Source organism: Pituophis catenifer, unplaced genomic scaffold (assembly GCF_029215685.1).
Source record: "Pituophis catenifer annectens isolate HBS135680 unplaced genomic scaffold, rPitCat1.0.hap2 SCAF_2, whole genome shotgun sequence".
Classification (NCBI taxonomy): Eukaryota; Metazoa; Chordata; class Lepidosauria; order Squamata; family Colubridae; genus Pituophis; species Pituophis catenifer.
In genome coordinates, this window is record NW_027256882.1 from 148844685 (window position 1) to 148903660 (window position 58976).

The 58976-nt window shown below is 41.7% G+C and overlaps 2 protein-coding genes across 2 annotated transcripts; both read right to left on the reverse strand.

The window, feature by feature from the left end:
* Nucleotides 1-10900: 10900 nt before the first annotated feature.
* Nucleotides 10901-27339, reverse strand: RHEBL1 (RHEB like 1). The gene is made up of 8 exons (XM_070934777.1): nucleotides 27288-27339; nucleotides 22112-22183; nucleotides 17413-17480; nucleotides 16782-16864; nucleotides 15751-15807; nucleotides 13917-13964; nucleotides 12098-12182; nucleotides 10901-10990 (listed from the first exon to the last, which is right to left on the reverse strand). Exons 1-8 carry the CDS (start codon nucleotides 27337-27339, stop codon nucleotides 10901-10903), a joined length of 555 nt encoding a protein of 184 aa, XP_070790878.1.
* Nucleotides 27340-37450: 10111 nt separating this feature from the next.
* On the reverse strand, nucleotides 37451-55331 carry DHH (desert hedgehog signaling molecule). Its single transcript, XM_070934778.1, has 3 exons — nucleotides 55017-55331; nucleotides 39045-39306; nucleotides 37451-38118 (listed from the first exon to the last, which is right to left on the reverse strand). Exons 1-3 carry the CDS (start codon nucleotides 55329-55331, stop codon nucleotides 37451-37453), a joined length of 1245 nt encoding a protein of 414 aa, XP_070790879.1.
* Nucleotides 55332-58976: the final 3645 nt, after the last annotated feature.

Here is a 58976-nt window from a genome sequence, read left to right on the forward strand (position 1 = left end):
AAGATTGACAGGTAGGGATAGAATCTCCCATCTCTTATTATAATATTGCTCTTTCCTCCTGGGCTGTCCCTTGCTATTTTTTTAAAAGATGACGTATGCTTCTCATAGGGAGCCTTTTTCTGTGGCCTGAATTGATGCATTATCCATCATCGCTATAACCGGAAAGCCTTTCAAACTTCTGTATGAAAATTAGATTTATATCTGTTCAAAAATGGAGGTTGAACCAGCATCCCTTGTTTTGTTAAAATGTCCATTCTATATACCCATGATGGCGAACCTATGGCATGTGTGCCAGAGGTGACACACAGAGCTCTCCCTGTGCGCATGTGGGCTAGCTAGCTGATCTTCGCGCACGCAGCCAGCTGGTCTTTGGGTTTCTGGTGCTCCGGCGCGCGCATGCACGCACATTTCAATTTGGGCACTCAGTGCCAAAAAGGTTCACCATCACTACTATATGCAATGTCAATTAAAATGTTTAACTTCAGCTAATTCAATATTTAATTCCTCCTCGTGAGCAGATCATTGCTTTCCTTTTAAGTGACCAATTTTTAAACGTATCAAGGGCGATAGCAATGTATTTTTATCCAAAGCTGTAGCTTACAAAAAGCAGCTGATACCTTCCTCACAGCTTTGTGGCTTCTATGTAATTTATAGTATATGACCTTTTAAAACTATTGTATATGTTTTAGCGTTTCCTGGTTTGGTCTTGGTCCATAAAATATGCAATAGGGGAGAAAAAGCAGTTACTGCAGCTTCTACAACAGAAACCTTGTGTATGTATTTATAAACAAATGCAATATTTTATAAGTAAATATTATTTGTAAACACACACACACAGAGGTTTCTGTTGTATAACCCCATCGCTCTAAGCTTTTACTAAAATCTTAAGACTTATTTGGGGTTTTTTTGCTTTGTTGTTTTATCTGAATAGTTGATGCTGTGTGTATTTCTTGGGTGGGTTGTTTTATTGGTGTTTTCTATTATTTGCCACAGTCCTGTGTTTGGAAACTATTTTACCTTTAAAGCTGTCTTTGAAGTATTTTGAATAAATACTCTAAAAGCCATAAAAACTGTACATTGATTCCTACTAAAGCAGAGCTTCCATAAGAACAACAAGAGTTTGATTGTATTTCTGTCTCTTAAGATTCATGCTGCTGATGGTTGAATTAGATAGTCCAATTTGCATTAATATCACGGCTATAATCTTCTCCTTGCTGGGTGAGTTCCAAGGCCCATCGTGAGAACTTTTGACTTGGAGTCCATAGGGTGTAATGTACCTGGGCAACTGGGTGTAATTTGCTAACTGTAAGGAAGTTGAGCAGGAAGGCCAATGAATTAAAAGGAGACACATTTCTGCTGCTCAAAATGTACATGCAGAAAGGATGTTCATAGAACTATTCTGCTCAATAGGCCAACAAACAGTAGGATTAGCAAATGGGATGAATTTCCTCCGTACTCTCAGTGGAAAAAGATTAACGAGCCCCACATCTGCTGTTCTCCCAGATCTCCTGTTTAAATATTAATACATGGATTATTTCAAGATCCAAACACCACTAAGCACCTCTGGCCCAGAGCTTTTTCAGAAAGGACAAGGATGATTTAGGCGGTTGAATTCTGGGACCAAAATTAGTCTGAAATCTGTCCCGCAACAGCAGCACATAATTGCCAAATTATACAAATCTTGGTTTTTTTTAATGCAGAGAGCAATTAGGAATAGGGGGAAAAAGTTTTTTAAATGGGCAGATGTTTAGAATATCAAAAATGCCATAACTGCTCCTGCAACCTATTTGCTATGAAAGTAATCAACTATATTTGACAGCTTATCTACCAGAGAGAAGTATAGTATGCACGCTATGTCACAGTACCCTAATGTGGGTCTTGCAAATTTGATTGCATTTGTTGATCTGATGAGACAGAGGCTTTGCCTAGAAAATGAAATGAGCATGTCTTTCAGTGTTGCTGCTTTCACATGGCCTTTCTGACTCAAATCATCCTAATAAATGACTTACCCAACACTGAAGAAGCAAATGATTAGAAAAGTCCAAAGTTGCCCTGGTTATAACGAACAGGCATTTTGGCTGTCTGCTTGTAGGTGTGTGTGTGGGGATGGGTGGGTGGAAGACAGAGAGAGAAAGAAGAGGGAGTGGGGAGGGAGGGAGAGAGAGAAAGGGAGAGAGACACGAGTGAAAAGGAGGGAGCCAGAGAAAGGGAGACAGAGAGGAGGGAGAGACAGACAGAGGGAGGGAGACAGAGCGAGAGCATTGGATATCTGCAATAGTTTTTTTTTCTATACCTGTTTTACTTTCCTCCCACCTCAGTGGAGGGATGAGAAAGGAAAAAGAACAGGTAATCCTCGACTTACAACAGTTCATTTAGTAACCGCTTGAAGTTACAACAGCACTGAAGTGACTTATGACCACTTTTCACACTTACGACCGTTTGCAACATCCCCACGGTCGTGTGATTTACATTCAGATGCTTGACAACTGGTCCATATTTATGACGGTTACAGTGCCCCAGGGTCAAATGTGGCAACAAAAGGAGAAAGCTCGTGTAACAATTTTTTCACTTAGTAACATAAATTCTGGGCCCAATTGAGGTGGTAAGTCAAGGACTACCTGTATTAGAGGCAGAAACCTCCAAAACTTCAAGGGCCTAGAATTTTGTTACTATTCTGGATTTGCACGTGAGCAAAGGCTGATTTTGGATAAATTGGAAGCTGACCCTATCTAGACCTGGCATGCATATGGAAATGCTATTGTGCTTGTTTTATTACTACTATAACAATGTGTTGCTTAAATTAATCAGTTTCATCACTAGTGTTGCTTAAACTCATCAACATTTCTAGTCAGTAAAATTAATCTACTAGATTGAAAGGATCAGATTAAAGAAAGCTGATCTAGATTTATATCTGAAGTGATGGTCATTTATTCAAGACTAACATATAATTTCCACAGGACTGATTTGGAAGTGCCTGAACGAGGCTACAGGTCTGTCAGAACCTGAAAGACTTAGCTTGTAAGAATAGATTTCAGAGTAAGGATAAAAGAAAATGAGTGTTCCTCAATCTGATGCCTCGCCCCTACCCCACCCACTTTTATCTCCATTCCCAAATGATAGGACTTTATTAAACCCAACAGAGGTGGACACCTAGTATGGCAAGACTGAGACTAAATTCATCTTTTAGACACTAGGGGGCACTGTGTAACTTTCAGATGTGAAACCTCTGCCTAAATGTGTTTAAAGACAAGCTTTCTCCTTCCTTAGAAGAGGAATCCTTCATTGGTTACCAAAAGACCTAATTTCCTTGCAATTTTTGTTTAGGATTAGCGGCTTACTAGATCGACTTGATACTTGACTAGTGTTAGAATACTATAAATCTGAAGTTTATAAAAAAAAAAATCAAGAGTCATAAAATAGACTGTGATGTGTGTAATTAGAGACTATGTACAACTTTTTTTCCTCTGGGCAGAAAATAAACAACCTATTGCTCTTCAGATATTTTGGAGTGAATGTCTCTTTTGCTGTCATGTCAATAGCTTATACCTGGAGATAATGGAAGCTGAATGCCCAAGAGTGATATTTTCTCCATGACCATCAGCAAGCACTTCTTATAAAGCATTTTTGGGCTGAGATGCAGGTTATGCCAGTTAAAAAAGCATATACGTATTTCTGGAACATGTATATTACAGGGCAACAATATACCATCAGGTTTGGTGCAGTGTGATAAGGCCTACACTCCAAACATGGGCAGGGCTAAAAACCTGGGAGATTATTGCTGAGAAATGTATTTGAAGTTGTTAAGTATGGTATATCTAATGCCATTTAATTGCCTACTAAAGATAGATGTAGTGGCTATTCAAATAGTCAGGAAAGCACTTACTTACTAAGGAATGTCATGATCTGAAAACAGCCCGCTCTTAAAATCCAAGAGAAAGGAATTTGGTTTTACTTCTGTGAAATCCAGAAGTGTAATTTTTAATCCAGTGTTTAAAAAAACAAAAACCACACCCACACCGTCTCATGTTTGTTTTATTTACAGTATATAACAATACAGTAGAGCAATAAATACTGATGTGGAGCAAGATACCACCAATCATTTCAATGTGAAAATCATGAGAAGCATAATTTGACTGCAAAAACTTTTAGAAGCAAAAAAGTACTCTTGTTGGATACCTATAAAGCTTCACATCAGAAGTTTGGCTTCCACACTGTATTCAACCAAATGTTATTCGGTTTTGGCTCAATCTGTTCCTTTTCATGGCACCTTTCCAGTAATGAAAACTTCCATATTCTTGTTCCATTTTAATATTAACATGTTAATAGTCAAAATTGTAAGATGGGAGGAAAAGAAGCTACTTAATCTGTTCTCTTGGTTGCCAGCTGGTTGCCTATCGAGAAATGGGGAGTACTTTAGGACCTGTATGTCTGCACAGTAGACATATAGGTTTACCATAAAACGCAAACCTGTATATACATGTAACCCAAAACAAAAATTATCCTTATGGTTTCAAAAATGTTTGAATGTGCCTATTTATAACACACAGGTTGTCCTCACTTAACGGCCTTTCAAAGTTATGATTGTGCTGAACAAATGGTATTTACGACTGTTCTCAAAGTTATGGCTGTTGCAGTGCCCCGAGGATCACATGATCAAATTTTGGGCAATTCACCTGCCCTTGCAACTGCAGTGAAAAATTTTAAGAATGGTTTCAAATAATGGGGGGTTCATGGCTCTCTGAACATGTTTGTTTCCGGAAGCGCTTAATTTTACTTTTCCAAGTCTAAAGTTTGCAGACTTGCCTTCTAAAAAGCTGTACACTTGTTGCCAACAGATGGGTCCCCTATCCTTGCAAAAGAATATTAGTACAATAAAAGCATTTCTCTATTACGGAATGCAGAGTGGATTCTAAGCAGACAACAATGAAGCTGGCCAGAATTATAGAAGAGCATCACGGTTCCAGGAAGTAAAGGTCCAGTACATTTAGTGGACCAAAGGAATTTCTCCATATACAAACAGAGATTTGATAATGAAAACTCCCATTCAAGGAAAGTATTCTCCAGCCCTTAGTGATACAGAGAAAGGTACGTGACATGCCTTGCTCTGTCTTGTATCATCCCAAAGCCCCTTTACTCTATTTTACTATGGCTGCTCTCTCTCTAGAACAGGGGTGTCAAACTTGCAACCCGTAGCCCAGATGCGTCACGCGCTGGCCACGCCCACCCCCATTTTAGTGAAGGGGGAAAGTTGCGATACGTCACATGATGACATGATGATGTGAGTTTGATACCCCTGCTTTAGAATGAAACTATTCCTATTTTGCATCCCTGTGCACTAAACTCTAATTCCTGACATGATAGTAGACCACCATAGCCCTTGAGAAATATCCAATTCCAAAACAGTGCAAGACCTGGGGACCTTCAGATGCTAAAGTACAACTCCCAGCAGGGCCAATGGAGAGGAATGCTGGCAATTATAATTCAGCCATCTGGAGGGTTACCAGTTGCCCCCTCTTGACCCAGAAGAATAGCTGTCAGCATTGGTGTCCTGATTTATGGGAGAGCACAAGCTATCCCCTGACTTAACATGGAGTGCAGCAAACACAGCCTAATGCATAAGTAAGATGTCAGGGAAAGAGAGGGACCTCACCATCCCTGAAATGGATGGCTGTAATCAACTCTCCCATAGCTCTTTGGGAAAGATGAGGCTGGTTCCCAGGGTATTCTTTAAGACTGCTGATGCTGCCTCAAAGCAAGTCAAAACCAGGATGGCAATAGCTCAATACTTCTCCTGTGTTGCTAATAACGTAATTGACCCAGTGAGCACCAAATTAGTTTTACCCTTGGCAACAGGAAAAAGCATAGCAAGTACCAAAGATGCCTGGAACCCAAAGCTACTTCAATTTTGGGTGCTCAGCAAGACAGATCATTGGCAACACAGCTGGTAAAAAATAGAGGTGCATTTGTGTTTGTGTTTTCCACTAGACACAGGCCTGGTGTGCTATGGCTAAAATAGGCAGGAAGCTATTGATCATATAGGTCAAGGGTATCCAATCTTGGCGATTGTAAGACCTGTGGACCTCAACTCTCACAGCATGGTTGGCTGAGGAATTCAACTTATTAAAGTCCATAGGTCTTAAAGTTGCCAAATCTGGATATCTCTAGGCCAGTGATGGCTAACCTCTTCCGGGCTGAGTGCCCAAATGTATGTGCGCATGCCCCCCCAAAGCCCCAAAATGCAATGCGTGTGTGCCCCTGCGCATTCACCCCACCCATGCAAGCACCCCTGCCTGCTCACAAGCCCCCTTTCATGCACCCCCGTCCCCCCATGCATGCACAGCAGAGACCCGAAGACCAGCTGGCTGGCAGGAGGTGCATGCACAGCAGAGCTGAACTGAGGCAACGGCTCGCGTGCCCTCAGAGAAGGCGCTGCGTGCCACCTCTGGCATGTGTGCCATAGGTTCACCAACACGGCTCTAGGCCATGCTCACATTAACGGTGAGATATCAAAACTAGACATTTAGCTGGATGTTCATAGAAATCATTAAGCTCAAGTTGCTTCTTCCAGTTCTCACAATGGTAAAGAAAACCTCCTTTACAATGTCCAACAAAGTCAGGTAGCGTCAATGCCCTGGCCCACCTATTGTGCTAACCTATAGTGTGTCTCTTGTTAAATTGTGGGGCTTGTTAAACCCATAAGCCATATGGTGTGTCTTGTTAAAACATGGTTACATGTACATGTTACACACGTATAATGTGCAAATTTAATCCTTGCAACCTTAAACCGTTTTGAAAGTTTTTCCTCCTCCTTTTATATACATAAATCAGAATGTACAGGCAGCCTTAATTAGGAGGCTGAAGCCATTAGGGAAAACATGAGTTTAATTACAGAAACAAAGCAAAGCATGGAAACTCCCTCCCGGTCCTTTTTCTATTGTCTAATGCCATCCCACCCCTCTACCCAAATCATATTCTTGATTTCAATACAGAAATCTCATTTAAAATCTTGATTTGGTTTAATAGAGTATTTACACTGAAAGCGGGACAAGGTAAAATGGAAAGCAGACATAGTGTAAAGCAAGACACAAGCTCTGGCATCATCTTTATTTCCAAAATGCTTCTTACAATGCAACCTAAGCCTCATACTGATTTGCAAAACAAAAATATAGTTCCACCTTTACAGAAAGAGATGCTAGATCACATCGTACAGTAACTCCGATTGGGCCAGGGAACTGAGCAGGCCTGCATGGCAGCCATTTGAAGAGCTATATCTTACCAGTCATAAGAACACCTACAAGGGTGCCTTTCACTGACGCAAAACTGACTAGATTCAGAAAGAAACACGTGGATTTATCAAATTCAATCTTGTACGATGCTCTCCTGTTAATCACGAGTATACAGGACATAGCAGTGAAAGAGGTATAGATACCCATGTGACACAGCCTTTCCCAACTGTGTAAATTTCAGGTTTGCTGATAACGCTGTAATTCACAGCTAGCATTAACAGTTAATTCATAGGAAACATACTCTACATTTTCTTCATTAAAACAGCCCCAAGGGAACTGGCATTCAAAAGCATGACAGCTTTGTAACACTAGTTTCTAGGGCAGATAAAGAGCTGAAGTTCACCCCGTTCAGGGCTTCCTCCAAAGAAGGCAAGCAACCATGTAACTTGTGTAACAGAGTTGTACCATACACCTCTTCAAACGGGCAATGGAAGCACTCCACAACTAAGTGAGCTTATAGAGGCAGCCTGAACTATTTTAAACATCTCCTCTGGGCCCTGAACTAGACTTTCCAAGTGGGTGATATTGCCGGAAAGAAGCCCTCAGCATCCAAATCCTTGAGAAAGCTGCTGCCTGGCAAAACCAGCCAACATTCTGAATGGCAGAACCTGGATTTGGTAACACCCGTTTCCCCCCCCCCTCACCCTGCTTATTGCTTACCTCCCATCCCTCTCCTTAGTTGACTCACAATTTGAAAGCAAGGCTTCATGGGTGCAAGGAAAATTAAGCTCAAAACTCAGCTCCTGTAAAACGAAGCCTCGTTTGGAAAGTTCATTTTTAATTAGAAATCCTAAATCTGGCCAAGAAGTGCCTTCTCTCTGTTCCATAAAGAGAATTTGCCAGTTTATTTTAGTTTATTGCAATGCGATTTGAGATATTTTGGCATGGAAATCCACAACTCTCTTCCTACTTAAACTGGCAGCCAGATTGCTACTTTTCTATCCAATAATATGTATAATACAATAATACAGGGGTTTGTTGAGATACTACATCGCCATCTGATTTAATGGGGAAACATTGCAGGATCCAGAGAATAAGATAGGTGAGATATTTCAACCCTAGCTGTAGTCTGTCGAAAAAGAATCAGGAGACAACAAAGATGTGGACAAAGTTGCATACATTTCCCTCTAGGGCTAGCAATAATAGTCACATTGATTCCTAACAGGGGAAGGGAAGAAATCTGAAGTTAAGGTTTTTAGAATACAAAACAAGATCTGGGGAAAATAGTCAGCACTGTACAAATGGAGCAACAACACACAGAAACAGTAATTCCTGAAAGTCCCAATAAAATGCAAAAGAAATTCCTTATGAAATGGCCATCTACCAAGTACAGGGATCAGGTGGATTCATTCTGAGAGCAATAAATCTATTGGCTCAAAGCTCTCATTCAAAAAAGCAATTTTTACAACGGAAGATAATGTACAAGGAGACTATTCCTCCCAAACCGGGATTTTCAACAATAATCTCATATCCATCCATTCCTTTCCCTATCCATGCATCCAATTTCATTCTGAATACATAAAAGCATTCCTAGTGGCCTTGCATTCTTTAAAAGGCAGAAGCTTTTCCCGAAAAACAGCATCACCGAAACGAACATATGCACTGGCACAACAAATTAAAAAAAAAGAAAAAAAAATCATCTGGAAAATAGCTTTGTAGGGACTGCAGAAAAAGGTGAGGATGGCCGAAGGTTCAAGTCCCCTCAGCACAAGTGCCAGTTTTTTGGCAGGAAGAACTATGAAAATATAAGATGTGCTTTTGATCAGACTATGGCTACTAAGATGCACGTAACCTTGTGCAACATCAAAGCAATTCTCTCCCCACTTTTTCTAGATTAAAGTTTATTGTGCTTCACTGGAGAGCTCGTTTCCAAAGGCTCACCACCCTGCAGTCCATGAAGCTTAGGCACCCTCATTCCCTTCAGTGTCCAAAGCTCAGTTTTATCTGGAATCCCATTCCCAGCATTCAATGCAGTGCTTCAATGTGCCCGAGTCAACCAAAGACACCAAAGGAAAATCACAGGGATGCTGTTTAGGCTCAGACTAAGCATGTGATCAACAGAGAGACTGGCCATTTCCTAGACCAGGGGTCTCCAATCTTGGCAACTTTAAGTCTGGCGGACTTCAACTCCCAGAATTCCCCAGCCAGCTGGGGAATTCTGGGAGTTGAAATCTGCCAGTCTTAAAGTTGCCAAGGTTGGAGACCCCTGTCTTAGACAACAAGAAACCACTTAAAAAGCTTCTTTTTTTCATTCTTATATCTATCTACACAAACACACACACCTGTGTATGTATGTCACAATATTAAGCTAACATGCCTAATTCAAGGCAAAAGGCAGCTTCGCAAAAGGGAAGTAAAAAACTGTTACTTTTCAGTTCAAATTACTCCTTCTTAGCTTTGCTTCTGCACCCTCAGCATGATCATGCAGCGTTTCACAGGATTTTATAGAGAAATATTCATGAAAGCTGCCTCCCTTTCCAGTTTTTCCCCACCAAAGAACAATGAAATATATAATTCTATCCTGTAACTCAGCATTTCTCAAACTTGGCAATTTTAAGATGTGTGTTTTTCAACTGCAAAATTCCCCATCTTAATGATGCCAAGTTTTGAGAAACGCTGCTGCAACTTTTACAGTCCCTTTTACAGCTACCGCCTTACAAACTCCTTTGCAGCATTTCATAAAGCCTCCAAAAAGAGGCCACAATTACAGGCAAGACATAGAAGCATTTGTTAAGCTTGGGCGCATCCATTTTGTATTGCTTTTTTAAAATATATATACTATTAAGCCAAACTAGATAGCTGCTATACAAAGAGGCTCAATGCAATTAGGACAGTGTTTAACGCACTGAAATGTAATGAAAGGTTCTCTCGTCCTCCACAAAAAATATCGTTCTTAATGAAGTTTATATTTATTTACATATAACCAAAGAAAAGTTGACTAAGCACCGCTAAGACCTCAGCCACATTGATTTCTAGCAAAGAAAAACCCAACTTTGGATCTAGGCTGCGGCATGAAATTTCACCCTGATTAAAAAAATATAAGGCCACGTGTTGCAAGAGCTACAACTGAAAACTGACGTACGCATCTGGGTCCAAGGCTCAGCGATCACCAAAACAAAACTATCAAAACAAAAGTACTGGTTCTTTAGCTGATCCCACTCGGAAAATGTTACATTCAGCTGCCTCTCTGTTACATTGAGTTGTGAACAGTTCCTTTTGTAAACGGGTGAGCTGATTGTAAATTCTGTTATAAATACACAGACGAATCCCTATATAACAAATCATAACTAGATCCTATTGTGGCTCCCATTTCTGTAAACATTTGGCAATACGTTATACACACACACACACACACATACATACATACATACATATATGTACAGGAAATACATACATGGATTGCTTCCAGCAAACTAATGTGCAAAACATGGCCGCCTCCCATGGAGGACCAGTGATGAGGTATAATTGTATCTGTGTGTGAGTTACCCGTAAGTTGGTTCAGGCCTGCTGACCAGGGTTCTAGGTAGCCACAACACCTGCCCTGAATTGGCCTGGGTCTGTGCTTTACCCCCACCTGCCCACTGCTCGAGCAGCATCAGATGGGGAAAGCAGCATCACATTATGGTGCAATTGCGCTGTTCACCATAGGAATTGTCCACACGATCAATTTCTTCAATGACCTTTGTGAAGATACCTTGAGTCATCTGCAGGGAAGAAAGATGGTGTCAGAGTCACTCCAAAAGAAAAGTTTACAACTGGGTTTAAGAAGCAGCAGAGAACTTTTTATTTATTTGTATCCCGTCTTTGTTGTTTTTACCAATAACTTAAGGTGGCAAACATATCCAGCATACCTCCCTCCTCCTGTCTCTGGAGATTCTCAGTCATCCAGGTCATGGTTGTCCCAAAAGTGCTTTTTTCAAGAGGCAACCAGACTTTGTGGTTTTTCTTTGAAGACCTTTCGCTTCTCTTCCAAGAAGCTTCTTCAGTTCTGACTGGATGGTGGGGAATGGAAGGATTTATAGTCCTTGCAGACAGCTGGTCATTTCCATTCTTTTAGAGAGTCTTTGAGGCTATCTGTGTCCTCAGAGTCATCTGAATAATGCAAATGGGTGTGAAGGTGTGAAGCCTTCTTGGAACTGTTGAAAAGAACTGTGTTGTAGACTGGAGATAGATATGTTGAGAGAGGGCTGTTCAATTTTGACACAGATGGCCTCTTTGACCATTCTTTCAAACCAGCGGTCCTCTCTGTCCAAAATGTAGACTTTGCTGTCTTCAAGAGAGTGGCCTTTGTCTTTTAAATGCAAACGGACTGCTGAATCTTCTCCTGAGGGGTTTGTTCTCCTCTGTTGTGCCATGCATTTATGAAGTGGTCCAGTCCAAACAAGAAAGTCCAGTTGCCTCTTTAAAAAAGCACCTTTGGGACTCCCTTCTCTTGTTTTCCCCACAACAACAACACTGTGAGATAAGTTGGGTTGAGAGAGAGTGACTGGCCCAAAGTTACCCAACCGGCTTTCATGGCTAAGGCAGGATTAGAACTCACCATCTCCCGGTTTCTAGCCTGGTGCCTTAACCACAATAGTCATAACATTACTGACCCCTTGTCACATTGACTGGTACTCTATTGCTGTACTATTTTGGTACAGCAGAAGTCTAGGTTTCCCTCCTATTTTAAGGAGACAAATGAAGAGCAATCTCACTCCTTTCTCCATTAGAGGACCTTTGATTGGCGAAATAATTACTAAAGAATATAACAAAATGGCTTTTAGATCTTATTCCCCATCCCTTTAATTTACATGAAATCAGAGTCATACCTGGTTTTCTTTTGCTGAGGATTCCAAGAATACAGCACCCCATGAATCAGCAAGTTTCCGGCCTTCATCCGTCTTTACCTGACGACTAAAAATAAAGGAGTAATTAAAAAACAAAACAAAACCTCACCAAGACGGGATACTGTCATATTGCAGTCAACTTCGGGTTTCTTGTTTTTTTTTCCTATTTATTTATCAAACTTATATGGTGCCCATCTCACCAAAGACAACTCTATAATTTTTGTGGACATATATAACCACAATAGCAGTAGGTTATAATCTGATATACAGTATACAGTATATAGGAAATTTGCACATGTACAATAGCTGTCTCTTTATTCTCATTGCAGTAGATTTCTTTTGTATTTTCTGTATTTTTTTCCTTGCTTGTTTTCTTCTCTGTATATATCTTGGATTTATGTTAACATCTGTGCCCCAATCATGTTGGTGACATGACCATGGAAGTGTCTTCGGACAATGCTGGCTCCCTTGGCTAGGAAACGGAGATGAGTGCCACCCCTTAGAGTCAGACATGACTGGCTAAGGGAAACCTTTACTTTTACCTTTTTAGTTACCTGATATTGTTTGTTAAAATTTAATTAAAAAGAATCACGGCATAAAGATCATAACAGATCAACACTACAGCAGGACTTCCCTACGCTATTTTCTATTCAGCATAAGGGAGTTTGTAAACACCCAAGTCCTATTCTTTCACTCAATGCTAATTTTCAAACATGCATAAGAATTGAGTTAAAAACAATGCAGAGATAGTGATTGTGGTGATTTATGGTAGATAAGAAGCCACTGAGAGTTAAATACAATAACAGATTGTCAACAGAGGGCTTTGAAGTTTAACTTTGCTGTTGGTTCACCTGTTAACCAGTTTGTTTTTATACATAGCAGATAGATGACAGGTCAAATTGGTTGCAAATAAATGTAGAAGTTTATACATTTTGGGCTTCCTTCCTAAGGGATGGGGGAAACTAATATTGTTGCAATATATTTATCAGTATTCTACTAGAGTGGGTAATATACATAATGTATGTGTGTGTTTCTGCCTTTTTAATGCATGTTTTCTTTTTAATATTTTGACTATTTTTGTTTTGTTTTGTTAAAATTTATTTTTCTTTTTTTTAGTTTGTAGTTTACCTTAACTCTTTGAATAAAACAAAAATTTTAAAAAACAATATATCTAAATTTTTTCTCGAGAGTCAAGATTTGATGTAGATAAACTTTTCAGAAACACACAACCCTATCCCTAGAGCACGATCCATCAGAGTTTATTATTATTTACAGAAGGGGCCAATTAAGATAAAATTCTTCTTTGGAATGACAGGAATGTGGATGCAGCCATTGGTACATACAGTGTGCTATTCATAAAAGCAGAGAGAAAACATTTCTACCCAGGAATGTCAGCCGAAAGAAAGTATGTGAAAACTAATTTGAGAAAAAGATTATAAGGAAATCAAAGCACATCCTGAGAGAAGGCAGTGACAACCTTTGTTCTAAGCTTGCTTTTAAAAAAATGCCAGGAGGGATTAGAGGTGAGGGAATGTAAGAAGGAAGCCCATTTAGGAATAAGTAACTAAAACTAAATCACCCCACCCCCGTTCCTGTGCATTGCAATTATTTTGCAAACATGCTCCAAAACTTCCAAAATTCTTCCAGCCAGAGAGGCTGTCTGCTCTGATTCTAAAGCTCAGACTCCTTTATAGAAAGAAAAATGATTCTGTGATTACAGCCAATCTTTTGAAGAGACTGAAGCTATCTCTATTCTTATTTCTCAGCTATCATTTCTTAAGCAATAGACAAAAGTTCTTACCTTTCTAATGACAGATCAGCTTTATTGCCAACAAGCACTACAGGCATCCTGCCAAACAAAGGAAGAACATTTCTAAAAGTTGCTTCTTGTAATGCTAAACAGAGAAGTCATCCTGCTTCACCCACAACTTCCATAGTTCTATCTAAGGGGGGTTGTTCGCTTGTAATTTAACGCAACAATTCTGCCTTTGGCTGGGATAGTTCTGAATTTTTGGTCGCAGGTATACCTTTCCTTGCATGGAGCTGCAATTGAAGGTATAGGTAGTCCTCAGCTTACTACCACAATTGGAGCCCAAATTTCTGTTGCTAACCAAGGCTGTTGTTAACTGAGTTGCACCAGATTTTGTCATTTTTCAGCCAAAGTGGTTAAATGAATCACTCCTATTGTTAAATTAATCACATGGTCATTAAGCAAATCCGGCTCCCCACAACCCCCTATGCTTATCAGAGGCAGACTGAAAAAGTCACAAACGGGGATCACATGGACCCAGGACATTACAACCATCTTAAAATACATATGCAGGTTGCCAAGTGCTCTAATTCTGATTGTGTGGGGATGCTGCAACAGGGGCAAGAACAGATTGTAAGTCACTTGTTCCAGTCCAGTTGTAACATCAAACTGTCACTAAATGGATGATTGTCCCAAAGGTGCTTTTTTTCAAGAGGCAACTGGACTTTATGGTTTTTCTTTGAAGAAGTTTCGCTTCTCATCCAAGAAGCTTCTTCAGCTCTTGGATGAGAAGCGAAACGTTTTCAAAGAAAAACAAACCAGAAAGTCCAGTTGCCTCTTGAAAAAGCACCTTTGGGACAACCATCACCTGGATGACTGAGAATCTCCTTTCGACATTTAAACGAAATGATTGTAAGTTGAGGAAAACCTGCATTTTCCAATAAATCCTTTCCTATACCTTAAATGAAAATACTTTTAAAAAATACACCCGTCATGTTACATGTTCTACGCTTACTCCCTGGTTTAATGTTTCACAACCTCTGCACGTTATAAGACATGCAGACTTTAGCTCCCAGAATTCCCCAGCTAGCAGGCTGCCTGGGGAATTTTGGAAGTTGAAGTTCATGCATCTGCAATTTGCAGAGGTTCTGAAACACTAGCACAGAGCTGTCAAACTCGCGGCCCACAGGCTGGTTGTGTCACGTGCTGGCCCCATCCCCGCCCGGTTTAGCGAAGGGGGGGGAAGTGCTGATACGTCAAGTGACGATGCCGTGACGACGCGAGTTTGACACCCCTGCACCAGAGAGAGAAATGCTGTCTAAACATGCTCAGAGGAATCCAGTTCTCTATTGGTATCACTACATTCTAGGAAAAACCTTTGTTGTTTTTTTGTAAACCTAAAAAGTGTCATCATTTAGATAGAGGTGGCTTATTGTACTAATGTTGTTCAGTATGGAATCTATTTCTGGGAGAGAATTTGGAGTACACTTGTTAACATTTCCCGATGTTACTAGGCATTGGGAAATGTTAACTAACTAACATTAGTACAGTATGGAATGGCCTAGTTATATATGTTAAAAGAGGCCTATCGGCCAATTTAATTGAGGCTGATGCTCAAGGTAGATATATTGCAATTGAATTAACAACACAGAATGGGAAGCTGCTTGTAATTGGAATATATGCACCTAACCAACAGCAAGATAAAATTTTTTAAATTTTTACATACTAAAATACTACAATGGGATTACAGATCTCTACTTTTAATGGGTGATTGGAATGGGGTAATAAATACTCAGAAAGACAAAAAAAGAGTTCCCTAGTAATATGCTTGAACATCTTGCCCTAAGTGTTGCATTCCTTCCTGACCTGCCATGTTAATGTTTACCTTGTCTTCCCTCTGCTTTCGTGTAACTTGCTGTGCAGGGACTTCACCACCTGAAAACTGGGAAAGGCAAGAAAGAAGATTATATCTGTAGTGCGAGCCAAGGATTGCTAGAAAACGTTTTAAAACATTATCCCCAAAATGCCCCTTAAAGATAGGAAGCCATTCACCAGAAAAATATAGTGTGTATCTGAATGCTTTTGATTAGAAGAATACAAAACAAAATGCTAAACAAGCATTTCAAGGTGACTAAAAAACAAGACAGGATGGTATATGAAGACAGTATTCCAGTTAAGACAAACCAGGGCTTAGAGAGACTAATAAGGCTATTGTTCCAAGCCTTTAATGTCTTTCCCAAAGCCATTTTTGTGATCTTGCAAATACAGGTAGTCTTCAACTCACGACAACTGGGCCCAAAATTCCCGTTGCTAAGCAAGATAGTTGTTAAATGAGTTTCGACCCATTTTACGACTTCTTGCCAGAGTTGTTAAGTTAGTAACACGGTTGTTGAATGCATTTGGCTTCCCCCATCAAGTTTGTTTGTCAGGAGGTCGCAAAGGGTGATCCCATGACCACGGGGCACTGCAATCATCATAAATACATGCTAGTTGCCAAGAGCCCAAATTTTGATCATCTGACTATGGGGATGTCATAAGTGTGAAAAATGGTCATAAGTCACTTTTTTCAGTGCCCTTGTAATTTTGAACAATCACTAAACCAATGGTTATAAACCAAGGACTATCTGTATTAAGGGAAGGACTTCATTGTTTCAAGACCCTTACAGAATTCAGGCAATTCCAGGGGTGGGTTCTACTTATCTTTACTACCGGTTTGCAACGGGAGTACACGCGCTTCTGCGCAGATCACCCATGATGACATCGTGGCGGGTGGGCGGAGCCTCCCGCCAGTTTTACTGCCGGTTCTATAGAACCAGACCGAATCAGGAGCAACCCACTACTGGGCAATTCCCTTGTTTTCATCAGGACCTCATTGTCCAACTGCCCTGTAATCAGGCTCTAACTGTGCCCTCTTACCTTCTGAGAGAAGTGACAGAATAGACCAGCACGTAGCCATGGATGCCAATGATAAACGAGTGAGGCAAGATCGTGTATTCATCCTGGACAAAAAAAAAAACAGGAGAAAAGTCTCTATCACTCTATGACAGGGCCCTCAATCCCTGTTAGGAATTGGGGTGCACAGCTATAAGTGAATGGTGGGCAAGCAACCGAAACTGAAACCATCTCCCTCCCTCCCAGTGCACAGAAAAAATTGTCTTCAACAAAACCAGTCTCTAGGGCCAAAAAAAATTGGGTTCCGCTGCTCTATGAGATTGGTGAAAGATACCAATTAGGGGGAAATTTTAATTCAGGAACACATCATTTCTAATGCCAAGTGCATATATGCTTTTCTGAATAAGTAGTTTGTGAAAGCGGAGTTTTAAGTCAGCGGATATTGAAGCTCTGGGGTGATTTCTTGACACTCAAGGGACATTAGCGAAGTTCAGATTGATGAATCCTAAAGAGACATCATCCACCACTCACCCCAACTACAACTCCCAAGCCAGCACATTAAGATGCAAGCCGTTTTATCTCTTGTGACAGATGATGAGCAGAGAAGGCCATACTCCCATTTGTATGTGAAATGATGGGGAAAAAAAGAAATTACCTGTCCCGCAGTGTCCACAAGCTGCAAGTGGAATTCATCTTTTCCCACCATCAACATTTTGTTGTAAGCTTAAAACAAAAGAGAAGGAAGAAAGTAGATGATACAGATGTTACTTGAGCCTCTCAGATTACTTCCTAAAATCCAGCAACATCCTGAGTTTTTCTGCCCTCGAGTCATTTTGATTTTGTTGTCTTGTTTTTTCTTCGGTCAGAGCCAGCCTTGGCCTTGAACTACAGGTAGTCCTTGACTTATGACCAGTTGTTTAGCAATCTGTGGGGTCCTTGGTACTCTCTGAGCGTGGTGGTTTTCTCTCAGATGTTTCATTACCAAACTAGGTAACATCATCAGTGCTAGAAGGGAGTGGTGTTTGTTCTCATTTTCGCCTACTAGCAGTTTACCCTATCAGTGTTGGTGGGAGTGTTCTTGGTGGTTCCTTTTTTATTTTATTTTTTTATTTTTAAATTTATATACCGCCCTTCTCCCTGAGGACTCAGGGCGGTGTACAGCCAGAATTAAAAAACATGAAATACAAATATTAAAAAACAATTAAAATATATATAAATTTGGCCCAAAATTAAAAATACAAACCAATTAAAACATTTAAAATTTCTTCTTAAGCAAACAATCTTCCTTGATTGTTTAATAATTGTTTGAAGTTATGATGGCCTCAGGAGGGGTGCTTTATAAAGGCACTTCTATCATAAAATGTTATACATCCTACTTATGGTCACATGACCACATTTCAAGCACTTGGTGACCTGTTCGCACTTATGGCCGGTTGCCATCCACAATCATGTGATCGTCATTTACAATCTTCCCTGCCGGCTTCCCCAAAAGGTCAATGGAGAAGCCAGCAGAGGTTACAAGCTGCTGCCACCTGCTGAGAGAACTCCCTGGGGATTAGATGCAAGAACTGCCAGACAAAGGGAGTCGATATCCTTAAATCATGAAGATTGCAGCTCCATTTCTGCACCTGGCATAAGGGGTTCCCTTCCGTGCACGAAGGGAAGCTGAACTCCTCCTTTAGGGTGCAGAAATGGGACTTAAGATCACGCTCTCCACTCAGTTACACTTGGAATGCTTTGTACAGTTACAGGTCCAAGCAACCTGTGTAAATTGGAAGAGCTTTCCAAATAAATTGCAAGAATGGCACCCAGTTGCAGAATAGCATGAGATGGCTTTTGGAGGAGGGTTGTGTCTAGCATCATCTGTGTGCACGCAACAGCAGTTAAGAGAACAACACAAATTTAAGTGGAACAATTTACGCACATTGCTGGGCCCTAAAGCCAGCCTGCTCTGTGACATCTTTGCACATACCAGCACACCCTGGTAACCAGCCAAGGTCTCCCAGCCCATGGAAAACCTTTGTACACTAATGAGGCCGTAACCGGTGGAAGTCTCTCTTGCTTCATAGCAGTTTTTCACAATTTGATGAGTCTTGTATCTTGTAATTGGCTGATTCTTCCAGGGCCCTGTGGGTCAGGGAACAGGTTGGGGTCACCAGGGCCTCCTCCAGCTCTTGAGGGAACCCTCTGCTCCACTTTACAACCACAACTGGGAGAGCTATGATTGCGGTTGAGTGAAATGGTCACATGAATGTCTCACTTAATGACCACTTCACTCAACAATTGAGATTCCAGTCCCAATTTTGGTCATAAGTCGAAGACTATCTGTAGGCTTGACAGCTTTTTCCTTCCCCAAGGTCTGCGCTGATTCTGTTTTCTACAACCAATATCAGACTGGGGGAAGCTAGCAGCACTTTCTTCCAATGAGGCCCATTGGAAGGAAATCTCTCATCCAACAGAGGCACTCAAAAGACAGCAAACAAGCAAGCAAGCAAATAAACAAACAAACAAACAAACAGCAATTAAGAGTGTTTTGTTAATACCTCTTGCTGTTTCACCTGCCAAAGCAATTGTCCTGCAGTTATTGTTTGCAAAGTATGGTAGAAATCAGCTACGTTTAGTTGTAGCTGATGTTTCCAAAATTGGCAAAGCAATTGCAATAAATCTTCAGCAGAAACCGACATGACAATTTGTCAGCTGTAAGAATTTATATCGGCAAGGAAGGAAGTCCACACATTCTGGTGGCACAGTGAAATGATGGGGCAATTGTCTAGCACCTCCAGACTCCAGAGGGTGTCCCATTTAATTAAAATTAAAGGGGCTTGAGTGACATACTCAAGGGTTTGGAGGAGCTACTGTAATGCAACAGGTATTGCAAACTTGGGTAAACGTATTGTTTATAGGAAGCAGAGGAACAAAATTACAATGTGGTGCTCTATTCGGTGGAGAGGCAGCTAATGGAACTGAAAAATGCTTTTATTATATCCCTGATATAATGTATATGTATAAATAATGTTCAATTTATGACAAATTATTGGGCAAATGTATACACGCAACGATTCTTTTAACAATTTATTGCTAAATTAGCTGTGCTCCAGTAAACGCTTTCATTAGTTAAACCTTCCCCTTTCCGCGTGTGATTGTTGCCTTAAGCCTCGAGAAACTAAATTAACTATTTCTGCAGGCAGAACAACAGATTTATAAGCAAACCTGCTTTCTAACCACCTAAATTTGTTCTTTGAATAAAATGGGCGGGAAGGGCAACCCCCTACAAAAACAGGAAAGGACTGGTGTGCAGGGGAAAAGGTTTGTGGCAAAGCAGGAAATGAGTGCAGAGGTACTACTGAATCTTTGTTAATCGAAAGAAAACAAATACTCAGAAATGTTTTAACACTCTGCTCCAAAAAGACTTACTTTTTTTCTGATTTTTTAGTCTCAGCAATCAAAATTAGTTCATACTCAGAACTGTGCTTAAGTCAACATGTCTGTAATTTTATGTTTGACTCTGCTCAAAATTGTTTTGATCGGGCAGGAAGAGAAAAGGTTCTTCTTTCCTATGTACTGGACTCTAAGAACTTAAACATCTGGAAGATGCAGTGGGGTTTGGTGGCAGGGGCGAAATGCTACCAGTTCGGGCCAGTTAGGCCGAACCGGTAGCAATGGCGGCGGGTGGTTTGGAGAACCAGTAGAAATGGCAACGCGAGGCTCCGCCCACCTGCCTGGTTGTTGTTACTTCCTGATTTTAACCAGAAAGTAACCTGTTTTTTACTCTCTGTGCATGCACCAAAGGGTTTGCGCATGCACAGAGGGTCCACGCGCATGCGCTCAAGCAGAGTGACTACGAATGGCGCGTGCACTTCTGAACCAGTGGGGAAGGTAAGTATATTTTACCTCTACTTGGTGGAAGAATAAAAGGATAGAACATGTGCTATTTCTCAGTGATCAGTACCAGACTGTCCCCAACAGATTAAGAGAATGCATTTTGATCTCTCTTTTGAGGACATCTTACTTGAGCATACATCGGCTGTCCTAGGCCACTAGGTTCACTCTGCTTACTTCCAAGTTAACGGATACAGGCCCAGACAGTAATTCCTGCTCAATGAAATAATGTCTGAATGACTAAACAAAAGCTGCCCTCCTTTTAAATATCCCATCATGGTCTTCCCCAAGTCTCCCTTCCATAGTCCCAGCCACCTGGAAATCTGGGATCTATACTTCCAACACATCTGGAAGGCATCCAGTTATGGAAAGTTACTTTAATAGTACGAATCACAATTTCTAATTGTAATAGGAACAGTCATGGAATATGATAACAGTTGCCATTACAGTATTATACGGCATTCTGAGATGGTTGGGTATTCTTAAGGGAGATTGGAAAGACCAAAAAAAAAAAAAAAAGCATCTCCATCATTCTTAAATGCTCTAAACATATTTTTTGCTTTAACCACGTCAAAACATCATGAACTCATCATCTGCAGAACCTGCAGCTCTGGAAACTTCTGTCTTGCGAATTGCAAGACAGACCAGGAAAATTCCCTGCAATCAATAGAAGGAAATTGTGGTATGACTGGGTAGCGGTATAAGTGGCTACAGACTCTGGTGCTGAAAAGCCCGGATATAAGTAGTATACATAGTTTGAATATAAAACCTTGGGAGGGGTTCCATTGTAAATTTTTTTTGTGTAAGACATAAACAGAGCTTCTCATTTTTTCTTTTCTCTTGTTCACTACCACTGGTTTTCCTTTCATCTCCACTCATATGCATTTTTCCCCTTCCCTTTGCCAAACCACTATATCTCTTCTCTTCTCTTATCCCATCTCAGGATGTTTTACTTTGTTTACGGTCTCAGCTGGAAGGAGATCCCACAATCAACTTTATAATTGGGACATCTTATTTTATAAACAATTAAAGAGTTGTTAATTCACTGTATCTATACTTATTTTGAATCCCGGCTTTCATTTATGGAGAACAAATGCTGACAGATACAGATATACATGCATATTTATATCTGCACATATGCATTTACTGGGAGAAGGAATCTTGAGGATTGGATTTAGCTGGAGATGATAATAGTAAGGTAAGAAGGAACGGAAGTGGGGCATACAGAGGATATGTGTATTTCTCCCTGTTTATTAACCCTTTGGGGATCAGGGTCATCTTCCTTTCAAGCAAGCACAACACTAACATGAATATCTTTTCTTTACACTTGCCAATACAGCTTTCCTTGGCATGGAATCGAGGTTAAGCCAACATTATTACTGATCAAGCCTTACACCTCTCTCCAGTATATTTTCTTCCCAGTAAAGAAGAGGAGAGACATATATCTATTAAAAGCACAGCAATAGCACACTTACTGCTTTCCACAGTGGGGTCATAGCATTCCAGAAATTCCCCATCAATGAACTGGTGAGCAAGAGATGTCTTACCTGAAGAGAAAAGATGGCAAAAGAAATTATTGCTGTGGAGATTTATTGATGATGAAGAAAATAATTTAAAACAATAGAAAACATTCATGTCACCCTGATCACAGCAATGAAAACTGCCCTGTTCAGGGTAACAGGATAAAACTGCAATTATTAAGATTAACATACCCAAAAGGGAGAATTAAATAAAACATTGTTTACATTCCATACCAGATTTGAGGGTCTGCCACAAACAGGCTTTTTTTTTTAAAAAAAAAACATCTCTACTAGAAGCATGTTCGCTCTGCACCCTACAGCTTTTGAATTTCATGACTTTGTGGTTCCATTGTTTAAAATCAGAAGTGTGAAGGAGTGAGGACAGGAATAAACACAATTTTACCTATTAAATGATACAAACTGCCTGCATCTGATAAAATGGGCCCCAAGAGTGTTCAAATGGTGACCGATCTGGAACTATTGGGATTATCTGAATGACAACAGACTTCTGATTATCATTCTTTAAGTACTGTGATTCCTTCTCCCGGGCCTAAGTTACACTACTGGAAAACAATACTTGGGACAACTACAGTAATAGTAGTTCTGCAGTCAAACCTCTGGGCTTTTCTCATTTCTGATACTCTAAATAAATTTAAATTTGATTTTTAAATACTGTAAATCTTATTAAACACGCATGCTACCCATCCTTCAATGACTCAGGTTGGCTCACAACATAAAAAAAAAAAATTACAGTAAACTTAATCAAAGATAGAGCTGTGTCTTATAATTATATTGTATCAACCCAATGAAGGTAAGGAATTTCTTTTTCCAATGGAAAGCCATCAATATCACAGTGACTTGAAATTTCATACCATCTACCGTGTTTCCCCGAAAATAAGACCCTGTCTTATATTTTTTTGAATCCCGAAATAAGCGCTTGGTCTTATTTTCAAGGATGTCTTATTATTTTGGGGCACGTGGAAGAAACCAGAGGAAATGGCAGGGATCGGCTGGGCATGCATTTAAATATTTTCAGGGAAGGCTTATTTTTTTTTGGGGGGGGGGTTAATTTTAGTGCATGCGCTCAAAAGCCCGATTGGGCTTATTATCAGGGGATGTCTTATTTTAGGGGAAACAGGGTATAATGATATATTTTTTGACTGATAACATCCTCCCTCTAATTTCTCTTAGGAAGCACTTAAACTATCCTGTCATATCATGAATTATATTTGGAACTTCAATCTTGGAAGATTTAACATCAAAATAAGTACGAAGGATATGTTGAACAGTTTTGAGATATGCTTGGGTATATTTCGAATATTGATCTCTCTTTGGTAATAAATAAGTACCCTACTGTTCAGTCAGTGGCAGGTTTCACTTACCTTTGCTACCAGTTCGCTTCTGCGCATGCGCAGAGTGTATTTGATGACATCCGGGTGGGTGGGCGGAGCCTCCCGCTGCCACTACTACTGGTTCACCCAAACCGGGGCGAACCGGTAGCAACCCACCACTGTGTACAGTGCTGCATACCAGTATTGTATTTGAATATACCTAAGCAGTCTGTGCTGCTCTCTCACTGGAAAATTAGTTTTGGACACACCATAGGTGAATACAGGTAGGTCAGGTTTATGTAGCATGCTAAATTCATATCCCAGATTAATAAATACAACTGAATTCACTATATGGTATTGTTTATTAGATTTTTATCAGGCATTTATTCTTTTATAAGTAACCCAAGGCAACAAACATTCCTAATACTTCTTCCTTCTCCTATTTTGCCTACAACAATCCTGTGAGGTGGGTTAAATTGAGAGAATATGGCTGGCCCAAGTCACCCAGCCAGCTTTCATACCTAAGGTGGGACTAAATTCAGCCTCCTGGTTTCTCTTACCATGATATCCTAGTTCACACAAGATCACAGCTAGGATCTGATATTAAACCACAAACTACCTTAACTTTGCTTTATTCTCAGCTAGCAAATCCACCAAACAAAATAGCTCAGGCAATTAATGTTCTACCTAAATAAGGTTGTAATGGTGAAGATCCAAGGTCTGCTCATGAACTGCGATGGATCAGGATTTTTTTAAAAAAAACATTAGCAACAAAGGACACATTCATAATTCATAAGTCTTCAGACTATATTTATGGTTAAGGATGAGGAAGAAAGTAAATCCCAATATTACTTCCTCAGTGTCACTGTTGTATACAAGTACAAGCCTTCAGATTTTATTTATTTATTTATTTATTTATTTATTTATTTATTTATTTATTTATTTATTTATTTATTTATTTTTCATATTTGTATACCGCCCTACTCCCGAAGGACTCAGGGCGGTGAACAGCCAAAAATAAAATACAAAGACATACAAAAGTTAAAAACTATTAAAAAACAGATTAAATAATTTAGGCACAAAGATTAAAACAAAGATTTAGAGGTCTGCAGAAGCTAAAGGAGCATAAACTTATTTGTGACTCATTTAAAGCAGCCCTGTCTGTTTGGATAGCCACTAAGGGAATGTTTCCAGGAAATAACCGTGGGGGCTTTTCTACCCCCATTCATTCCAATGCCCCTCTTCTCAATCAAATCAGCAGCTCTCCCTACTCCTAACAGCTGATCACAGTTTTGCTATCCATCACTGTAATTTAGCCAACAGTTTCCAGCTGTAGATACCAAGAGACCATCAGGAGAAGACAAGTATATTTTCAAAGCTTAGTCACACTTAGCCAAGGAACTGTTTAGGAAGATTCACAACAGCTGAATTTAGAATGTTGCTCTTGGCAACCTGTTCCTCTACCATATTAAGCTACTTGGCTCAGATGCACATCTTAATGTGTGGAGCATGTACAAAATACAAAGAAATCAGAGTATTCAATTTCTAGCTAACCATACCAAATTTAGTATTTATATTATAAGCTTCCTTTTAGGATATCAGTGCATTATTTCAAATCTCTACACTCTGCAGCAAGCTAGGATGCTGTGCTCTTGCATTTTTTTTCAGTTGCAGTGACGATTAATGAGTTGCCTAAAATTTGAGAATAAGCATAGTAATATTATTATAAGTTAGAAAGAATTAAGACTTTTTTTCTTAGGTATGAACTTTACTGAATTATTTTAACCAATTATTTTAACCGGAAGATATTTTCTTCCAGACTGATCTTATTTCACAAAATATTTTAAAAGGGGGGGGGGGGTACCCTGGGCTCCTGTAGCAAACATGACATAGACATACAATAGTTGATATATATTTATTCCATCAATCTCTGCTTATACACATAACTAGCAAAAACATGACAGCATCCTCAGAAAGATAAGGGCCAATGTACAATTAAATATGTTTGTAATTCAAATTCTTAGCCCAAATGTGAAGTGTTTTCTTTTGCAATAACTCACAACAGCAGTTCTGATATCTCAGTCCCCGTTCTGATCTGTTCAAAGAAGGCACAGATGGTTGATTAATCAACCAAGTGTATACATTACAGCTCAATATACACATCACTTTTTAACAGGGTCCATAAGTTAGGCATCCATTAGGGCAGGAGGGGCAAAAATCGCCTTTTCAAGCACCTTTTCATACTAGAGGTACCCAGATGACTCTTTCACATAATCACTTAAAAAGGGGGGAAAAGCTGTTGCAAATGTAATCCAAGGAAACAAATGATTTCACTATCCAGACACCCATGAATAACCTTTGCCCTCTGCTCATTTCCTCCCACTGCACATGGATTAATAGAAAACATAGCCCGGGTGACTCCTTGCATTTCTCTTCAGGGGAAGGAGATCAGATGGGTTGGGAATTGGGTAGGCACAAATAGCTCCCTGAGGACAAACTAGTAAAGGTCAGGAAATAGCTGCCCACTACTTACAAGTTTTGCCTACTCATGTGCTACTAATGCTAAACCTTGGCCCGAAGAGCAGAAAATCTATCTCTAGAGATGTTTAAAAATAAGTTGTTCATTAATAAGAAGAGCAGCACTGGATACAAGCATGTGCATTGTTCAGTCACATTCCTCCCAATTAATTCCACTCCCTCCCCCAAAGTCTTTATCTATAGGTTTCTCCAAGAATGCAAAGCAGGGCAGCGGTGGCTTTGTCAGGAACCTTTTACACCTCTCCCCTACTTTTTCATCAGGCAAATTTCCACCTTTTTAACAACTGATCCGCACAAGGGCGGCAGAGAGATATAAATTATCTATATACAAAGTTCAAGCTCAGAGACAGGAAATCCACCAAGCAAGGGAGCATAGCCTATATATACTTAAACCTATACCTAAGTCAAAGAGTATCATTTCATCAAAGAGCTGTATTGCCTACTTGACCGGATCTTTCCACGAGTATTATTAATTCTGGGCAATTTAGAAGAGCCAAGTTAATGAGGGTTTATCCAATCTAGGTTCAACGTCTCCGAATCACCTCTTTGAAATCAAAAGAGCACGCCCTATTGTGTCGGCTAAAATATGGATGCTCGGATATCCACAGTACTCTTTTTATTACTCCCCTTGCAACCAGAGCCCCCACCCCTTCGCAGTTCAACCAGACAACAATAAGACCGCTCCAAAGTCGCCGCATCCTGATCCCACTCCCAAGGTGCGAGGGTTGCCTCCGGCTTAGCGTCTTCCGCGACTTCACACGCGCAACCCGTTGCTCTTCGCGCCGCGCCCAGCAACCGGGGCAACCAAAGGTGGGAATCTCCCCGGCGTTCTTGGCGCTCGCCCGGCTCCCATCCATCTATCCATCCATCTCCTTCGCCTGCAAACTCCCGCCCCACTCCCGCCTCTCCGCCGGACAACCCCCGGCAGCCCCAGACGCCGCGCGCGTCGCCTTCCAGACTTGCTGAGCTCAAGAAACGGCGCAAACCCCCCCACCCCACCCCACCCTTTTTCCTCCCAGGCATCGCTTCGGCGTGTGCCCAAAGCCCGCGCCCGCCCGGCTCCCTTTTCCACAGCGCTCACTTTGTTCCCCGCCCGAACTTCCACCAACTCTCCCCAGTCCACGCCCGGGTCCTCCCGGCCCTGCGCCCGACTCTCCGGGAGCCCGTTCGCAAGAGAGCAGCCGCCCGGCACCTCTTGCCACGTGGTGCCCGCCCAGCGGACAACCACCACCCCTCCTCCGGCCGGGCAGAGCGCCACTCACCGACCGAGCGGTATCCCAGGATCACGACCTTTCGGTAGCGCACGAACGGCATTGCCCAACAGCGGCTCCGAGGCCAACCGAGAGCGCTGGGGCCCCCGGGGGGGTGGAAAGAAGGGTAGTAGTAGTAGTAGTAGCGGAGGGGAGGGGGGAGAGAAGAGGAAAAGGGTGGGTACCGCAAGGCGGGCGGGCCGAGCGATAAAAAAGAGCCCGCCCGACTAGAGCCGGGGGTAACGCCGCAACTACAAACGCCCACGTGACCAAAACACTGGCCTTAGAGCCGCCGCTTCTGATTGGCCCGGGGCAGGGAGGCGCGTGCGCCTTGCCGACTTCTCGCTCCCATTCATGAAAAGTGCGAGCGGCTAGAATGGAGAAGCCGCGTGGGTTCCAAACATACAACTGAGTGTAAAGCGCGCGCCCGCCCGCCCTTGTTTTGCTTCTCGGGCGGAGGAAGAAAAAAAGACGTCGGAGGTTCTTGCGCTAAAACTTAAGCCTGGCTTGGCTTCGGTTTGCGGTACCCGCACACACGTGTCTTGCTTTGGGCGTGGACGCCGGACGAACGTATGTGAAATTTAAATCCCGAATAAAAATGCGCAGCGAGTTTCTTTCGGCCATGTGCTCGGATTCTCCCCGATTGTCTTTTCCCTTTTGTGGCTGGGCACGCCGACCCCGCTCCCCCGGCTCTTCGAACCTCTCAGTGAGCGGATCGAATCTATAAACCCATCTAAGCCAAATGAGTTAATTCTACAATCCTAAAGATGTGAATGGGAGAGGGAAGCGCTGCCTGAAATCGAAGACCTCTGGTTCACGTGCCTTAAAAAATCGGATCGTTCTGAAGCAGCAACAGCCTTCCGTGTGTTCTCGAACAGCGCAAGATCAAGAAGTCGGGGAAAATGCGGGGACCTGCTTTTAGGCAGCTTGCCGGTTGTTTTCAAGAGGGCTCGTAGCTTCTTTTTGCCGACGGTATCCTAAAAATGCAGTCCCGCTTCTAAACCTTCCGTGCTTGCCATTCATTAGGTTAAACATTGGCTGCGTTTTAACGATGCATTAAACCGTGGTGTGGTTTCTTTGTTTTTGGCATAGTGCGATGATGGGTGAAGCAGGTCATTATGGCTACTTCAACAAGCCATCTTTTAAAATTCTGGTGTAGCGAAAAAAAATAACGGTTCAAAGTCTATAGAAGAGTCTACTGTGGGCATTTTGATGCAAAGTTAATTTTCCTCCATTCAGCTGTGATCCCTCTATAAACCTACGATGTCTGTGTGTTCTCCCCGTTTCAACCCCAAATCTTTTCATTTTGGAAATCAGTATGATTTGCTTTCCAATAAATATGCCAGAGTGGACTGATTATATGCATGTGTATTATATGTGACCATAGGGCCAAATGTATACATACACCCCTATAGTATTTGATGTTTTGTTCATAACATTTAAAAGTAGCAAATACTGTAAAATATGAATGCAACAAAGACAACCCCAAATTTTCACCCCATGTTTTTAAAGACTTTCAGGAGAATTTGTAAAAGACTTTCAGGAGAATTTGCTTTGCTTCGTGTAAGAATTTTAGACAGTATTGAAGAGAAGTGCTTTTAAAAACATATATAATCCATATGCTGTTAATAGTAATTTAAGCTGATTTACATTGACTTGAGTTACTAGAAACCAATTTAGGTTTTAATCAAATATTATGCTAAATATATTGAGTTGTGAAAGAGTTTATAATCACAGGTTAATATTTATAAAATCCTCTATCTTCCTCTTTGTTGTTCTGAGTAAGAACATCTGCATGCTTAAAAAGGGAGCAGTCATTGATTGGAAGAAAAATCAGATTATATTTTAGTTTTCCAAACGTCTGTAATAAGCTTTCAGTAAAATTTGAGATGGTAATTTCTTAATATTAGGAGTAGTACTACCCTGCTAAGTATTCAAATGCTAACAAATTTGTATCCATTAAACATGTTAACTCCTAATTAAGTTATCTTAATTGAAAGGTATCAAAACATTGTTTCAAAGATGGCATCTCTAATGCTTTTTTTAATTATTTGGTTTCCCTAAACCTAGATTTTTAATGTATAAAAATTCTCTTTTAATCTATGAAACCTAGTGGTAGAAAACGAAATAGATTTGAAACGAAACTAACATTTTAGGAAGAACAGCCCTTTTAAATGTAGCTATTTGAAGCAACACTAATGAAAGATGTAGCTGTTGACCTCTATGCTTTTTGATTGTATTAAGCCATCAAGTATATACATATGTACACGTTACCCTATATTTTCTTTTTTCTACCTGAATCAATTAATTGGGGGTGTAACTAGGCATACAAACAAAAATCTGCATATAAAAACATTAAAAAGTGCAATAAAAGACACCATGGTAGATTAAAAATAATTATCTCCTCCACCAAGGAAGTGCAAAAAACACAAACCCAGATTTCCCAAAACACTTCATCCTTTCAACCTTAGGAAAGAACCAGGTTTTTAATATTTTCTGATAAGTCAGCAGACTCAGGGCTATGCAAATCTTGGAGGTGGGGAACCTGGGCATAGTTTCACAACATCTCCAAGTAATTAATCCACTCACATTTGCAGAATGATAGTACTGCCCTGTCCACTTGGGAGCACTTGACTTATTCTTATGTAGATGGAGGGTTCTTCCTCTAGGTAGCTAAATATGCCGATCTTGGTTTATTATGTAATCTAATTTCCAGACTCCAGAAGAATCTCAGCATCTCTCAGTGCAAAACAAACAGAAATACAACAAGATAAAAACACAATAAAGGAAATGGAACTAGGGAAATAGACAGAGGTTCCTCTAAAGCAGGGGTCACCAACCTTTTGGACCCCAGGGACCACTAAATTCATAATTTTAAATCCTGCGGACCACTAATATGAATTTTTTGAAAAGATAAATAGTATTTAGTGCAGCATAAAAAATGCAAATAATTTTTCTGTGGACCACCAAAATTTTCTCATGGACCACCATTTGGTGACCGTTGCTCTAAAGATTATCTCAGTTTAGTGAGTAACCAAGATCTTTATGCATCTCAGGCAGAAATGCAAATGAAACCATCCTGATGCTATTAAAATGTAATCAAGACACCTATTTTCTATTGGTATGCAAAAGCTTGCATTTCCTCTATTTAAAGATAGAGGGCCCTCTGATAAACTATGAGATAGCTTAATGCTATGTTTTTCCATATGGCTAAAAAGAAAAGTTGGTTATCCTTTTGGCAATGCCTGCCTTAAAGCAAATTAAGTCACAATGTTTCCTCCAAGTAATGAAGAAGAAAATAGCACTACAGTCAAGTACTGTGGGTTTTTATTCAGTCTGCATCCCTCTGTATATTTGGAATTTCAATTTGCATAATCTATGCATCGAAGACAAATTCCTTGTGTATCCAATCACACTTGGCCAATAAAGAATTCTATTCCTATTCTATTCTATTCTATTCCTATTCCTATTCCTATTCCTATTCCTATTCTAATTGTATTACTATTCTATTCTATTCCTATTCTAATTGTATTACTATTCTATTCTATTCTATTCTATTCTATTCTATTCTATTCTATTCTATTCTATTCTATTCTATTCTATTCTATTTATTCTATTCTATCAGCCCTCTGAAGAGTGTTGGGTTCAAGGAAGGTAGCTGTATATTACAGCCTTCTTGTCCTGTGAAATACTGTGCTTAATGCATATGATGAAGTGAGCTGCAATCCATGAAGGTTTAGTCAGTGTTTTAAAGTGGCTGCCAAACTTCTCTCTTTAGGATGCTGTCCTTTCCCTCATGCCAAACACGGCTTCTCAAACTTTAACACAAGAGCTTCATTTATTTATATTAGTGTGAAATATTGGTCTATTGTTTCCTTTGAATTCTAAAGTAGGTTACAGTAACGGTCAAAATGATTAAACTCAAATCTATTACAGCACATATATTTAAAACATTATAGTTCTATATTCCAGATAGAACCATAAAGCAGAACAAAAGCAGCAGTAGGAAAGCTAAAAAAAAAATCCCAGCATAGTATTAAATTATTACATAATTATCAAAAGGCCCTGGAGAAGAAAACATCAGAGGGAGGGGAAGAATTCCAAGGTCAGGGGGAGTGAGGAGGCTGCCAGCAAACATTCTGCACGCAAATAGCTACTCATTGAACTGCTAGATTGACTCAGACATTCATGAAACACTTGCTACTTAAAAAGTCCCTCCTGGATGGCCTTGCCCTGGTTTTGTGTAACAACAACAAAGGCAACAGATGGCAGAAGGAGCAGTTGTGTCACTGGAACCACAATGACAATCACAGCAGATGTGGTAACTGGAAAAGAAACAATATTACAACTTCTGGAGCAGTGTCTGCTGGTTCACTTGGAAGAAACAGCTTTCCTATTTTTATTTTTGGTCAGGATTATAATTCTGCTGTGCATGAAGTTGGGAATATCCTTTGCATTTGCAATGATATAAACGTATCATTTCTAATTTTTTAAAAAACAATAACACAAGTTTTTCCCCTCAATTGTGGGGTCTTTGTGCTCTCTGAACATGGAGGTTTTCTTGCAGACGTTTTATTACCAAACGAGATAACATCATCAATGCTCTGATCAGCACATAAGTACTGATGATATTATCTAATCTGGTTATAATAAAATGTCTGCAAGAAAGCAACCAAACCCAGAGAGCACCAAGGACTCCACACTTCAATCCCGAGCTACAAATGTTCTCTTCTCCCAAGTTTCTCCCAATTGAACACAACATATTCACTCTGTTATTTGGCTAGAGCACCAGAGGGCAGCAAAAGACACACAATCAAAAACTGTCCCATTTTACTATAATTCTCATCACCAGGAAGACAAGAATCACACAATAGACCTGCAAGCTCCAAGAGTATTATTCCAAAGTCCACTTTTGGTGGACATTAAATTGGAGATGTTGTCAGGTTTCCAAGTGGTGAAACCCATTCAAAAAAGAAATATGCAAAATCCATCGTCCAAAACAAATCTCTTTAAACTTAAATCGAATAGCTGTTAAGCATATTAAAGACCCTGATGTTTTGAGTAGAAGAGAACACCTGCTTTACTGCTTCATTTAAATCAGTGGGGCTTAATATAATTTAGTATTAGATTCAACATGTGTCTTTATGGGTTTTCACCTCTGCACTTTGACCTCCTTAAATCAATATTCTACCATGCATGTAATTCTGGATCTTTTATTCGATGTTTTTACTCATGGTTAGCTTAGTCCAATTTACCCAAGGCAGGCTGGGTTTTCACAATCCCTTAAATTATGTTGTGGGCACTTGACATTTAATTGTATGTCATGAACACAATTATAATGCCCTTCCCCTTTGCATCTGGCAGAAACATGCTTTGCAACATTTTTTCTCTCAATTGTCTCTTTTTCATTTCCTGAAAGTAGACCAGGAAATAGATTTTATTTTATTTTATTAAGTAGGATAAATAGATAAATCTGGAAGTGTTTAGGATACCCACTAGCCTGGCTACCTCCAGTTTTCAGGGTTTTGTTTTGTTTTTGGCAGATCTCTTATTCATACCAAGTAGTGCCAGACATGTCATGCGAATGTGCCATAGAGGAGAGAATTCTTACCTTCCAGTCAGTGTATCTTCTTTAAGCTATTTATCTTAATTGCAGCCTACAGCTTACCTGCTGTGATGTTTATGAGATGTCACTGGGAATTCATTTAGCCTTTGTCAGTATCATCTATTAAAAAAAAAAGCTAACTGTAAGCAGCACGCCACTGTCCTCATTTTGAGATATACAAGGATTGGATTACATGAAGTCTATCTGAAGTTTGAGATACACTTAAGTCTTGAACTACATGAAGTCCCATCTGAAATTAGGGGGCTGCAGTTATTATCAGCCCTACCTAACCTGTATGACCAACAGTCAGGAATAAGGGAATTGCGGTTCAAGAACATCTGGATCACAGTTTTACTAACCTGCAATATTTATTCATTCAAATGATGTTTCAGCTTGGGCTTTTTTCCCCATTATTGTATTTATATCAATATAGCATCTTGGCAGAAGTTACAACTGCCTGTTACTGTTTTCCTGGAGCGAGAACCTCAAAGTTCCTGAATTCCAACTACCAGCAGCCCCAGTCACTACAATAAATGGCCATTGGTTCCAAAAGTTGTGGTTCAGCTATACCCAGGCGGAGCTGGTTTTTCCATCCCTGCTGTGTTTGGTGAATCATGGAACTGACCTCCTCTAGGATTTGACTGGTGAACAGAGACATAGCCCTTGCTACAGAGTGCTTCTAGATAGAAGATAAAAAATAAAGCACTTCTGATAAGAATATGGTGCATTACAGAGTACAAAGTAAAGCAAATTTGGGTGTCCTGAAGCTTTAATCCACTTCCATTGCAATCAATATTTGCTTGCGGGAATTTTGTCTCTGTACTTCATCAGCATTTAACACCTGGCTAAACTGATCTATAATCAGCCAATGATTTTCCTATAAAAACTGGGTCCTGATCCAGTCTGGTGATTACTATAGTTGGGGAGCAGGCTGTACAGGCAAGCCAGTCCTGGGAGATTAAAGGAGCAGGTGGAGCACCATTGTTAAGCCTCTACATTATTTCCATCTTTCGAATCTCACGTGCTATGGATAGGCGGTTCCTAAAGCTGTCAAGGCAACACAAAGGGAATTGAGCCAGCTGCATCCCAACATCATCCCACCCTCTGCTGAAAATGAGGGGGGGGGATCAATAAAGCCCTCTCCCTGCTCTCTCATACAGACAAGGGTATGGGTGCCATATTCCCAATTTAATACTTCTTTCAGGACTCTGGATTCCTGGCACCACTAAACATTTGACATCCTTCTGTCTATGCAAGAACATGGATTTGAACCTTGTGCGGCATATCCGTTGCCAGAGAATCGCTTTTTGTTTTAGTGTAACATACAATTTGTCTGCAGAGTAACACATATATCTGGGAATTCATTTAGCTTTGAATTGCTCAAAACAGGCAGGGAAATCTGATAAAAAGAGTAGGCTCTCACTGTTATCAGAATTTTTCCTCCTCCTCCTCCTCTCCCCTTGCAAAAAATTTATCTGCCTATTTATGCAATCTCAATGTTTATGTAAAAATGAGAGCTTTTCATTTCATGTATTAATCCAGTCAGTGAGGACTACATAAACATTTCCACCTTCTACCACCACCTCCAGGCACAGAGGAAATTAATTAGCTTTGCATTCTAAGGATACAAATTCGAGGTCTGATTTTAATTTCTCAGGCATGATTAACAGCAGAGATCCCAATTAAAATTAAGTAATGAAGCTGGATTTCTTTTCTTTTTTTTTTTTTGTTAAAGCAGTGCAGAAAATATGACAAGCTTAATTTATATTGCGAATCCACCAGTACCAGCCTTATTTACTATTAATTGTCATCCACCGTCTTACCAAAAAGAACACATGCTGGGAAATCGCACTTTTTAATGAAAATTTCCTACAAGGAAAATTTGCTCTGATTTCAAAATTGCCGAAGTGCCCAGGTTATTATTATTGTAAATGTATTATAGCTGCCCATTCCCATAGAAGCTTTGAGCAGCTTTCTGTCATCAACACCTGTTAAGAAGGCTCCCAATTGCTCCCTTGCCAGAAACCCACACTGGGGTGAAGTGTGCAATTCAAGAAGAGTGGGAAGTGGGGCTAGACAGACATAGGGAGGACATAGAACCAGCCAGACCTCACGCCTACACACCCCAGTGTAAACAGTTGCCTCTGTTAGCTCCCAGCTCTCTCTTGACCTTCATTATACAAATGTCAGCAGTAGGAATGCGAACCAGGATCAGAAGCGTATGAAATGGTGGCACAAAGTCAAACATCCCAGCAGGAGGCAACTGGGTGCCCTCCCAGGCGTGACTAGCTGTGCCAGCAAGCAAGTCGTGGCCCTGCAGGAAGATACAGGGCTGGGAGTTAATTGGCGGCTTCCAGCAATCTTTCTAGCCAGATGCACTCCTCTGCGGGCCTGATCTGAGTCTTAGCTTCATAGTTATAACTTTTTGCACAAGCAGCAATGAGGGTTGAACCCACGAATCTGTAAATGCATCAGAGATAAGTCTCACATTGGCACTGAGTCGGTAGACGCAGACATGTGGAAGATGCCATCGAAAATTTAGCTGGCCCAAGTGCATTCTGGGAAGGCTATGGGTGACCAAGATGCAGAAAATCTAAAACTCCTATCACACCATTAAGAGAATGGGGGCAGGCATGGCAAATATAAAATCACTCTATATCCCAGGTGAACAGTGCAAACTTCCGGGATAGACACGTGTATAAAATAGAATGTTTTGCCCCAATGAACTAAAAGATAAGGGGATTGCTTGCCAACGCTGACTGTATTTTTAATATTGTATTTTTCATCTTCCCCCTCCCCCATCTTTAAATAGGATATTGAAACAGATTCTTCAAGAAACACATCAAGACACCAGAGTCAAAGTAATTCTCTTTAGTTAAAGACACACAAAAATATATTGCAAAAAAAAAAAAGAAGAAGAAGGGAGGCGTTAAACAGCCTGCAGAAATAACAGCTTGCTCCTTTCATTCATTTTCCTGTCAAAAACATCCAATTAGTATCTCCTACAGTACAAGACAAAGAGGTGGCAGACCACATTTAATTTACTACTTACATAAATATAAAAATAAAAACTCTGGAGTGCCAGTTAAATGTTACTCTCATTAATGTACTGCAGACTTAAGGGAGTAGCATGGATTTTAATCTTCATAAGGAAGTATTAATTTCCCATTCATCCCTTGCCCATAGTGGCAATAGGAAAATGCAGGTGGATCTTGCTTAAGATCCAAGGGTATCAGAAAAGAGATAAGGCAGCAAGTCCAATGGCTATCCAGCACACAGGTAGTCCTCGACGTATGACCACAATTAAGCCCAAAATTTCCATAGCTAAGCAAAACAATTATTAAGTGAATTTTGCTCCATTTTACAACCTTTCTTGCTACAGTTGTTAAATGAATCACTGCAACTTGTTAAGTTAGTTACATGGTTGTTAAGTGAATCTGGTTTGCGCATTGACTTTGCTTGTCAGGAGGTCACAAAAAGTGACCACATGACTCCAGGATACTGAAACAGTCATAAATCCATGCCAGTTGCCAAGCATCTGAATTCTGATCACATGACCACAGATCTACTGAAACAGTCATGTGAAAAACTGTCATAAGTCACTTTTTTCAGTGCCGTTTTAACTCCACAAATGGCCATTAAACATATGGTTGTAAATTGAGGACTACCTGTACCACCATTCAGTCATCATTTCGGCCTGGGTGGTTACGAGATCTCCCCCTGCAAAAGATTGGATTTGCCTCTTTTGCGTCTTTCTTGAATCCAGTGCTGAAAGAAACTCAGTAAGGAAAAGGATGCCAAGTTATACAGACACTACCCACATTCTGCTATGAGCCATTCTTATTCCATACATGGTCCCCAGCATGTTTCTTGACCTCCTTGGAAAAGCCCCACTGGCACTGGGTTAGACAGACCTTGCAGGTTTCCATATCACCTGCCCAAATTGAAGGGTCAAGCTAACCTGTTTGTTACCTATCCTCGAATGCATGTCACAGAAATGCTCAGATACATTTCTGAAGCTAGAGGAAGGTGAAAAATCTTCTGGTCATCTAGAAATGATCAGCATTTGTTTCTACTGTATACCTCGCTCTTTCCTGATTTATCCCATTAAGGCAACTGCAGGGGGAATTAAAAAAAAAAAAGCCACAGCTGACCTTATGCTGGTTTTATAAACCCAGCCGATCAAGTCACCTATGGGAAAGCCATTCCACCTGCTAAAAATTAAGACAGTGGGCTTATTGACTTTGTGCTAAATTTAGGAGAACACAGCATGCCTCAGATATTTTTAAGCTCCCCAAACACATCTGTAGGAAGTCCAGCGCCTGTGATATACAACCTACAGCAGGAGTACTGGTATCAGTTGACCTAATCCCTCAATCCAACTCCCACATGGCCACAAGCTAGTTTCTCTGTTGCAAAGGTTGATGCTTTAAAGGGACCTCAGCTCTAGAATCATTAGCCGGCCAAGGCAAGGAGATATGGAGCCAAGCAAATACCCAAGGGTCTCCCTTTTATCTAAAGACTTGATGAGTTTAACTTTGTCTGGCAAACAAGCGGACCAGCAACCCTCTTAGGGGCGAAGTGCATCCTGGCCCAGCAAGTCCCATGCCAGATGATACAGAACCTGTGAATACCAGTGCACACCTGTTTCCTGAGCACTGCAGTTTCTGGACTCTCCCTTCAGGGACAGTAGTGAGAAGATGCCGTAGACAAAGCGTAATGGGGCAAAGGCATAGTGAGCCCAATGGTGACTTTCAAGGACTGCATAGCAGGATGCCAGCACCCCATTGACCAGGATTGTGCCATGGGTGGTTAAGGGGGCATAGACACCAGTGCCCTCTTGCTGCCAAACCCGGACTACTCGGGCAGGATGCAAGAGAAGGTCGCCCCCCTGGTATGTCAAAACAGAGTCCCCCACACACACTCTGCTGGCAAACACAGGAGAGAAGTCCATTGTGCTGTTGACCGGGTCCCGTGCAACGAAGATGAGATGAGAGGATGTAAGCAGCAGCCGGCGAACAGGTTCTTCTGTCTCAATGGCCACAAAGAGGGTCTGCTGGTGTGGCTCTCGGTGGAGGAACAGCAGAACCTCACTAAGCGTCACTTGTCCGTTCTGATCTACGCTGAATACGTAGTCTCCGTGGCGCAGCTTGGAGAGGCTCCTCTTCTCGCCACTCCGCAGCGTCACAGTCGCATCGCCAGGGAAGCAGCCGCCTGCACGAATAGCCATGGAGTTATCTAGGGAATTTAACAGGCAACATCATGAGATGGGCTGCGTTTGGCTTCTGGTCTGGGCTCAAGGTTGAGGGCCTCCTGTCTTTGACTGCATTTGGGAGCCTCCTAGAGCAGAGGTATGAAACTTGTGGGTCGCGGGCCAGATGCGTCACACGCTGGCCACCCCCACCCCCATTTTAGCGAAGCGGGGAAAATTGTGATATGTCACGTGATGACAATGTGTCATCGTAAGTTTGACACCCCTGTCCTAGAGCATCTAATTTCCTTGCCAGGTGTTGATGCCAAGGCCAGTGGAGTCTATGGGCAGTGGGAAAGGCACTGGACCTCAAACCAAGGATGATCCTTGCTGTAGGGAGAAGAAAAAGGAAGACTCCGAGTGCCACAAGGTCATTGCTGGTCTGGATGTCATGTATAACAACGTGTACAAAGGGGAAACAACCTTTTTAAAACTGTATTTTAATCATGGTATTCCCTTGCCAACATTTGTCTTTTAATGGGAATAATAATGGTTTCCTTCTGATTTTCGCTCTGGATTTATTCTGATTTTACACTGATTTTAAGACTGGCTTTGGGATTCTTTGAGATAAAAAGTGGTGGTGAGATACTTAAATAAAGAGATTTAACTCTATTTATGGCCTGGATGAGGAATTAACCTAGTTTAACGTACAGCATTTATTTAAAACATTTATATAGCCGCTCATCTTATATCGAAGGATATAAGAAGACAGAACCATTACAAGTATTAATAAGTTGCCTAATTTGGGGAAGTGCCAAGTCTGATGCTGCCCCCGCATTCATAAATACTATTCTCTGGCTCTTTTCTCTGCCCAGGCAGGTAATGGAGCCTAGGAATCCTGCTCTTCAAATGGCTTCATGAAAATCCTACTGGCTCTACTATCCCCTTTTTATAGTTCGGGGGCTCTCTGTACCTGCTTTCACAGAAACATGGATGTGTGCCTTGGATTCATAGTACACCCAGTCAAAGCCAGCCTCCACAGCTAAGCGGGCCAATATGCCGTATTTCTCCCGGTCACGATCAGAGGTGGTGATGTCCAGTGCCCGGCCTTCATAGTGCAGAGAGTCAGGCAGGTGATGTCCATCTTCATCCCAGCCCTCCGTCACTCGCAGTCTTACGCCCGGCCACATATTCATGACGGCAATGGCCAAGGCATTCACTCGGTCTTTGCAACGCTGCAGGAAGCAAAGAGGTAGATGGTGTTAAGATTCAAGCTGCATTGAAACAGAGACTTAAAGGAGGCTTGGGAGATGGAGGAGGAGAAGGACCATTCCACCAGCAATTGAACCAGCTCCGGTCCAGAGCCACTTTCAAGCTCTCGGGTTCAACTTTGTCACTAGTTCACTTTCCCCCTTTTTTAATTCTTAGTGCCCCACAAAGCGATTGGAAAGAAGGATCTTTGTCCTGATCATTATCTGTTGTTTCCTAGAATACAGGTAATCCTCGATTTACAACTGCAATTGAGCCCAACATTTCTGTCGTTAAATGAGACAGTTATTAAATGAGTTTTGCCCCATTTTTATAACCTTTCTTGCCACAGTTGTTAAGTTAGTAAGCTGTTAAGCTGTTAGTAAGCTGTTAAGCTGTTAGTAAGCTGTTAAGTGAATTGCTTGTCAGAAGGTCACAAAAGGTGATCACATGACCCCAGGTAGAATTAGCTCATTAGGTTGTGTTTCCTGTCTGGTTTACCTGGGAGGACTGGCATTTTCACAACCAAGCTCAGAGAGGACCAAGGATCCCACAAGACTGACATTTTCTGCTTTCCCTTTGTGAGATTCCTTTTACCTTCACTTCATCTGCACAAGAAAATTAATTCAGATTCAACTGGACAATCCTAGGGTGACTCTGTGTGATTTTGATTCCTTACAGCAATACAGTATCCTATATCTATTTCCTGTTAGCAAAGAATAGGCAAAACAAAAGAAATAGAAATAAGATATTGGTGTAGGATACTTCAATCTTAACAGTTAATGCTATGAGTATTCCTTCCACAATCCTTTAGCTGCTAGGGAGGGCCTGTACCACAGTGGTGACACTTAGATTTGGCCTACAAATGGTTTCAGGTTCAAAGTCTGTCAGAGCAAAATGCCGATATTGTCCTGTCTGATCGTGCCGTAGATCAGGGGTGTCAAACTCAATTTCATTGAGAGCCGCATCAGGGTTGTGTTTGACCTCGGGGGGGGGGGAAGGCATGACCAGGGGGCGTGGCCAGCTCAACGTCACGCATGTTGGGGGCACCTGTAGTGGCCAAGGTCTAAGGCAGGACTTCCCTCAGACCCTACCTCACTCTCATTATAATCTCCTTTCTTCCTTCCTTTTCTTCTTTTTCCTTCCCTCTTCCTTCTCATCTTCCTTTCCCTCTTTCCTTATTTTTCCTTCCTTGCTCTCTTCCTATCTTTCCTTATTTTGCTTTGTCTTTCGTCTTTTCCTTTCTCCTTTCCTGTCCCTTCTTGCATGCTCAAATGCAAAAGGGGAAACATTTCTCCTTTTGTTTTATTTTTAGTTTGTTTTGCTAGCCTTCTGCCAGTGAAAATGGAGCCCAGGGTGGTCATGCGCACACCCTGCGCCCCGATTTCAGCCACGACGGCCTCCTATAGCCCTCCCTCAAGCTCCGTTTTCGCTGGCAGAGGGCTGCAGGAGGCCATCGCGGCTGAAAATGGAGCCCGGGAGGGCCTCGTGCGATCCTCCCAAGCTCTCTTTCTGCTGGCAGAAACAGTGCGGGCCGGTCCTTTGTTGTTTCAGGGTGGCCCCATGGGCCAGATCTAAGCAGCCTTGAGTTTGACATTCCTGCTTTAGACAGACAGCAAAATTTTGGAATAGGTTGAGAAGTTCTCAGATTCAGACTCTTATTTTCTGCCAGGGGTTGAGTTTAATATATGTAACAGAACTCAATTAAACCCCCAATAAAGCAAAACATCCTTTAAACATCATTAATCATGTCTTTCTTCTGAATTGGAATGGAGCTATTTGCCAAGGGCATTTCCAGTTGGAAACCCGGATAATTAAGAAAAGTCTTTTAATAGTCTATAATAGCTTTTTTTCTTGTATTTAGTTCATATGTTTGTTAAATTAAATGAACAGAAAGATCACATAGTTAATCAGACAAGAAGAAAGCAAATAATTAGCTAAGCATGAAGGCAAGAATAAAAGATAAAAAATGCAGCATGTCTGCGAAAGCAAAAACCAATTCTGCATGAATGCGTGTGTGTATAAATATTCTGCTTTTGAAGTACTTTTTCAGAAAAAAAACCTTGGATTTTTTAAATAGCCTTATGCTCTTCCCCCACCCCCATTTTCTGCATAGTCTGTTTATTAAGAACTAGGGGAAAAGGTGACTTTTAAAGTGGGAGGATCGGTGGGCTTGATCTTGGCCATTGACAATTAACTATTAATTCTTTGAAATTAGGCCATCTCTCTCCTGAAGCAGTCAGGTGGAAAAAAACACCAACTCAACCGCCCTGAGAAAAATACATTCCAATTCATTACCTGGTTTTTAATTAACCTGAATTTAGACCAGGCAGATCGGGGTAGGCAGATGAAAGATTACTTGACTGAATAACATCCTGTTAAATGTTCTCTCAAGATAAATGGGAGGGGGTTTTGTCCTGTTCCCTAGAGTGCCCCCTGGTGAAATCAGCTTTTCTTCAGGAGCTATTCCTACTCTCATCCTGAATCCTATCCTATTCTCTTGCCTCTACTTTCTTCCATCAATTTTTAGACTTATCTCTTTATTATGAACTGTATATCTCATAATCCTTACAAGGAGTCAGTCAAATATTCATGGTTCCAACATCTCTTCTCCCAAAAAGACACCTTCTGTGGCTTACAGGAGAGGAATTATGGTTTAAATATACAGGCTGCATCAAAAGTAATCCAGAGAGAAGGAAGGAAGGAAGGAAGGAAGGAAGGAAGGAAGGAAGGAAGGAAGGAAGGAAGGAAGGAAGGAAGGAAGGAAGGAAGGAAGGAAGTCCTATACTCCACCAGATGATCTAAAGGAAATCTGGAAACATAAGAGGAAATATTCCATATTTAGGAATATTTGAAGATTGTGTGTCAAACAATAAAGAAAGAAAGAAAACAATTTTTAAAAGAAAATGGCAACCAGTTCAAATATCTGAAGTAATTTATTCAATATATTCAATTCTATGAGACCTGTTTTGATACATCCTATATACAAACTTTGAAATTATGCAGATCGCTAAATTGCTTTAATGGCACAAAATATTCCAAAATGCAATCATTTGTTACTTAAATCTTTCCTTAACGTATGGTATTTTTTTAAAATGACAATTCCTTTTATTTTTCTAAGTACCCAGAGTGCTGAATACTGCATTTATGTACAATGAATTTCATCACAGAATACACTTTAGGAATTAATTTTATATCTATGATATAGATATGAAAATATTTGAAGAATGTGTCTTCAAATAAATACATGCATTGTGCTGCTGAAATTATACTGTATATAGATTCCTGTTTCCTGTGGAATCAGTTTCCTGCCGCTTCATGAAACCTGGCTGGGTAATTTTGGGCCGGTCCCTCTCTCTCAGCCCAACTCACCTCACAGGGCTGTTCTTGTGGGAAAAGAGGAGGAGGAAGGAGGATTAGGTACGTTTGCTGCCTTGGGTTATTTATGAAGTAATAAAGGTGGAGAAAATAAATACCGTCTTTCCCCGAAAATAAGACCCTGTCTTATATTTTTTTGAACCCTGAAATAAGCACTTGGCCTTATTGCCATGTGCTCAAAAGCCGGATTGGGCTTATTATCATGGGATGTCTTATTTTGGGGAAAACAGGGTACATTGTATATACATTTATATTTATATAACATTTTAAGGTATATTATCTATTAGTACTCATTTATATATACAATGGTACCTTGGTATTCAACTGCTTTGAAACTCATTCAATTTGGTAATCAATGCATTTTGATGGAAAAATATTGTCCCAGTAATCATTGTTTGTTTGGTATTCAACACACAAGGTAGAACTTGTCAGTGTTGGCTGCCTTGTGATTCACTACATTACTCCTCATGGGAAAAATCTGTTTGGTACTCATCATTTTTGGTACTCATTGCACCACCCGGAACCAATTAATGATGACTACAAAGGTAGTCCTACAAAGGTACAAAGGTACCACTGTATACCTAATATCCCTGCCTCCTATTTTGTCTTTAACAATTTACATTATCTTAGGACTTAGAAATTCTGAGAGGAAGAAACAGTTATAGGTTGTCTCCGACCTATAGGCACAATTGAGCCCAAAATGTTTGTTACTAAGCAAGACTCACTTAACGTTTTGCCCAGGGGTGGGTTCTACTTACCTTTACTATTGGTTTGCAGCGGGGCTGCGCGCGCGCGCGCTTGCTTTGCTCGCACGCAAGCGCAGAAGCGTTTTGATGACGTCAAGGTCGGTGGGCAGAGCCTCCTGCCTGTTTTACTACCAGTTCTATAGAACCGGTGTGAACCAGGGGCAACCCATCACTGATTTTGCCCAATTTTACAACCCTTTCTTGCCACCATTGTTAAGTGAATCACTGGAGTTGTAAAGTTAATAACACAGTTGTTAAGTGAATCACTGGAGTTGTAAAGTTAATAACACAGTTGTTAAGTGAATCAGGCTTCCCTATTGACTTTGCTTGTCCGAAAGTCACAAAAGTTGATCACAAGACCCCAGGATACTGCAACCATCATAAATACATGCCAGTTGCCAAGCATTTGAATTTTAATCATGTGACTATGCAGATGCTACAACAGTCATGCAATGGTCATGTCACTTTTTTTAGTGCCGTTGTAACTTCAAACAGTCATTAAATAAATGGCTGTAAGTTGAGGACTACCTCTACTGTCCTCCCAAGCCAGAGATTGTTCCCTGCCTCGTTTCCAGATGCTGTTGGACCCTCAAAATAAGGAAGTGTAATTCTCTCACGTAGATCAATCCCGTTATGACATGAAGCTATACGGCTCTCTAAGACCCAGATATGGGCAACTGGAACACCTGGCTGAATAAAATGACCAAAAAGAGGAAAGAGGAAAGAGGTGGCGAAAGGGTAGGGGAACAGGAAGTGAGTGGGAGAAAAAGGCATTTCATTTAAAAAAAAACAAACAGCCTCGTCTATAGTGAAAGGAGCAAGCTAGAAGCCTAAAGAGGAATGCGAGAGGCTTCCCATGGGCTCCTGGGCCTGAACACAATAGCTGTTTTCCAGGCCCAGAATTACTTAACTCGGCGAGAATTCAAACTCCTCGGGTAGTAACAGCAAAATCATCAACTTTGCCACAAAGGACTCTTTCAGTCACTCCACAGGCCCGGGACTGGTGTCAACGCAGGGGGAAAAAGGGCACCGTAGGACGTGTCATAGATGGGACCTCATTGGGTGCCAGCCTTCCCCCTCCCCTTGTAACTCCCACTGGAGGTCCCACAGCACCCAGCAGGCTTCAGATCGAACAGCTGCTTTCTTGCAGTGAACTTTGAGTGACAGGGAAATAGGAAGCTCCTGAGCTCCTCTTGGAAGATGGGGAACTTAGAAGTTGTCCATCTGGAATTAGAAGCTTCCCACTGAGGCAGGAGGTGCATGACTCCTTTGGGCTAGGAGGAGATTGTGAAGCTGGTGGCTGAACTACACCTCCCAGCATTGCTCCTCACAGTTCACACTGGTTGGGGCTACTGGGAGATGTTCAAAAATCGCTACAGAAAGGACAGAGGTCCATCATCCCCTGCTCTACTCCAGCAGCAACATTCCTAGCCACTTGATAGCAAAAAGCTATCACAACCTTTCCCCTCAAAATATGTAATGCAGTTTTGAAACGCAAGGGTCTGTTTTTATGATCTACTTGAAAGGAGCACGGATTATGATGAGTAGCTAAATTTAAGTTATTTAGTCTAGCTGCTCGTGGAGTTTTCATATACTGAAAAGGGGAATTTACCAACTTCATTCTTAAGCTTGCAATCCAAAGGATCTGAGGTGGCAAGTCTTAAATAAAGGACCCATCATAAATTAGTGTCAATTTTAACAACCACCAGCTAAAACCAGGGGTGAAATGCTACCAGTTTGGACCGCTTTGGCTGAACTGGTAGCGATGGCGGCGGGTGGTTCGGAGAACCGGTAGCAATGGCAGCACAAGGCTCTGCCCACCTACCTGGTGGTTGTTACTTCCTGGTTAAAACCTGTTTTTTACCCTCTGCACATGCACAGAAGGGTTTGCGCATGCACGGAGGGTCTGCGCATGGGTCCGCGTGGCGCGTGCACTTCCAAACCGGTAGGGAAGCTAAGTAGATTTCACCCCTGTTTAAAACTTTGTGTTGCTCCCAATGTCCTTTGCACTTGCTAGCCAGAATAGCAAGAAGAAGGATTACATTTGCTTTTTTTTACTCTCCAGCCTTTAAAGTAAAAGGACTAGAAACTGAACACACATGCAAGAAAAAAAATACAGATTCAGAAAAATCTAATTGAATATTCATAGGAGAGACAAGTAAGTTTATCTAACCACCCCCCAAAGATAATGAGAAGTTTCCTGCTACAGATTTTGTATCAGTGAATACTTGGTGAAAAAAAGTACAGAATACAGAACAACAGAGCTGGAAGGGATCTTGGAGGTCTTCTAGTCCAGCCCCCTGCTCAAGCAGGAAACTCTATTCCCGTGATGGCGAACCTATGGCATGTATGCCAGAGGTGGCACGCAGCGCCCTCTGATGGCATGCGAGCCATCACCCCAGTTCAGCTGTGCTGCGCATGCACACGCGTCTCCCACCGGCCAGCTGGTTTTCGGGTCTCTGCCGTGCATGCGTGGGGGACGGGATGCATGCAGGGGGCTCACACACATGTATAGGGGGGTGGGGTGCATTCATTGGGGGCCACGTGTGCATGTACAGGGCATGTGTGCGTATGGGGGCGCACACATGCATGGGGGGCGGGGCGTATGCATGCGGGCGCATGCGCATTGCATTTTGGGGGTTCGGGCATTCGCGCCTGTGTACGCTTTGGGCACTCAGTCCGGAAAAGGTTAGCCATCACTGCTCTATACCATTTCAGACAAATGACTGTCCAATCTCTTCTTAAAAACCTCCAATGTTCAAGCACCCACAACTTCTGAAGGCAAACCGTTCCACTGATTAATTTGTATCCAACCTGTTGAAAAGATTCTGCCTCATCTCCTGGCAAAGATAATTGCATTTTTTTCTTGAATGTCCCTTAATAAACATAGAGTGGAATAGGAGAGGAAAGATTTAAAAAGCTTCAGTTAATAAATTTTTGCCTTGGCAAGGCAATGTGAGTGCGGGAATATTCACTGCACATTTTTAGACTGAAAGAGAAGCTTGTTTTGCTTTGTATAAACATGTAAGTAACAGTTCAAAGAAACCTTGAAGTTATTCTCATATCAGAAGAGCAAAGCTGATAAAAGAGAACTTGGTTCAGCAGGAATTATTGGGCAGATCTCACCCCCTTTCCCAAAAGAGGGTAGAATTTTTACAAACTGAAATAAAAAGTTAAAACAGGAAAAAAAGCAACGAAGGTTATTACAAAAGGCCTATAGTCTCTGTTAAAACCCGTCTTTTCGTTTTTCTTAAAATGTAAGATGCAATTTTAGACAATTTACCATCCTTATAGAATACAATTGCATTTGCTTCTGCACAGACATATGTAGCCTTTTAGTCCTGATATAGAATGAATTTGAGAGTAATTGGGGCTCTTGGTCTCAGGTGGAATGTAAAGGCAAATAAAGGACAGAAATATAGGATGAAATGTATAAAAAGAAGAGGAAAAGAAGAAGAACAGAAGATGGAGCCAAGTGGATTTTAGTTATGGCAACTGAGATCATTTGTTATCACAAACCTCAATATACAGTATTGGAAATTATTTTTCTAGCTTCTTTGCCCTCCCCCAAAGCAGATAAAATTTTGACATGGGCACATTTGGAATTTTGAGGACGTACTAGGGACACTTTCATGCACTTGCCATAATTTCACAAAATTAACTACTGCATGTAGTTGTGGTTTAGATATTTAATTACAGGTAATCCTCAATTTACGATGACAGTGGATAGTGGAAAATTTCCATTGCTTAGCAAGACGGTTGTGCCCCCATTTTATGACCTTTTTGCCACAGTTGTTAAGTGAATCACTCCAATTGTTAAGTGAATCATACAGTTAGGTGAATCTGGCTTCCCCCATTGTCAGAAACCGGCAGGGAAAGTTACAAATGGTGATCCCATGACCCTGGGACGATGCAACTGTCCTACATTCGTGCCAATTGTCAAGTACTCAAATTTTGATCACATGACCATGGGGATGGTGCAATGGTTGTAAGAGTGAAAACTGGTCATAAGTCACTTTTTTCAGTGCTGTTATAACTTTAAACAGTCACTAAATGAATAGTTGTACGTTGAGGACTACCTGTAGTTTCTAGGTGGCTTTGCTCCATCCTATTGCTGGGTAGCATACAACCTAAGGCAATTAAAAATAGAATAATACAAAGATTCTACAAAATACACCAAACAAAATCCCAGCAGCACCCAAAAAAAGATCCCATAAAGCAGGGCTGTCTAACTCCCGGCCCATGGGCTGGATGCGTCATGAGCTGGCCACGCCCATGCCTAGTTTAGCAAAGGGGAAAAAAGTTGTGATATGTTACATGACACCACCGTGATGACGTGAGTTTGACACCCCTGCCATAAAGGATCCACCACCGCCCTCTCTAGTCCCAGGCCTGGGGGAAGAACCAGGTTTTCAGGGATTGTTTTTAAAAAGAGTTGAAGGCAGGGGGGGGATACAAATCTCCACGAAATCCTTTCTTGGTCATCAGTGTGCTTGCTTTCTGCCTCCAACTTATTTTGGGGTAGGGATGGTGGCAGTCATGAACAAGGCACGAGGTGTAGTCACTTGCCATCATTATTAACTAAGAGCGCCTCTGGGTCTCCCTGAGGTCCAGAGGCCTTTTTGCAAATGGAGGTGATGACAGAGGTTAATGCTTTGTTTTGCAGTTGTGAATTCCCAATCAATTTAAATATTCTCCCTAAGTATACCCAACTACCCCCAATTATGGACATAGTTATGTCCACGCAGGAGTCAGGTGGGGCAAGAAGCCTCCTTAGCGTGAGTGGAAGTATCTTTAGGCAACCTAGTTATTGGCACCAATTTGCCTCCTTCTCCGGTGTATTTAAGACAGAAAGCACGCCTCCCTTCGGCTGAAAAACTCTAATGGCAAGAGAAGCAAGGTTATTAGTCAGCTCCTGCGCATGAACAAAATGCATTCCTGAAGTCATTCTAAGGAATATTTATAATTGTGGTGTTTAAGCCCACATCACCCAGCTTCCTGTCTCCCCTTAAAGCAGCCTCTAATGCCCCAGAGGAGCCATTAAACCTTCCTGTAATTCTTCTCTTTGTTCTTTGCACACCCCCTTAGCTATTCAGAGTTGAATGACTGCTGCCAGCCCACCCTGCCTTCAGATGGCATGCTATGACTCAGCAGCAGGAAACTGGAACGAACTCAGCTTTCTACCCACCAAAGGCAAAATGTCATTGTCCCAGAGAAGTACAGCTCTTCTCTCCCACCTTCCATGCCCTTCTTTCCCTCACCACCAAGTTTTCTACCATCCGAAGGCTTCAGACAGACCTGAAGGAACATTGTCTGGTTTTTCAAGTAAAGGAATAAGCTACTCTTGCCCAAACTCAGTCCACCCTTTGTAGACACAATGTGATGGACTGTATTGAACATCTGTAGAATTTAGGCACAAAATCAGTGGTGGGTTGCCCCCGGTTCAGACCGGTTCGCAAGAACCAGTAGTAAAACCGACGGGAAGCTCCGCCCACAAACCCGGACATCATCATAAGTGATCTTCGCAGGCGCGCAGGCGCGATGCGAACCGGTAGTAAAGTTAAGTAGAACCCACCCCTGCAGAAAACCATCCTTAGGTTATCTCTGCTGGTATCATGCTACCCATTCATCTTTGGTGGCACTCCTTGGTTCAGGAAGAAGCTGGAAAGTTTGGTACAAAATTCACCTTCCCTTCCTAATTTTACAAGCTACATCCAGGTAGAAAATGCTCCTGCCAAATGAAACAAGGTGTGACAAAGATGGCATTAAAGATCTGTAAATATTAGCAGTTGGTAGTGTTTTCTCTCTTGCTGCCCAGATGAATGCAATATTTTCTTTTCACACCCTTTTGGATCCATTTATCCACTATTTGTTAAATGCATTTCAGTTCTCCTGCCATCTATTTCTATTGTTCTTTTGAATATTTGTTCTTATTTCAAGGGCATATACCATAGCATCTTTTCAAGCAATTTGATCATCATACTTGCCATATTTGATAAGCAAGCTGGAATATTGTGGTTCACTCATCATGTCTGACTTTAAAATTACAATGGTGGATTCATCCATGCTAAGCCAAATGGCATTTCAATATCAGATACTGCAACTAATTTCCACTGTCAGAATAGCCTTCACATATCTAAGTTCTTTTGAAGGCATCTTAATTGCTGGCCATCACTGTGTTGTCTGACAATAAATCCTATATGTTCATTGTTGCATGATATGAACAAAAGGTCTATTTGACAATTTAGATTGGGGTGTCAAACTCACATCGTCATAGTGGTGTCACGTGACGTATCGGGACTTTTTCCCCCTTTGCTAAACCGGGAGTGGGCGTGGCCAGTGCGTGATGCATCCAGCCTGTGAGCCAGGAGTTTGACAGCCCTGATTTAGATGCATTAGATGATTTAGATGCATTAGTTACTCTGAGTAGAGAGGCAGAATATAAACCAAATAAATGAATTTTATTTGACAATTCTGGTAGCACTAAGCACTGTCCTAATCAAAACAATATTGAAGGAGATGAATATTGTGTCTCAGTAAAAAAAAAGAAAAGAAAAAAAACGAGGGCACTTCAGAATGCTCCGTCTATAACAGATCAATGTATTTAAGACTAAATAGGAATTTCCCATCCACCCACTCAAATCCCAGCCTCAATCAATTCATTTATTAGAATTAATAATTTTAATCCTCCTGCAGTAGGTTATTTCTAGTAATGAGTGGAAGCTCCTCACAAGGAAATCCAACAAGTGAGAGTAATTAATCTATGGACAGCTTGCCACCCAGAGTTGTAGGTGCTCCATTACTGGAAGTTCAAGATGGCATAAAGATTTCTGCCTTGGGCAGGTGTTGGACAAGAAGACTCCGAGATCCCTTCCAGCCCTATGATTCTATGATTTCTGGCTTAGAAGTCCTCCACCTCTTCCTGGGTCCCCTGATAAAGCCTTAATCTTTTATTGGGGAACAACCTGAGCCATGAGGCTGTTTAAGCAACCCTCATCAGACAGCAGCCATTTTGTCACACTAGATGATGCAGATGAGATGGGAGGCAGGGCCCTCCATCAGCCTCCAGAAGAACCATCCTCTTCCAGAATTATATCAAATATTCCAGCCCATGATTAAAATACTCCTTTTTTAAACATTATAATATATATCTGAATTTGCTATTTTTCCTCTTCCCTCCCATAACTTTTCTCTTTTGTATATTAAGCCTGGGGATAGGCCAGGGGTGAAATGTAAAATTTGTTACTACCGGTTCTGTGGGTGTGGCTTGGGGGGGTAATGTGACTGGGTTGGCGTGGCCAACTTTTAAAAAAAAAACTTTTCAAAGCATTTTTTCTAATGCTTTGAAAAGCCTCTGCCGATCAGGCAACTCAGCTGGGATCGTCAGAGAGGCTTTTTGAAAAATGCCTCTGCTGATCAGGCAACTCAGCTGGGATCGTCAGAGAGGCTTTTTGAAAAAAGTTTTGAAAAGCCTCTAACGATCCCAGCTGAGCCGCACGATCATCAGAGGTATTTTTTTTTACTTTTAAAAGCATTTTTTCGTCAGAAGAGGTTGTAGAAAAAATGCTTTTAAAAGTAAAAAAAAAAAAAGCCTCTGATGATCGTGCAGCTCAGCTGGGCATGATGGGGGGGGGCCCGCAGGGATTTTTTGCTACTGGTTCTCCAAACCACCCGTCGCCATTGCTACCGGATCGGGCGATCCAGTCCGAACCGGGAGCATTTCACCCCTGGGATAGGCTCCTTTTTAAAATTGTATATACAGAGTCGAGGTGACCCTTGAGTTATGATCATAATGGAATCTGCCCATCATAGTCGTTAAATGGTTGCAATCATTAAGGGAGACATTCATATGATTGCCTCATTCAATGATCGCTGTCCCAGCCCTCTCATATGTGGCCACTAAGCGATTGCACAGGTTATTAAAAGAACGGAACAAAGGAACTGCCTACCAAAAGAAAGCAGGCAGTTTCCCTCAGTGCACTGAACCAACGTGGTGGGTCACAGCTTTCTTCTTCCAGCCCAGCACATCGGCTCCCCTCCCACCGTGCACTAGAAAATTAGTCTTTCTCTCTAACTGCCCTGTCTTCCCTAGGCTGGAGAGAAGCAGAGGTGAAATCCAGCAGGTTCTGACAGGTTCTGGAGAATCGGTAGCAGACGTTTTGAGCAGTTTGGAGAACCGGTAGCGGAAATTTTGAGTAGTTCAGAGAACCGGCAAATGCCACCTCTGGTTGGCCCCAGAGTGGGGTGGGAATGGAGATTTTGCAGTAACCTTCCCCTGCCATGCCCACCAAGCTACACCACACCACGCCCACCAAGCCATGCCCACAGAACCAGTAGTAAAAAATTTGGATTTCACCACTGAAGAGAAGCATAGGGCAGAGTGGGGAGATGGCACACTGCACAGAGAAACAAGATGGCTTGCAATCTTCCCTGTTGACTTTCTTAGCAAACCATCAGGGAAGATTGCAAATCACATGATCGTGGAGGGCTTGGCCAACCTGTCCTAAGCCTGAGTGGGTTGCCAAGAGCCCAGATCGCAATCGCATAGCCGCAGAGGTGCTGGAATGGCTATAACTTTGAGCACCAGTCGTAAATCCCTTCTTTCAGCATCGTAATTTTGAACAGTTGCTGAACGAACGGTCGTAAGTTGAGGACAAGAATAAAATTTGCTTTACCAGAATAAACAAAGCCAATACTGCTGTGATAGCACGCATGCATCTCTATGAAGTGGACCTCCAACCACGCCTTGACTACAGATAACGGGAAACATTGACCAGAATCCTTCCCAGCTCAACATAAAAGGATGGATTATAATCAAAGGATCCCAGGCATTAGATCTGCTGGGGAGAAGCCAGCTTCATTTGCCAATAGATTCTTCTCTTTCTCTGCGTAATGGCACCCCCAACATCAGGATTCTTCCTACCCATCAATGGATAATCTGCCTTTGGTTCTGAGAATTAGCACTTACTTTTCACTATTGGTTTTGGCCTTGTAGGCACTTCAAATAATGCCTTTGAAGTGGGGGAGAAGGATTTTTTTTTTCCCAGTAGGGCTCCAACTACTGAACTACAAAAGTAGCTAACTACATTTTCTCCTAGTAGGCTGTGCAAATCCTGCCCATGCCTTAATGTATGGTTCAATGTATCAGATGATCAGTAAAAAAGGGGTAAAGAAATCAAGAATAAGTCATCCATCAATTAGCGAGTCATTATGACCATTGTATAATAGCTTCTGATGACCTTCTGGTAATCTGAATCTTTTAGATTAAGAAATGGAGATGGTTTTGAAGTCACTTACATTCCTGTTTCACAGGATGGAGCAGGAAGAACATTCAGAGACCAAAGAGAGAGAGAGAGAGAGAGCAAGAAAAGAACCAAATAAAAAGAGGCATTTTTAGCAAAGGGAAAAACTGAGGTTAGAGTCTATTGCGTAAACAGCCTCATGACCCCAAGAAAGGATGAGGGCTTTCTCAGGGAACCCAGATAGAGGTGGAGGATTTCTAAGCCAAAAATCATAGAATCATAGGGCTAGAAGGGATCTCGGAGATCTTCTTGTCCAACACCCCTGCCCAAGGCAGGAATCCTTACACCATCCTGAACTTCCAGCAATGGATCACCTACAACTCTGTGAGGTAAGCTGTCCATTGCTCTCACTGTCAGGAAATCCCATTTTAATTCCAAGATGGCTCGCCTTGTGAGGAGCTTCCACTCATTGCTAGAAATATTTACATATGTTTAGAAATAACCTACTGCAGGAGGATTAAAATTACTAATTCTTTCCTTTACAGTAGAGAACAATCCTTCAACCACCTTTGGCTAAAATTTAATTCCTTATAATCAGTTTTAGATTTGGAGGCTGGCAAAACCAATCACCTTCCTCACCTGCATTATGAGTTAATTGATCATACTATACAATGATTGTGATCTCCATTCAGATCTTCAGAAATGTTCATTTCAGGCTTGGAATGACTTTCAATAGCACTTCAATAGCACTTCGATTTATATACCGCTTTACAGTGCTTTGCAGCCCTCTCTAAGTGGTTTACAGAGTCTTTGTTAATGTGTTGCTCCTTTTTCTGGTACTTTTGAGGTCCTGGAGGTATTCCTAATTATTTGTTTCTAAACGGACCAGCCTTAGCTTTTTTTAAATTACTTTTGGCCTAACATGTCACTTGATGTATATTAACTAACTTAATGTTTGGCTCACATGTAACTGTTAATTGCATTTGGGCAGTTCTGAAGCAATTCTTTTTTTTTCTTCTCCCTCTCCCCCACAACACACAACGTGTGTATATAATCCTTGCACAGTTTTATTTTCTGTACATTTCATGCAGTGGGTTGTGATCCAAGAAAGCTGGTTAAGATAATAAATGTAACTCTTCCATAAGATTCCTCCTCTTTTTGCAGAATTAATAAGGGCTGTTCTTTCTCCCTAAAGAACACTAAAGCGACATTGTTTCCCTCACACAGATAATTAGATATATATAATGTTTTCCCTTTTTTTCCCATTTAAAATGTTCAAGACAACATAACATGCCACTGCAAATCACACTAATAATTAAACTAAAGAATTAAGAATTGCGACGATGCAGTACTCCTCAGAAAAGTTTATGTGCACTTGAATAACAAATTAAAATCCAATTGACAATGGTTTGGTCCACTTCAGGGCAAGCATTTTTCTACCCAAGCAAGCATTTGGCCATTTTCCAACAAAATACTGAAGTACCTTTGAGTTTCTGTGATACTCTGAAGCCTAAGTAGATGTTGTAACTGCACAGCAAAACACAGGAGACATTTTAAAAAGAAATGCCAATGCCAGCATTTTATAGGTGCATACACAAGATTGGTCATTGTAGCGGCATTTCTTGCTTTGGTATCAAAATGTCTCAAAGAAGGTCTGTCTTAAAGACTTGAGAAAACAGAAAGAACAAACAGGCTATTTGCAGTACGAAGGGGCTGATGGAGTCCTGCAGCGCTTTCTCTTTCTCTGATATGGGTAATGTTAGTTAGGCACTATAATAAAATTTGGTAGGCGCATTTCTCCTGGGATTAGCCTAGAAATTTGCTACTGGCGCTTGTTTGCCAATTCTGTTCTGCCCCCAGCCATAAAGACCAAGACAACCTCCCCCCACAGAAAATTAAATCCACAGCATCTCAGAACAATGTCTCTGAACTGAAGAAACCTCCTGAAATTAGCAATAGCTCCCTGAGATGGCTCTGTCTAGACCTGCAGGTTTAGACTCATTCTGTAAGGAGCTATTCCCAGATCAAAGCCTAAAGAAACCCAGAGTGATAACATTTTATCATTTAAGACCAGCAACCTGGTAGAGGGAAAAGCCCAGGGGCTAACGTGTATAAAGGGAAGTACTTGGGCCCAAGGCTGCAGACCTGTTAAATCCTCTGATCTGTTGGGTGCACTTGCTCAGGTTACTCAAGAGTTAAAAGGAGAGGCTGTCATTCTATGCTCAGAGTCACAGTCTGCTTTGTTGCTGCCTCACACGTGCCAGGGCTGCACCAAGCTTTGCAGGGCCTTGGGGCAGCCGGGCACCACCCTTGCCCCCGAGGAGCACCCACCTCTGTCATCAACCGGTCAGCACCTGTATTCTCTTCATCCTTAAAGATGATGTCAGGGTTGTAGTTGGGCACCAGGACCTTGAAGCGCTCCGAGTGGCGGCTGATTTTGCCCTCGGCTTTGCCACTGGCCCCCAGAGTCTGTTCCGCCAGGTTGGGCACAAACTGCTTGTACTGCAGCGGGGCCAGGCTTCTGCGGCTGGACTGCTTCCGTCCCACCGGTCCCCTGCCTGGGCCACAGCCCTGAGCAGGGCACAGGAGGCAGCTGGTCAAGCAAAGCCCAAGCAGGTTGACCAGGGTAAGCCTGCGCCAAGCCATCTCAGCCAGATGCCAGCCTAGCTGGCCCTCTCCTCAGTCTCCGCTGGTCTCCAGGAGCGCAGTCAGCTGGGGTGAGCATCACCCTGACCAGGCTGCTGGGAAGCCGAGGGGATTCCTCCGCACTCCCATCCCTTCAGGAGCCCGCTGCTGGCAGGAAGGTCTCTCTGTGCCCTGCGTCTCCTCCCGCAGTGCCACTGCCTGGCCCCCATACGCGATTCTGGCCCCTCCCCGTGCCAAGACACAGTGGCCCTTTCAAAGCCGCCACCCCAGCTCCCAGCGCTTTCCAGAGACCAGCCCGGCTCTTCCTGCCCCCTGGCGTCTCTCCCTGCCCAAAGCCATCGCGGAGCCTCCTTGCCCAATGGCTGGCTACCGGGCGACAAGGAGCCCCAGACGCGGAGGCGAGCGATGCCACCCTTCTCGTTACGGGCGGCGGGGAAACGTTGCTCCTGCTGCCCGGCTCCGCCTTGAAGTCCGGCCCCCAAGAGTTGCTGTGCCGGCCACATCCTTCCCAGAGCCGCCTCTCTCCCTTAAGCGGCAGGGGCCGATTCCCGGAGGGAGGGAGGGAGGGAGGAAGGCGCACCCTAAGGATACCAACCTAGCGCGCAATTCCCGCGGCGGGGATTCTGCCGCCACCTCCCTGCCCAACCTCGGAAGCAGACAGCCGCCTCTTGGCTGTGCCAGCCTGCATCTTGGCGCCCCCTACTGGGCAGGCCGGGGATCCCGCGACTTACCTTGCACGGGGAAAGAGCTGGGGAGGTGGGAGGGGGGGAGGGTCGTGCGGCTAATGAAATGGTGTTTTCGGAGTGAGATTTCACTTTCGGAGTCCTTTTCTCTCTCCCCGGTTCGGTTCCAACATTCTTTAGCTACCCTGCAAGTCAACGCCCCTCTGGCCCTCTTTCCGTGAAGATGGTCTCTCCACCACCCCTAGTGTTGCCAGGTGTCCACTATTTGAGCGGACAGTCCACTTTTTTCACATTATGTTCACTATTTTTTTTTTCACAAAATAGTGGACATTTTTTTTATTCAAAAGCTTTATGATGAAATTAAAATGTAATTTAATATTTTACATATTATATTTGATGTTTTGAATTTTAAGTAAAGTTTTGAAGTGATTATTTTAATACGTGTTAAAATGTTTGTAAGAAAATATATAATTTAATTGTAATTTTTTTAAAAAAATTTACTACTTAACCCCCCCCCCCCCCCACTTGTCCGCTATTTTTTGGAAGCAGACCTGGCAACCCTACCACAGACACACACACACACACACACATCCCGCTGGTTTTCTTCAGGGGAAATAGGTCTGTAGGTCACTAGGCTGAAAGTCATCAAACAGAGCCGCTTGGGTTTCCTGCACTTTCAGCATGGTTTCCTGCGTTCCAGGATACGAGAAAATAAATAACTAGAAAGCAAAATATCCTTGCCCGAAGCTGCCCTTTTTTTTTTCTTCTGAGCAGAGAGCAACGAGCTTGAGCCTTTCCTGGCCCTAGAGATATGACCAAAGAGGAGAAATCTCTTTTCCAGCTTTCTTGGATGATCGCTGAAATTGGCCCTCGGGTGTCAAAATGATTGTTTTAAAAGTTGCTTCTTCAGCAGTACTTTCCCTGGATGTTCCCTTTCCCTGGTTTTGCTTCAGGTGGTAGGTTGACTCCCATTAAAACTAAAAACCCGGATCATTTCCAGAACTTATTTTTCCTCAGTGACCAGACTCAAGGTGGGGGAAGAGGAAGGAAGGATTTTTACTGCCAAGGCCTCACCCTCAATTATGTCCCTGCAGAGAAAGGAGGAGGAAGGTCGACCTTTGGTACCTCACCAATCCATCAGTTTCTTGAATTAGGCCTCTGCTGCAAGGCATTCATAACAAGAGCCTAAATAATGATTGCTTCCTTCCCTTTCTAAGGTGATGAAGCAGAATGGAATTAAGGGGGCCTGGTGTCAAGGCCGATGCCTGCAATAATTTCCCCTGTACTTGGTGCGCTTTTTGGAAGTCTAGGACTTAGCTGGAATATAGGTAACCTGTTTTCCCCAAAATAAGACATCCCCTGATAATAAGCCCAATCGGGTTTTTAAGCGCATGGCAATAAGGCCAAGTGCTTATTTCAGGGTTGAAAAAAATATAAGACAGGGTCTTATTTTCGGGGAAACACAGTAGTCCTCAACTTATGACAAGTGGGAACAGAATTTCCACTGCTAAGCAAGATGGTTATTAAGTGAATTGCACCCAATTTTTTGCCACAGGTCAGCAAATAACTAGAGTTAAGAGAATCAAGCAGTTGTTAAGCAAATCTGGCTTCCCCCATTGACTTTGCTTGTGAAACACAGTTGACAAATCGTATTACCTAAAATGTTATCACTCCATTATGGCCAAGCACGATGCAGGAGTGTAGTTGCAGCCAGCAAGGAAGGTTGCAAATAGCAATCACATGGCCCTGGTTGCTAAACAAATGGTTATAAGCTTATAAGGTATAAGGACTACTTGTAAATACAGATATAAACACATGGATACAAAATGTGAGCTTAAATCTTGGGTTCCGTCTTCCCATCACAAAAAGCCGTCATCCACTCTCCTAAAGCTTATCAAGAAAGGTCACCTAATTAGCATTCTCATAACAGATTTTTTTTTAGTCTTAGTCTTACCTCTTCTCTTCTTTCTAACTTTAAATTTGATAGGTTGTGGATGTGCTATTTGGGGCCTAGAGAAAAAAATGATCTGTACTTGAAGATTAGGCTTGGAATGATAACAACTGTAATTCTAATTCAATTACTTAGGACCACCAGGTTGGGCTTGTCCTTTCAAGTCCCTTCATTAACCCAGTTTTCTTCTTCGACCTGATTCAATTCATATATTGTGCCAAATTGATTGCATAAATCTCCAGAATGAGCTGTCTCCTAACACTAGGTTGTGAAACACAGTTGACAAATCATATTAGCTAAAACGTTGTCACCCCATTATGTCTAAGCATGATGCAGGAGTGTAGTTGTTTCAAAAACAAAATGTTTCCTCCACTCCCAAAATATTAAAATTCCCATTTTGCAACAAAAAAATAATCTGATTTGCATCATGTAGCTCAAATGAAAACAGCTTTGACTTAATTTGATTGGCAGAGGAACCAAGTACAGAATGTTTCACATCTATATCAAACCATGTAAAAGTTTGGAGTGGCTGAAACAGTGATGTACAAACCTAGCCATGATTTATATGAGCCTAGCTAATAATGGTTGAAACAACAAATTATAGCCCAGAGCAAAATATGATCTCTATCCCTTCAGCAGATATATCGAGTCCTGTTATTTGTATTATCTACTAAGGTAGCAGAATATTATCTTTCTCCAATTTCCCACAATATAAAGGAAACATCTAGAGAAAGAATTTTGTAAAAAAAAACCACAACAATTTATTGCTTACACAGCTAGGTGTCCCATATAATAAGACCAGACATTCACTACATAACAAGACAGTTGGCCTGTCTGAGCTGAAGTTTAACATTATAGTGTTTTCCTGCAACAGATAAGTTTAACACAGTTTTTTCCTATCCAAATTTAGGCCACTTTTAATTCAACCCGGGATCCTCTGGCTGATTGTGACTGCAAGTCCTAAATTCATAGCCCGCAGAGCTTTTGAATATATTGCTTGAAAATTCTGGG

Excerpts from the sequence above, each read along its gene's own strand:
- DHH (XM_070934778.1), bottom strand. The coding sequence starts at position 55,331 with ATGGCTTGGCGCAGGCTTACCCTGGTCAACCTGCTTGGGCTTTGCTTG. Across the intron at positions 39,307-55,016 it reads CTGACCGGTTGATGACAGAG|CGTTGCAAAGACCGAGTGAA; the intron begins GTGGGTGCTCCT and ends TGCTTCCTGCAG. Across the intron at positions 38,119-39,044 it reads CCATGTTTCTGTGAAAGCAG|ATAACTCCATGGCTATTCGT; the intron begins GTACAGAGAGCC and ends TAAATTCCCTAG.
- RHEBL1 (XM_070934777.1), bottom strand. The coding sequence starts at position 27,339 with ATGCCGTTCGTGCGCTACCGAAAGGTCGTGATCCTGGGATACCGCTCG. Across the intron at positions 22,184-27,287 it reads CCTGGGATACCGCTCGGTCG|GTAAGACATCTCTTGCTCAC; the intron begins GTGAGTGGCGCT and ends TTTTCTCTTCAG. Across the intron at positions 10,991-12,097 it reads CCTCAGCAAAAGAAAACCAG|ATGACTCAAGGTATCTTCAC; the intron begins GTATGACTCTGA and ends TCTTCCCTGCAG.